The 72,089-nt window shown below is 40.4% G+C and overlaps 3 protein-coding genes across 3 annotated transcripts; all 3 read left to right on the top strand.

Moving 5' to 3' along the window:
• Positions 1-17,004: 17,004 nt before the first annotated feature.
• LOC307124156 (serine/threonine-protein kinase pim-3-like) lies at positions 17,005-19,482 on the top strand (the record flags this gene model as incomplete). Its single annotated transcript, XM_079813204.1, has 8 exons — positions 17,005-17,020; positions 17,393-17,593; positions 17,691-17,972; positions 18,147-18,229; positions 18,350-18,400; positions 18,561-18,933; positions 19,102-19,281; positions 19,391-19,482. 8 exons carry the CDS (start codon positions 17,005-17,007, stop codon positions 19,480-19,482), a joined length of 1,278 nt encoding a protein of 425 aa, XP_079669330.1.
• Positions 19,483-33,530: 14,048 nt separating this feature from the next.
• On the top strand, positions 33,531-35,977 carry LOC307124155 (serine/threonine-protein kinase pim-3-like; the record flags this gene model as incomplete). The annotated part of the gene is made up of 8 exons (XM_079813203.1): positions 33,531-33,546; positions 33,918-34,118; positions 34,216-34,497; positions 34,672-34,754; positions 34,875-34,925; positions 35,082-35,454; positions 35,597-35,776; positions 35,886-35,977. The coding sequence occupies 8 exons, from the start codon at positions 33,531-33,533 to the stop codon at positions 35,975-35,977; spliced, it is 1,278 nt and encodes a 425-aa protein (XP_079669329.1).
• A 14,098-nt stretch (positions 35,978-50,075) lies between these two features.
• Positions 50,076-52,500, top strand: LOC307124153 (serine/threonine-protein kinase pim-3-like; the record flags this gene model as incomplete). Its single annotated transcript, XM_079813200.1, has 8 exons — positions 50,076-50,091; positions 50,463-50,663; positions 50,761-51,042; positions 51,217-51,299; positions 51,420-51,470; positions 51,579-51,951; positions 52,120-52,299; positions 52,409-52,500. The coding sequence occupies 8 exons, from the start codon at positions 50,076-50,078 to the stop codon at positions 52,498-52,500; spliced, it is 1,278 nt and encodes a 425-aa protein (XP_079669326.1).
• Positions 52,501-72,089: the final 19,589 nt, after the last annotated feature.

The raw sequence follows: 72,089 nt of genomic DNA, 5'->3' as shown, positions 1-72,089 counted from the left end.
GATGGGAGGCATGCTGATATTGGTGAGGAAGCTGGAGATAGGGAGGTGAGAGAGAAGAGGGTGAGAAAGAAAAGGAGGTTTTGGAGGAGGCTGGCCTGTTCCAATTTTCTTGCCTATAAGAGCTGGTGAGGGTGGCTAAGCTCAGAGTGAAAAAGTGGAGGATAGCCAAAAGGTGGAGCGGGACCTTCTAGGAGCTCCTTTGATGTATCACCTCTTGAAATTCTGTACATAAACATAATATAATCAATAGGATTTCTGTACATAAAAGTAAATTCATTACTACGGTCACAGTTTTGCAACAGATGCCCGAAGGCCGTTGCAAAGCCAGGGTGATGACTGACCAAGGTGGTGCCGGAGGGACAAGGGAACTCGATGGAGCCAGAGGGATCAAAGAGTAGCTGAGGGAACGACAAACCCAGGTGGAGCCAAAGAGTTGGAGAGTCGAGGTGGAGTCCTGGTCTTGGAGGGCTGAGGTAGAGTCAGGGGTTCAGGGTCCTTCATGGAGATATGAAACTATTTTAAGAGTGTTACGAAAATTAATGTTGACAAATACAAACATCACATGTCTATGAAAACATGAACATATGACTAGAAAAAACAACTGCTAGATTATGATGCATAAATGGTTATTTTGTTTTTAGATGTTTTTTAAAAAACGTATCAAATAACCCAATCAATCATATCATTGTAATTGAACTGAAACTGTAAATAAACAGCACCCTACGTAGCTTTGCTAGCAGGTTAATAAACTCAACCAAACGCACCCTATATTAGATTAATCAGTGCAAGTTACCAACTTGCATCAGCACAAAAGGATGCGAATGCGCACGTGAACTTGGCCGTGCTAGTTTTTACACATTTTGAATGCGCTCTTCCCTTAACAACAACGCCCATACACAGGCAAATAAAGCATAAGATAATTTACAAAACTATTACAATTGTGTTCTCATTATAATGTTATGTACATGACAGATTGGCTCTGCACATCTTGCACTTAATTTTACTTTTCCTGATCAAAGTGACTGCGCGTTTTCGAAGGCATAATGAGAAACAACTTTAAATAAAACATAGGTCTACTGTTAAAAAACATGAGAACGAAATAACGTTGCTGCATTAATATCATCAATGCTTTTGAAAGAGAAATAGCCTATCTAAAAAGAATATAACCGTCTCAAATAAAAGGCATTTTTCTATCCTGATATTAGTCCTCTGGCTTGAATGCTCTGTTTCAAGGGGCGTGTCTGATGTGAGACTTCAGTGAAAACGGCCACTGTTGTGATTGGCTGACATCTGTGCATTTGAAATGAGTATTAGATTATGTGGCGGAGGGGGCGTGGTTTAGCGAGGTTTGCAAGCGCTGCTAGAGAGAGAGACGGACTGCATGTGGACCAGAGAGACCTTAGAACTGGAGAAAGATAGCTGAGAAAGTTTTATTGTACTGAGTTGTTGAGAGCGCAAGTTTATTTTCTTTGTATCTGAGAGTTCTGCATAAACACGAGTCCCAGTCACGCTGACCCTGTCGTCTTCCTCCTTATTCTACGAACTTTGTAACATGTGGAACCCCTCTCGAATACTTTTACTACGTTTTTTTTACCATTACAGCTGTCGAGAGGAACGGTTCATGAAAGTGTTGATTATAGCATTATATTTAGATCTTTTCCTATCACATGAAAAGCTGCAGTGATGAGGATTGAGTACATAGACAGTCTGTTGATCGCGTGAATGCAGTGATCTCGTCATTGCAACGCGTTTTCTCTCACGAAATGCTTTCACCACAACTAACAGCAAACACAACATCGATATGAATACAGTAAGAGCCACGTTGTTCAGCATAACAGCGTCATTCGTTATAACAGCCGTTTGGGCAAGTGTGCAGATACACTCGCGACGTGTGATTCACAGCTCCGAACATTATAAAGAGAGTGTTCTTTGATTGCTAATCTACAGTGATGGGAATAACGGCGTTATAGATAAACGCCGTTACTAACGGAATAATTTTTTTCAGTAACGAGTAATCAAACAAATGACTGTTTCTCCTGTTACAACGCCGTTAGCGTTACTGAGAATAAAATGCGGCGTTACTATAATTGAGCTCACTGAAGCGGTTTTCTTTCGAACAGGCTCTCTGTCAGTAGGACTTGCAAAGTTTTTTCTTTCTCTGGTTGGTGTGTGTGTGTGTGTGTGTGTGTGTGTGTGTGTGTGTGTGTGTGTGTGTGTGTGTGTGTGTGTGTGTGTGTGTGTGTGTGTGTGTGTGTGTGTGTGTGTGTGTGTGTGTGTGTGAGCATGCTATGCGTGTTTGGTACCGTCTATGGGTGGTACACTGATGATGATTGGTGGGTGGGAGACAAGGTTGAGGTTGATAGGTTGAGTTCTCACACACACACACACACACACACACACACACACACACACACACACACACACACACACACACACACACACACACACACACACACACACACACACACACACACACACACACACACACGTAGTGTTTTCATCTTTTATGGGGACTTTCCATAGGCGTAATGGTTTTTTATACCGTACATACCGTATATTCTATCCCCCTACACTGCCCCTGCCCCTAAACCTAACCCTCACAGGAGACATTCTGCAATTTTACATTTTCAAAAAACATCACTTAGTCTGATTTATAAGATGTTTTCCTCATGGGGACCTAAAAATGTCCCCACAAGGATGAGGATTTCGGATATTGCTATCTTTGTGGGGACATTTTGTCCCCATAACGTGATGATTACCAGTCCACACACACACACACACACACACACACACACACCTATGACGCGCATATACACAGTCACACACACCAAGTCCGACGACTTCAAATGTAGCTTTAGCGCATAGGATTGTGGGTGATTTGAGAACGCTAAGTGCGCGAAGTCTACTCGTATGCATCCTTTCCTGTATATGGCATATTTTTCGAACGAAGGACTCAGACCTTGGTTGAAATTCCGAGGATCCTCGACATTGGAACAGTCCTTCGACGGACGTCGATGACGTAGCATCCTCGGAATTCTGGCTTCCGAGGATCCTTCCTTGACATTGAGAAACGCCTACAGTCACACACACCAAGTCCGACGACTTCAAATGTAGCTTTCGCAAACTGGAAGTATAAGCGCTAATTTTCCCTCGTTGAGGTGAAAGGTGTTTATGTTAAATGCGACTTATGCACATGAATAAAGAGTCTCTCTACGTCGGTGGCAAGTAATTCTAATCTAATGAAGCCTCACATCATCACATGCCGCCACAAAATTAGTGGCTAAAAACTCAGGAGATAACGTGAGCTCCACTACCAAAAGGAGTAGTACTGATAATATTTACACAATATTTACACTATAGTAGGTCTACTGATAATATTTACACAATATTTACACTATAGTAGGTCTACTGATAATATTTACAATAATGTATTGAATTTGATAGGTGTCTCTCACATTGTCCCACAGCAACATTACAATAGTGTACATTAATATACAATGTTTTATAATAATAATTTATTCTATTTAGTGTCCAATTCATTCATTTAACATATTTAATTTTGAAAAAAAAAAAAGTAACTCAGTAGTTACTTTCCCTGGTAATTAGTTACTTTTATAATGATGCAACTCAGTTACTAACTCAGTTACTATTTGTAAGAAGTAACTAGTAACTATAACTAATTACTTTTTTAAAGTAACGTGCCCAACACTGCTAATCTAGCATCTAATCACAATTTAAATCACAGATTTGTTTCATGCTACTAAGAGAAACGATGTGAAGTTGATCGTTTAGTCACTGGCTTGATTCACGGATGCATAAACGATTTAGAAAGAAAGTCTGTGTGAACTTGAATGATTAGCTACACACCAGAAATCACTGATCACAGATCAGGTATTAATGAACACTGTTACTCACTGTTTGTGGCGGTGCTGTCGAATCCATATCGTTAAAGCCTGTGCTGACATCGCGAGTAAAATAAACAAAATCCATTTTCTCCAAATTCTCTGGCAAAAGCAGAGGAAGGGTAGGTAACCTTTCCCCATATGACGGCATATAGGGAAGATTCCAGATCGGCTCGTCTGAGCTCTCATTTTCTCTAAGGCAGAGCAGGACAGCCAGAACTCGGTTTACACCTATCACAATTTCTAGCCACTTGGGGACCATATACAGGCTAGGGGAACTCATATTAATGTTAAAAAAAAAATCATTTTATGAGTTTTCATGCCATGGGACCTTTAAGGCGGGCGTACACTGTGTGAGTTCGGACACTCGGGAGGCAGTGAGATATTGCACATGTTACGAGTCAGTTGACCAGATAATCGCGTCAAAGCAGCTGGTACACGGAACGAATGTACTGCACCGTGAGCCGGCAGCAGTCGCACAAGCTTTCGCACTAAACACGGAGACTGGAGGTTTCAATGTTTCTGCTATAGGTTCAGAAAAAGAAAAAGAAAGAAAATCTTTCTTCGTAAGTTGAATATGGAAGGCGGTCTGCCGGAAGCTAGATATTTTACTTTATAAGGTTTTAAATATTAATATTTTTCTTACACAAACCCATCAATTCGCTTCAGAAGGCCTTTATTAACCCCCCGGAGCCGTGTGGATTACTTTTATAATGTATGGATACACTTTTTTGGGCTTCAAATTTTGGGCTCCCATTCACTGCCATTTTAATGCTTGAAAGAGCCAGGACATTTTGTAATATAACTCAGATTGTATCCGACTGAAAGAAGGATGTCATATACACCTAGGATGGCTTGAGGGGGAGTAAATCATGGGATCATTTTCATTTTTGGGTGAACTATCCCTTTAATACCGATATTGATACTATTATATATTTTGTTCATATTTTTAATTAATTTTATTTTCATATTTTCTGCTTTGATCTGTAGTCTTATTAGTTTTAGTTTTGTTGTGTTGATGTTTATACAGTTTTTATTTTTTTATGGTTTTAGTTTATTTCGATTTTAGATTTCGATTTTCAATTTAATATAAAAGAAAATGAGAAATGTTGCCTTGTCAACTAGCAGAAATAAAAAAAAAGTTTTTTTAAAGGGTCATGAAACCAATACTCGGTTACTTAACGTAACCTCGGTTCTCTCTAGAAGAGGGAACGAGTATTGCGTAAGTTCCTTACGCATCGGGAAAGTATTCTTTCTTCGAGATTTCTGAAAAACCCAAAATTATCCTTAATTTTGTAACATTGTCAACGCAGTGCGGCAGCCTGGCAGACCATAGCAGGCTATTCCAGCGTGCTATTGGCTGCTCTGCTGGCAACTGCAGCAGCCTATCGGTGAGCCCGCGTGACGTGGCGACCAATGAGGGCGCTTTGCGCCCACCTGGCTTAATTTGCCTACAGGTGGGGCGTGGCCACGTGTATATAAGCAGGGCTCACGGGCTGCATATTCGGTTTTCGTAATTCTGAAGCGTAAAAGCCCGCGGGGCGCACGGCAAGGAACGCAATACTCGTTCCCTCTTCTAGAGAGAACCGAGGTTACGTTAAGTAACCGAGTATCGTTCTCTTACGAGAGGTTCTATCGTATTGCGTAAGTTCCTTACGCATCGGGAACACATTGTCAACGCCGTGCGCGCCTCGCGTACAGCATATGTATCCCAGGGAACCGGGGACCATAACACTGCTCGGGCAGGGTGGCCGGTAAGGAAAACGGGCCACCACACATACAGACACTTCGTTCGAACTGACGGGTGGTTACAACGGGTGGTTACAACACCCTGTCTTATGAATGAGGGAACGGCACCTGCCGGTCGCCTTCAAATTTACCACACCTTGTCTCATGAATGAGGGAACGGCAACGCCGGTCGCCTTCAAATTCACAATATCTTGTCATATGAGTGAGGTAATGGCACCGCCGGTCACCTTCAAACTCACAACAGCTCTTTTTGTAAATGAGGGAACGGCACCTCCGGGCTCCTTCAAATTTACATAAGCCTCGTACCGAACTTACTACCAGTATGTGAGCTATGTCTGCGCAGAATCACTGGGCAGAACCAACAGCCTTATTGAACTGATAACACTTTCGCCTGTAAGGCAGGAACTTCCAGATTGTAAAATCTCACGAACGTAGACGGGGAGGCCCAGCCTGCCGCCATACAGATATCGTGGATGGAAATCCCTCTGGCCCAAGCCCACGAAGAGGCCATGCCTCTAGTGGAGTGTGCTCTGACACCTAGCGGGCACTGCAGGTTTTTGGAAGCGTAAGCTACTGCAATCGCGTCCACTCTCCACCTGGACAGGGTCTGTTTCGAGGAGGCGAGACCTTTAGTGTGCCCTCCAAACGAAACAAATAGCTGCTCAGAACGCCTGAAGGCGGCGGAGCGTGTGACGTAAACCCTCAATGCCCTGACAGGGCAGAGGACATTGCCACCGTCCCCCTCGTCGGGTGCTGGCAGAGCCGAGAGGGAGACAATATGCGCCCTGAAGGGAGTGCCTATCGCTTTGGGGACATAACCATGCCTCGGCCTAAGAATGACCTTGGAGTCATTTGGGCCGAACTCCATACACGTCGGGCTCACTGAGAGCGCGTGTAGATCCCCTACGCGTTTTACTGAAGCCAGAGCTATCAGGAACGCGGTTTTTAGCGAAAGGAACCCTGGTTCCACAGTCTCGAGCGGTTCGAAAGGATGAGCCTCAGGGATGAGCTTCATGGCCTCTAGGACCAAGGCCAGATCCCAAATAGGAACCGATGGGGGCCGCGGGGGATTCATCCATCTGGCTCCTCTGAGGAAACGGATGATGAGCTCGTTCCTTCCTAGCGTGCTGCCTAGCGTCGTCTGAGCGAACGCTGCTATAGCCGCTACATACACTTTGAGCGTGGAAGGGGACCTGCCCAGTTCCAACAGCTCCTGGAGGAAGGAGAGCACCCGCTGGACCCCACATTGCTGTGGATCCAATCCCTTGGAAGCACACCACTCAGTGAACACCGACCACTTAGAACTATATAACCGCCTCGTCGAGGGGGCTCTAGAGTGTGAAATCGTGTTCATAACCCCTTCGGGCAGGTCAACGGGTATCCGTTGGTCACCCATACATGCAGAGACCATCGCTCTGGATGGGGATGCCAAACTGACCCTCCTGCTTGAGAGAGGAGGTCTGCTCTCAGCGGAACTGGCCAGGGGGGTGAGTGCGACAGCTTCACCAGCTCTGGGTACCAAATCTGGTTCTCCCAGCGCGACGCTATAAGGAGCACCGGGCGGCGCGTCTCCCTGATTTTCGCTATGACCTGGGTCAATAGGGAAATCGGCGGGAAAGCATACAGCGGGAGGCTGGGCCAAGGTTGGGACAGCGCATCCTCGCTTTTGGACAGAAACGTCGGGCAGCGGGCGTTCTCTTTTGTTGCAAAGAGGTCGAGCTCCGCTCTGCCGAATAGGCGCCATACCAGCTGGACTGTCTGGGGGTGCAGGGACCATTCTCCTGGGAGAATGAGGCCCCTGGACAGCTTGTCCGGGCCCACATTGAGGTGGCCCGGTACGTGCGCAGCCCACGTGTGTGCCCACACGAGCAGGTGTTCCGTCAGATTGCCCAGACACCTGGACCTGACACCGCCCTGCCGGTTCACGTAGGACACCACCGTGGTATTGTTCGACCGGACCAACACGTGGTGTCCTCGTTTAAACGGGAGAAACTGCTTGAGCGCGTTCTCTACTGCTATCATCTCCAAAAAGTTTATGTGTAGGAGTTTTTCTCCGCTCGACCAGAGGCCCGAGGCCGGTCTGCCCTCGAAAACGGCGCCCCAACCCGAGGTGGAGGCGTCCGTCGAGATGACTTTGCGGTGTGAGATGGCTCCCATTGTCACTCCCCGCTGGTACCAGTCGGCTACTAACCAGCTGGAGCACAGCTGCAGCTGAGGCCATACGTCCCAGCATCCTCTGAAAAAGCTTGAGAGATGCGATTTTGCCCGGCCGGAAGTACGCAGCCATGCGCCGAACTTGGCGCGCGCGTTGGGGTGACAGGCGGGCTGACATTGCCACAGTGTCCAGATTCAAACCCAGAAATGAGGTTGATTGCGTGGGCACTAATGAGCTCTTGGTCCAATTGACCGTGAGCCCCAGGCTGTCCAGATGGCTGAGCAGCATTGCCCTGTGGGCGAGGAGCTCGGCCTCTGATTGCGCCAGGATGAGCCAATCGTCCAGGTAGTTCAATATTCGCATCCCTCGATTTCTCAGGGGAGCGAGGGCCGCGTCCATGCACTTCGTAAATGTACGGGGTGCTAGTGACAGGCCGAACGGAAGGACGGTGTATTGATAAGCCTGGCCGTCGAAGGCGAATCGTAAGAATGGCCTGTGACGCGGCGTTATCTTGATTTGAAAATATGCATCTTTCAAATCTAGGGAAATTAGCCAGTCTCTCGGGCGAATGTGCGCGAGGATCTGCTTGGTCGTGAGCATCTTGAACGATCTCCTCATAAGAGCTTTGTTCAGACGCCTCAGATCCAGAATCGGTCTGAGCGACCCATCCCTTTTTGGCACGAGAAAATACCAGCTGTAAAAACCTGACTCGCTCATAGAATGGGGAACCGGTTCTATAGCCCCTTTGCACAGCAGCGTGGCTATCTCCGCTCGAAGTAGATGTGCTACTTCCTCGCTCACTCTCGTCTCTGTACGCGCACAGAAGCGCGGAGGGCGGCGAGCGAACTGCAGAGTGTAGCCGTGCTTCACTGTTCTCAGCACCCATTCTGATACACCTGGAATGGCTTCCCACGCTTTCGCGTGTGCCACACGGGACAGAACGGCCTCCGGGCTCGAAACGCCGCGGGTTTGACGGCCTGTATAGGAGGGGCGGGCGCGGTGCGCGCGCTCTCTGTGCTGTGGGCCAGCCGATCGCTCTCAATGGCTGGCCGCCTTACACACTGTATCTCTGTGTGGAATGGCTTGTGTGTGGCCCTACACTCATCGCTCCGGCCACCCTGGGCGGAGAACAAATGGTGTGTGGCGCGGCGCGTAGCGCCCGAGGCATAATGTTCGCGAAAATGTGTGAGCGCGTTTGAGCGGGCACAACTCTTACGCGTGGAACATGACCGGTTAAGAGTGGCTGTGTGACAGCGCGTGTGGTGGCTAGGCGTGGACGCAAACAAGCGGACACGTGACCTAACTCTAGCACTCGAGCGGCCGGTGGCCGCTTTATGTGAGTGGGGGACACAGGGTTTATAGTGCTTGTGTGCAGGGGTGAACACAGAAAAGTGGGCACATTTACTGCATTTGAAACACATACGGCGTGAGCCGTGCAACCAGAAATAATGCAACTTTTGTGATTTCTCTGGTTCGCCGTAAAAACGGCGGTTATTGACAGGCGAGAGGGCATTTTTGCCGGCTCGTTGGCTGCGTGAAATCCATCTGCAGCAGCCACAGTGGTGGGGGCTGACAGGAAAGAGAGTTTTGACGGTGGTCCGGCCGCGGCGGGACTTAACCATCGTTTCTTACCTCTGGCTAGGAGGACTTTGGAGGCTCGGACTTCAGCGCGATCCTTGGCCGGGGGCCCCGAGGGGGAGGCGGCTTACCACGGCTGGAAGAGCGCGATCTGGGGCGGCCGCTCGGTCTTCGCTGAGACGAAGGGGGCCGCGCTGGGCGCTGCGTGGAGCTCAGTGCTGGCTGGTCGCGAGGACGGCGAGCAACGGAGCTATTGCTGGCGCCGGGGCGTCGAGGCAGGAAGAGGTTCATGGCCTGCGTCGTTTTCTGTACTTCAGAGAAACGATCGACGATCCCCTTGACCGCTGGTCCGAAGAGCCCAGACGGGGAGAGCGGGGCGTTTAGGAAGGCCGCGCGCTCTGTTTCTCGCATGTCCGCGAGCGTGAGCCAGAGGTGGCGCTCAGCTACCGTGAGGGAGGCCATGGAGCGTCCGAGGGCCTGTGCTGCGGTCTTGGTAGCGTCTTGGAGGGAGAGATCCGTCGTGCTTCGCAAATCTGTGATCAACTCAGCGTCACAGCTTTTCTCGTCCAGGTCGCGGAGGAGATTGGCTTGGAGGATTTGCAGCACGGCCATAGAGTGCAGAGCAGATGCAGCTTGACCGGAGGCAGCGAAAGCGCGGCCGATCAGCGATGACGTCACTCTGCAGGCCTTAGACGGGAGGGCAGCCTTTGAGCGCCAACCAGAAGGCGGGCAAAGGTGCGCTGCGACCGCCTCTTCCACCGGAGGGATAGCATTGTAGCCTTTCTCAGCCGCGCCGTCAACTTGTGAGAGCGTCGAAGAAGCCTGAGACGAGACCCTCGCGGAGAATGGCGCGTTCCAGGACTTCGCGAGCTCCTCATGAAGCTCTGGCAGAAAAGGTGCAGTCCTGGAGGTGGGCGCAAGGCGGCGACTGTTTAGGAAGCATCCGTCAAGTCGATTCGGCGCTACCACCTTGGGCGGGGCCCATTCGAGGCCTAGCTGCTCGACAGCCCGGGTGAGAAGGCGCAACAGTTCGGCGTCCTCACCCGCTCAAGAGCGTCCGGAGGCTCGGACTGAAGAGGTCGCGGAAGACCATTCCTCGCTGTCGGAAGCCATGATGGAGCAGCTGTCGGCGCGTTCCGCGGCCGCATCCGCCTCATCCCCGGAGGCGGCAACAGAAATGGCGGCCTGGGGTGGGGGCGGGGAAGGCGAGAGTGAAGCGGGCGGGAAGGGTTCCGGCGAGCTTCTCTCAGCGAACTCCGGAGTCCGCTGCGAGCAGCGCTTCTTTCTGCACGGCTTAGCAGAGACTGGAGGGATGTCGTCCTCGAACTGATCGAGTCGAGCCCGCAGGCGAGAAGTGCGGCGGCTGCGTGATCACGGCCCAGGTAGAGAGCGCAGATCACATAGCGGTCCCCGGAACTGAGCTGCGCGTGACACGAGCCGCAGGTGGAACGAGACATTTTGGAACAAACGCTCGGCTCTTTTTGAGAGAGTGTGACGCAGCGGCGACAACACTGAGCGAGAAAAAGGATATGGGCTGCCAGATAGCAGAGCAGGCACGGATGGCTGAAGGTGGCGCGATGTTGCCGGCTTCTTCAGGCGCTGTCCTCTGCTTGCTCGTCTGCACGATCACGGCAGCGGGTTCCAGATCCAGCGATGCGAAGGGCTTCGCTGAAGAAAAGAAAATCGAATATGCAGCCCGTGAGCCCTGCTTATATACACGTGGCCACGCCCCACCTGTAGGCAAATGAAGCCATGTGGGCGCAAAGCGCCCTCATTGGTCGCCACGTCACGCGGGCTCACCGATAGGCTGCTGCAGTTGCCAGCAGAGCAGCCAATAGCACGCTGGAATAGCCTGCTATGGTCTGCCAGGCTGCCGCACTGCATTGACAATGTTACAAAATTAAGGATAATTTGGGGTTTTTCAGAAATCTCGAAGAAAGAACACTTTCCCGATGCGTAAGGAACTTACGCAATACGAGAGAACCTCTCGTAAGAGAACCCCCGTTTCAGCAGCAGTCAGTTCTCATCACAGTTTTGAAAAATGCTATAAAAGTGTGGGCGTGGTTTAGCGGGGGAGTGGAGGGGGACGAGGGGAGATTGCACATCAACGGCTTCTGATTCAGACAATTTTATTTCGCTCTCATTAAAGGCATCGAAGCTTCCCACAAATGCATGCTGCAAGTTATCATTAAGTTACATGCAACACAACATACAAATGGTTTTGTAAGCTCACCATTACACAAATACATATATATCTTGTGACACCTATAATTCAATGGACAATTAAATGCGCAGCCATTCGCAATTTGTTCTCTGCATCGAAAATATATATGAACACGCTGTTGCATACCTTTGATAACTTTTGAGGCTTATTTTGTGGAGTTTGGTCGGTTAAATGGCCGTTTACACTCACAGTGTGGATGAATCGCGTTTGTGTGGATCTATTGAAGAGAACGTAGGCAACGCAGAAACTCATACAAAGCGGAAAAAACACTTGTTTTTGATCCATTAATGCATCTCTCACTTATTGTGTGCGATCTCACTGTTTGAAGCGCCAGTCAGAGGAAAATGCATATCAACGTGTGCTGTCATAATTCTCATTGGACAAAGACTGGCAATCATGACCTTATTTACCACTTTAATTCATATTTTATTCCGTTATTTGTGTTTGTATAGAACGCGCGTCCTAAGCGTTGCGGCAGCCACAATTTAGCGTCGCGCCTGCCTCAAGATCTCTCGCGTTCTATTATAAACACAAATAACGGAATAAAATATGAATTAAAGTGGTAAATAAGGTCATGACTGCACTGTCTGTTGATCTCCTGTATCAATCTGGGTCTAAGCAGCTGTAAAACACCGAGAGATCTTGAGGCAGGTAAGACGCTACGTTGTGGCAGGCGCGACGCTTAGGACGCGCGTTCTATACAAACACAAATAACGGAATAAAATAAGAATAAAAGTGGTAAATAAGGTCATGATTGCACTGCATGTTGATCTCCTGTATCAATCTGGGTCTAAGCAGCTGTAAAACACCGAGAGATCTTGAGGCAGGTGAGACGCTAAGTTGTGGCTGCCGCGACGCTTAGGACGCGCGTTCCATACAAACACAAATAACGGAATAAAATATGAATTAAAGTGGTAAATAAGGTCATGACTGCACTGTCTGTTGATCTCGAGGCAGGCGTGACGTTAAACTGGTGACGCTTAGGTGACGGGACGCGCGCTCCATTACAGACAAATGAGTGGATTAAAATACATGGTAAGGTCGCAAATAAGTAAAATAAGAACATGATAGCACTGTCTGTTGCTTTCGTGCTTCAGTCTGTGTGTCTGGCAGCTTTAAAACAGTGAGAGATCTTGAGGCAGGCGAAAAGCGTTTGGTAAGTGGTGAATATTGACCCATTGTGCGTACCGTAGTGTCTCTCGCGTACTGTAGTTTGTGTAAAAACGGCGGAATTACATATTGTGAAAAAAAGAACAGCGTTGTCCTCGTTCACACGCATCTACCGGATTGGCAGCTGCCTCCAGCACTGGCAGGTTTTAGAGGAGCTGCCTTGAACAGTGACGGGTTTTGTGACGGCTGCCTTCAGCACTGGCAGGTTTTTGTGGCAGCTCCCCCTGCCACGCAAAGATTTTACCCCCTCTCTTAAAACGCCAGTGTCTGTCAACATTCATGGGCGGGGCCTGTGGCTGATGAGACGTCACACCAGCCCCATGGCTGAAAACAGGTAGTTGGGAGACACTGCTTATGATTTACGGGGATTAAAAAAAAGGAGTTGGTGGATTTTTACCACTTTAAGATTTTTTTTAATGCTCAGAACAATAAGAAAATCAGGTGGCGATACACGCATAGAATGCAAATCATCACTGCCACGCAAAGATTTTAGTCCCACTGCGTTTTAACATAGATTAATTATTATTATTACGTCCAGGGCTGAATGCGGATGTGTGTGTGTGTGTGTGTGTGTGTGTGTGTGTGTGTGTGTGCAAACCAAGCCTGTAGCACTCCTCTCAGAAACTGAAGCCTCCACGCCATGATCGCCCCCCCCGGTGGTTGGTCTCAGTATAGCTCCTAAACCCCACCTCTCCATGTATTAGAATGGACGCGAGACACACTAAACAATTAAATTACACTTGAAATAATTGTTTCCTAAAGATGGTTTCTGTCATATCAGGCAGTTTTTATCACGACGATTTCATTTCAAGTGTTCGTTTTTTAAATAAGTTTAGTTTTAGTTCGTTATTTGATGTTATAAAAACGGGGGATGTGACGTCATGATTGACAGCTGAGACTGACGGCTTCTCTGAGTGAAGTAGTCACTAAGGCACTAACAGACTTTTTTGGGGATTTTTGGGAGGAGATTGGAGCTTTAGCTTTCATTTCTACACTTCCATAACTGTTTATTTAACACCAACATAATGAATTGTTCTGCATATGTGAGAATGTGGGCGGGCTTTTGATAATCGCGCCTCTACTTCCTGATCTCTACTGTGCAGACTCGGTCCCAAGATGTCAGCGCCGTGTGCAGCCTCCGAAAGCTTCAACTCTGGTCAGCGGAAGTCAATGAAGTCGCGTCGTCCATATTTTTTTACGGTCTATGGTGCAAACCAATAGGATGTGAAACAACAACAGATTCACGGTGGTAGCTACTTACAACTTTCAGCCTCTTGTGTGTCCTGCCTTTAGAGACTAACTTGATAGCAACCTGTAGACGCAAACCACAGTAAATCACACCTGCCTCACTGTGACATATGTCATTTACTAATATCAATTCTGAGAACATTTCTAAAGGTTGTTTGAATGAAGAGGGAAGAAAATGTCTTATTGGAAATCCATCAGACCTGGCGGTCCCAGCATACACAGAGCCAAATCCGCCACGCCCCAGCAATGGGCCCTTCGCATATGCTTCTGCAACATATAAGATCACAAGAAATGTCTTGAGAAAGACTTATTGCAGTATCTCAATCTATAAAAGAATGCTACTTTAATACAGATTTTACATCAAAGATCTTGAGAATATTTTACAATGGCAAATCAATTAATAATTGAAAAATAACTTCTTTAATATGAGTCTATTCTGACCTGTGCGGGACCGTTTGGCAGGTCTCTTATATGCGGTGGATGGGCTCCCATCATCTGGGGCTTGCTGGCTGTCGCTCTGCCTCTTCCTCTTCCTGTTAGCCTGATCTTTTGACACAGACGAGGCCAACTTGGAAGGCAGCGGTGCTAAATAGCCAGGTAGCTCTTGTGTCAGTGGCTGGGTTGGGTTTAGCAGAGGTTCCAGATCATGGTCACCACAGCCCTGTGTCCCAACCTCCTGACTAGCCGTCTGGATAAAAGCAGCACTCTTGGATCTGGAGCGACCTGAGGATGAAATATTTCATACATCAAATATACTTAAAGGTTCTATTAGTAATTATACATTTATAATCAATAATCAACGTCAAATTATGTTAAATTCTTTTTAACATAATCTTAACATAAACAAGGTCTTTAATTGCAGTTGAGCAACTTATAATTGTATAATTGCATTATAATAGTGGCAAGAACATTTTGAATTTTGATTTAAGAAAAAAGGCTTGCAGTTTGTTTAATTTACAAGGAATATAATACATGTGATCATTTAGCTGTGAAAAAAAATGGGTTTAAATGGCTTAAGTTGCACACATTTCTTTACATCAATTAAGTTAAATCAAACAATGCACAAAATCAATCCATAATATACCAATAATAAACAAATAAAACAATTAAAACACTCACCTTTCGTCCTCGTCTTTCTCCCATGCGAGCCATTGAAAATCCAAACTTCAACAAGAAAATACACAAATGAAAAAAATAATTAAAAAATAAAACTCTCCTCAGAAATGCCAAGAATATATCAAATAAAACTCTTTCTAAAATAAGAAAAGAACAATAAAATGTGTCTCTTTCAAAGAAAAGAACTCCAAACAAAAACTCTAAAACAAGAAAATATCCTCCGAACTCCTTCAAAAATCACAATCTCTGCAAGGAAAATACTCTCCAAAAGTCTCTAAAGTCGCCTCGTCTCTCAACCAACAGATATCGATGGGTTTGAGTGTATTTATATCCAGTCCAAATTCATTTCACGCGTCGCCATAGTATGGCAACTAAAAGTCGCATTATGCGCATATGCACACCTGACGATCATGCGCTCGAGTACAGCAGCGCGAGCACAATCTTGACTTTTTCCTTTTTCATTCGATGAACAGTTGCGACGTTAACTTATGTTTTTTGATATCAAATTAAAGTTGCCGATATGAGCTTTTAATGAGCAGGTAGTAGCTAATTTGTCCCCTAACTAACGTAAATTAATACGTGATGTCGTTTGTATTCAGATCACATGACTTTGCGTAATGCCCCTACCAAACGGCACATGAAATCACAATTGAATTAAGCTGCTATATATTTACATAAATAGCAATAACTAAATGTGTTCATAACTTTATTTATTAATCTATTTATAACATTTATTAAGAAACTAATCCTGTCCGAATAGTGCTTGTTATGATCCCATCTGATCTAACGTTACTCACCTATAATTGCTGCGGGGGAACGTCATCCTTCACTCATTTATTAAACTAAATTCATATATGGACTTTTTTTCTTTTCGAGATGCTTTATTAATTTGGATTTCATCGATATTTTGGATAAACGTGAAAGTTTCACCTCACCACCCTCAACTGCTAACAGGTTTGATGACGCATGAAGATACTGAAAGCTGATTGGCCTCTTGCCAATGATGGTTATGCGATAAAAGCTAATTAATTATTAGAAATAATAATATAGCTTATAATAAGAGAATCTCTGATATCCTCCCTTAATGCCTTTTGAGAACAATTTGAAAGTGTCCTGCGAAGTGGTAAGGTCAACTGCAATAAACACACGAGTATTCTCCATTAGCCTGGGCTATGAATAATATTTTGGAAATTAAATGCAATTCCACGAATTATAATAATTATTCATTTATATAATAAAACATCTAGGAAATAGGTTCTGTATAAACAAATAATCAATGTCTGTCGATGTCCATAAGCAGACATAAAAACTTTCAGTAGGTTATCCAACATAAAAATCACAAGATCACATTCCTAAAAATCACATTATATATATATTTTATATATATATATTTAAAAAAATAAATAAACACAAAACAATTTAACGTCAAAATTGTTTAACATCTCACGAATGTTAAAGGAAAAAGTCAAGATTATGCTCGTGCTGAAGCTAAGTTACTCACGATTTGATTCGATATTTAGTTACCATAGCGACGCGTCTAATGAAATTTGAATGATAAACACTCGAACCCATCGATATCTGTTGGTTTGGATGCGAGGCGACTTCAGAGACTCGAGAGTATTTTCTGTGGTGAAATTGTGAATTTTGAAGGAGTTTGGAGGATTTCCGAGAGGAAACTTGTATTTTTTGAAGGCTATTTTATTTAAATGTTATATTCTTTGAGTTTTATATGAACGAGTTATTTTGGAAATAGTTTCGATTGTTTGTTTTTGTTTAAAACTCTCTGGGGAGAGTTTCATTTTTTATTTATTTTTTTATTTATTTATTCTTGTTGGAGTTTGGAGGAGATTTCAATGGCTCGCATGGGTGAAGGACTAGGTGAGTGTTTTAATTATTCAGTTGTTTATTGGTACGTTATGTTGTTACGGTTTGATGTTGTGCATAGTTTGACTTAATTCATGTGTAGAAATGTGTGCAAGTTAAGCCATTTAAACCCAAATATTGCATAGCTAAATGATCACATATATTCATTGTAAATGAAACATTTTTTTTGTCTTTAAAAAAAAATCTAAACAAAATTTGTGAATTATTATTTTTTCCTTGTCACAATTAGGAAACTGCTAATTAAATGCAAGACGCAATAGAAAGTTGAAAAATAAAGGCTAATTTTACAATTATTTGTTGTGACCACTGACAATTGATTATTAATTATAAATATAATGTGACTAATATATAAAAAAAATATTTCAGCCTCAGGCCGCTCCAGATCCAAGAGTGCAGCTTTCACCCAGACGGCTAGTCAGGAGGAGCTACCTGGCTATTTAGCGCCTCTGCCCTCCGAGTTGGCCTTGTCTGTGTCAAAAGATCAGGCTAACAGGAAGAGGCAGAGCGACAGCCAGCAAGCCCCAAATGATGGGAGCCCATCCACCTCTGCCAAACGGCCCCGCACAGGTCAGAATAAGCTTACATTAAAGAAGTAAGCCTAGCCTATTCTTACATAACTAGATTCTTTTAAGTATATTTGATGTATGAAATATTTCATCCTCAGGTCGCTCCAGATCCAAGAGTGCTGCTTTTATCCAGACGGCTAGTCAGGAGGTTGGGACACAGGGCTGTGGTGACCATGATCTGGAACCTCTGCTAAACCCAACCCAGCCACTGACACAAGAGCTACCTGGCTATTTAGCACCGCTGCCTTCCAAGTTGGCCTCGTCTGTGTCAAAAGATCAGGCTAACAGGAAGAGGAAGAGGCAGAGCGACAGCCAGCAAGCCCCAGATGATGGGAGCCCATCCACCGCATATAAGAGACCTGCCAAACGGTCCCGCACAGGTCAGAATAGACTCATATTAAAGAAGTTATTTTTCAATTATTAATTGATTTGCCATTGTAAAATATTCTCAAGATCTTTGATGTAAAATCTGCATTAAAGTAGCATTCTTTTATAGATTGAGATACTGCAATAAGTCTTTCTCAAGACATTTCTTGTGATCTTATATGTTGCAGAAGCATATGCGAAGGGCCCATTGCTGGGGCGTGGCGGATTTGGCTCTGTGTATGCTGGGACCGCCAGGTCTGATGGATTTCCAGTAAGACATTTTCTTCCCTCTTCATTCAAACAACCTTTAGAAATGTTCTCAGAATTGATATTAGTAAATGACATATGTCACAGTGAGGCAGGTGTGATTTACTGTGGTTTGCGTCTACAGGTTGCTATCAAGTATGTCTCTAAAGGCAGGACACACAAGAGGCTGAAAGTTGTAAGTACCACCTTGAATCCTTTGTTGTTTCACATCCTATTGGTTTACACACACACACACACACACACACACACACACACACACACACACACACACACACACACACACACACTCACATCCGCATTAAGCCCTGGATTTAATGCAGCATTTGTCACTACAGGAAGGCCAGGGTCTGCTGCCACTGGAGGTCGCATTGATGACCCAGGTCAATTCAGCCCCTGCCAGCCCCAATGTCCTGCAGCTTGTGGAGTGGTTTGACTATCCCACGCACTACACCATGATCCTGGAGCGGCCTGTTCCTTGTCAAGATCTCCAGAGTTTCAGTGAGGAGAACAGCCCTCTTGATGAGAGCCTGGCCAAGAAAGTGCTGGTGCAGCTCATCACTGCGCTGAAACACTGTGAGAGCCGCGGGGTCCTGCACCGGGACGTCAAGCCACAGAACATCCTGATTTCCACAGCTTCACATGACATCAAGCTGCTGGACTTTGGGTGTGGAGACCTCCTAAAGGACTCAGCCTACAAATCGTTTGCAGGTTGGTTTGCATTACAGAAGGAAAGATCTCACTACATCACTCTGTGTGATGTTCTTATACATGGATATTTTGTGAACCAAAAGGAAACTTAAAGATAATTTGAGGCCTACAATTAGTTTGGACGGGAACCTTTTCAATGAGTGTTTTTTGGTCTTCTTGGGTTTTCAGGCACTCTTCAGTACGCCCCTCCGGAGTGGTTTCGTCAACACCTCTATCATGCTGGACCGGCTACTGTTTGGTCAGTGGGGGTGACTCTCTACAAAATCCTGTGCGGTTTTTTACCCTTCAGAGCTGCGTGGAGGGTCACCTCCAAAAGCAGACTGCACTTCCCTAGAGAGCTGTCTACAGGTAAGCGATAGCAAACATTCAGATAGAAAAACCATACAAAAACCATGGCCAGACAGAGAAGTTTGTTCTGTTGTGTTGCTGAAGGCAAGTACTGTGTTGTGTGTAACAGAGTGCCGTCAGTTGGTTAGCTGGTGTCTTAGTGCAGCGGAGGCAGACCGTCCCAGCTTAGACGACATTGAGCATCATCCCTGGTTACACTGAACAGGTGGCATTACACTTATCTGAAGCACAGCAGTCATGAGTTGGATTGAATTATTAGGGTCAGTCTAGATAACGGTTTTAATTATTTGTATAGGGTGACCAGGAGGACGGCAGAGATGGCTTCCTGACTGTGCACCTACAGAAAAGAGGAGGTAGGGTCTTTCTATGTGGATGCTGGAGGCAGCACCAGGTGAAACCAGAGCCCCGATGGGTTAGAGATCCGCCAGCTGGACAGAGTACAAGTAGCAAAATCTGTATTTCCCCCCCCCAGTTAGAGTGGAAAAAGGGAGAAAACGTTTTCAGTACTACTTGGGACTACATTGGCCCACTTTATAGTGTATAAAAGTATATTTTTAAGTATACTTTAAGTGAAACAGCAGAAAACTAAGTACACAGCTAGTTTGCTCTTCATGGGTTCAATATTTCACTGAGTAACGTTAGGCAGTTTTGATTTATATGCTGTTTAATGGTTGATGATTGCCTTATTTCACATTGCCGTAAGTTGGTGTGACAAACACTCTTTAATATTGCTTTGCACTGACTTTAACTGTTTTTACTGATTCTCGGTTGTCTTCTTAACATACGACACAGGTGGCTGTGCTGCTGGTAGCATGCGCTAAAGTATCCTTGATCACTTGGAGTCTGCTATGTTGAATTACAAAAAATGACACATCTCTTTAGCCAAACATTCACATAATGAATCTTATAACCTTCCTATTATATCAGATCAAATGTGCATCTATTACTTGAAATGTTATGAACAGCAGCTACGCTAATTATTTTCTGTTTGCTTTTCTGTTTCTACAGTGGGATTGAGCCAGCTCCCGCCTCTTACGAAGATTTCAGATGACCCAACACCTGCGGAGATGACGCCAACTCTGAATCAACATACACAAATGCCAAATATTCGCTATATTGTAATCAATCCAATATGCTTTCCCAGATATATGTTTTGGCCATATACTATGTAACCTAATGGCATTTACAACAGAAAGCGCAAACATAGACACACACACACACACACACACACACACACATTACTAGGGTTGGCCGTCATTACAAAAATCTTATTTCACATATTATTTAATAATTGTATATGATTATGAAGATAGTATATTTCTCAATATAGCTATTTTGGTATCTTTGTTGTTAAAATAAGAATTAAGATGCTAATAACAAATACTAGGACAAATACAATAAGAAAGATTCAAAAGAAAACAATAGGGAATAATGAAATATTAAATAATTGAATAATAAATATAAATAATAAAACATGTCATAGTATGAAGGTAATATATACTTATTCTTATTAAATCTACTTAAGTTATTGAGTCAAGAGCAGTGAGTGATTTTCTCTTTCTATTGTTGTTTGATGAACATTAACAGCGTAAGCCAGCAGCAGCCATATAGAAGGCTGCTGTCACTTTAAGACCTGACGCACGATATTGACACACATCCCATTTCTCTTGGAGGTCGGAACTGTTTACGTTCACTAAAGACATATCCGTGTTCGCCGCGTCAATATACTCACCAAGACAGGCGAGGCAGTTCTTTTTCAAGGATTTTTCACTCAAAACTATTTTGCACTTATTTTCTAATTTATGAATGATTTGTTAATCACTTGAACTCATATCAAATATTATTAGATATGAATTCTTTCAAAGACACAAGGCGATCCATTCTCTTTTTTTCGACCTCATTATCGTCGGCACCAAGAAAAATTAAATCACATTATGACGTCACAAATCTCTATAATGTATTTAAAGGATTTTAATATTAGACTGCAAAAAATAAAAACATTTGAGTTATTATTAGAGTTACTGTTTATTCTTACCTGTTTGGTACCATTGACTTTTTTTAAGTAATTGAAATTGTATGTTTTTTGTTAGAAATAAATGATTACTCTGTCTCCTACTTTGTCTTTTCCTTATTGCATGGTCAGATTTGTCTGTGCATATTTTGGCATCTTTTCAGCAGTGAGTTCATACATAAAGTGGCTATTGATATTTCATGTTATTGTTACTTTTGATACCAACATAATGTCACCAGATGTCACCAAAGTATGTCAAATGTTGAGGTTTTGCCTGTTTCAACTTACTGGAACAAATATTTTTACTTAAGTAAAACATATATATTAAATATTACATAAAATAAGCACAGTTTACATGAAAAATATGTTACTTTTAGAGGTAAATAAATTCACTAAATCACCAAATAAATGCATACATTGATAGATTTTACTTTATAGAAGATGGTGATGACATTTATAAAAAAAAAATATAATAATTGGGATTACACCTGAGATATTCATGCCCAAATTTGTCCATGAAAGACCAAATAAGGGCTGCTGGCGTTTGAGGGTTAAATACCACCAACACGACGGATAACCATCCTCATACTTATTGGCCTGATGAGACGCCTGTTGCTGGTGCTGCTGAGATTGAGGAGAAAAAGAGCAAGAGGAACTTCTGGAAGTGGCTCCACTTGCCTTGTCGCAGAGCTGCCAAATATGACCTAGTTCAAGTTGAGAAGGAGTACCAGTGTGAGGCTGGATTATATCGAAAACTCACCAATTGTGGTAAAATCACATGAGCCTGTCCTGATGATACAAGTTTTGATTAATGGCAAAGTCATGGGAACTTCTGTTCTTTTTCCTTTTTAACAAAGAATCACTGTCCCTAATGCTGTCATCACACCAAACACTTTAGAGTGACATTTGTAAGATAACAAAATAAATTAAAGACTTTTGATCACATTATGATCAGAAGAGTGTCATTATCAAACATTGTGTGAGACTTTAAATTCAGAATAAAATCGATTTGCAAGTCCCCTTTATTTATATAGTGTGTTATACAATACATATTGTTTCAAACAGCTTCACAGCAAATCAACAGGAAAAATACAGAATCAATGCAAACTTCAAATATGAGACAATTAAATTCTGCTGTAAAACAGCTCTAAAAATACAACAGTGTCATTATTCAGCTCAAGTCAGTTCAATAACTGTAAAGTTCATCAATTATGAAATGAGTTCAATTCAGCTCTAAGCTGCACTAGAGAAGACAATAGTGTCGTTATTCAGCTCAAGTCAGTTCAATGTAGATTTAGTTTTCTTAAATAACTGCCAATGGTGCAAAATTCATCAATTATCAAACAAAGTAGATTCAGCTATAAATGAGCTCTGCAGAAGACAATACTTTCACCATCCAGCTCAATTTAGTTCAATAATATGAGCCGTTTCATTTTTTTTAAAAGATTTTATATTAAGATATAAGTCAAAAATGCTGTTAAATAAAAAAACACTCTAATCTGAGGATACAATACATATTCATTGTATTCATTTGATTCATATTGTAGCTCCAACTTCTGAAGTTCTTCCAGCTGCTGAGGAACAGCTGGAGCAGGACGTCCTCCAACCCACGTCGACGCTCCAGTTAGTTTGGCTGTAGATGAAAACTGGAAAAGCTGGACAAGAATGATAAATATATGAGATTTAGAAAACATTTTTTATAATTATGATATATACAGTATATATAAAATTTGTATTTCATACTAACTAGAATTCTTTTAAAAGAACACATTTCAGGCGTTTAATAAATTTAGCCACGAGCTGGCCGAAGGAGGATTTGGCATTGTGTACACAGGGACTTGAGGTTTACATTTCTTCCACTCACAAAACATTGCAGATCTGTTTAGGATTCCTGATATGACTGACAGCTGTGAACATGCTAAATGTTAATTCTTTGTTTTGTTGATCAGGTGACTGTAAAATATTCAGTGAAGATGCCAAACATCTAAGTGGTGAGAAGGCTGCCCTCTCTGTCACTGTTTTCAATTCATGGGAAACCTCTTCTATCTAACCATCATATGTTATGCATTTTAGCCTGGTCAATCCAAACGCCTCTCCTTGGAGATTGGCCTGACATTAATGGCCAGCGTTCCTCACATAATTAAACTGCTAGACTGACAGGACGACACAGACCACTGCATCATGATCATGGAGTGGCTTTCGCCTTGCATGGACCTGTTGAGTTTCATGGACTTCCCTCAGAAGAAGCCTTGAGGAGGAGACAGCACGACGGTTATGTGGCAGGTCATTCATGCCGCTAATTTTTTTTATTGCTGAGAGAATGGTGTCTTCCACCAAGCCATTAAACCAGATAACCTGCTTGGGAACCAGGCCACCATGGAGTTGGTCAAATTGACTGATTCTGCCTTCAAATTCTTCAGTAGTATGTGTTATGAACCGCTTTATTTAGATTACAGAAACACATATAAAGTCAACATGCTGTGGAAATATATTGATCATCAGACAACATCTCCTTCCTCAAGGCACAAAAGCGTTCAGTCCTCCAGAGGCCAAATTCAATGGCAGGTATACCACGCAAAGCTGACGACAGTGGTCTGTCACACCCACAAGGTGAGACCTTCATCAAAGAACAAAGATGGACAATTTAAAAAAATTCATAGAAAAAAGATCAATCACTTCAAAGAGAGCAGGTTTAAAGTATAAGTTAATAATCAGACATCTCTCTCGTCTTTAAGCACAGAATGCTGCGACATGATTTGTGCTTGTCTGCAGTTTAAGCCTATTGTAGGCTATGCAAAGGCTAAACAAGCCAACTATAAGTGGTCACTGCTGTGATGGTTCATATTACACAATGATTATATGACTCCTGTCTCAACCTCAATGTACAGAAAATTGTTTTTACAAAGAGACAAAATTATCATAAATGTCTGTTTCTCACTGTTTCGTCTGTTTTCTTCTTGAGCACTCTCAAGTTCCCCTGACAGACCCATCTGCGAGTCCCATGATTGATCAACCGTGCTGTCTTTTTTTTTTTTCTTCGACAGACACGGGACCAGCCACGGAGTTCGCGAGCCCTGAGAAATGCTTGTGAACAACGTTGGTAGACAAACAACACCAAATAAGACTGACAAAACACAGAGCGCTCCGCTGAAGAGCAAAAAACTGGTGTGTGTATGCATCAGCGTCCCTTATGTATCTTCCGGGTATGCCGTCATCTACTACGTCATGACGCACCACCAATCAGATTGGCTTGATTTCATTCATACTTCAGATGCTTAACGCTGTGGGCGTTCCCAGAGTGTGTTGTCACTCGACGACGCAGTGTCTCGTTCCCTTCTCGGGGAACAAGGGTTATAGTCATAACCCGAGACGGTTTCAATAAGCCAAAAAGACAGAGCGAGGATGAGGAAAATAGATATTCAAAATTGTAACATTATCATGTACTTTTGAGGACTGTTAGAAACATAAAATGCATTAAAAAAATGAAAGAAACCCAGTATAGTAAAAGACAAATGCTATTAGAGAGTGGGATACTACAATTACGGTAGATCGTCATGAACTCAAACGGACTACATCTCATTAATTCAATCATTTAAAGATAAGAATTATTTTATGTTTGTTTAACATAAAATAATGTTTAACATAAAAGCAGTGTTTTATATGTTAGTTTAAAACACCAAAGTTGTTGCAACTATTTAACATTAATTTCAGGAATTTAGAGAAATATCATGAGCTTCATTATCTAAAAGCATTTATTTTTGATTAAAGCAAATGTAGTTTTCTCTTTTTAAATAATTTGTATAGCGTATAAAAACAATTATAAGTTGTGAGGTATATGAAATGAATATTGTTTAGCCTATAACAGAGAGCTAATACTGAAGGTCAGTTCAACCACGGAGTTACTAACCATATTTTTTGGAGAAGTACCTTATCTTTAGAATAACCATTTATGTCATTAATATTGCAATGACATTTAGTGTGGCTTAACTATCCACTAAGATTGTTGGTGTTTTATCCTACTGACTGGGTTTCCTACCCCCCCTCCTTATTAACCATCAAAACAAATACATTCATAATATTATTTATTTATTTAACCATAATTAGTTATGTAGTAAAACAAATTCAGCAAGTCCTTTTTTATGTTATTTTATTTACTTGCATCATTGGCTGGATGGGAGGCATGCTGATATTGGTGAGGAAGCTGGAGATAGGGAGGTGAGAGAGAAGAGGGTGAGAAAGAAAAGGAGGTTTTGGAGGAGGCTGGCCTGTTCCAATTTTCTTGCCTATAAGAGCTGGTGAGGGTGGCTAAGCTCAGAGTGAAAAAGTGGAGGATAGCCAAAAGGTGGAGCGGGACCTTCTAGGAGCTCCTTTGATGTATCACCTCTTGAAATTCTGTACATAAACATAATATAATCAATAGGATTTCTGTACATAAAAGTAAATTCATTACTACGGTCACAGTTTTGCAACAGATGCCCGAAGGCCGTTGCAAAGCCAGGGTGATGACTGACCAAGGTGGTGCCGGAGGGACAAGGGAACTCGATGGAGCCAGAGGGATCAAAGAGTAGCTGAGGGAACGACAAACCCAGGTGGAGCCAAAGAGTTGGAGAGTCGAGGTGGAGTCCTGGTCTTGGAGGGCTGAGGTAGAGTCAGGGGTTCAGGGTCCTTCATGGAGATATGAAACTATTTTAAGAGTGTTACGAAAATTAATGTTGACAAATACAAACATCACATGTCTATGAAAACATGAACATATGACTAGAAAAAACAACTGCTAGATTATGATGCATAAATGGTTATTTTGTTTTTAGATGTTTTTTAAAAAATGTATCAACTTTGCTAGCAGGTTAATAAACTCAACCAAACGCACCCTATATTAGATTAATCAGTGCAAGTTACCAACTTGCATCAGCACAAAAGGATGCGAATGCGCACGTGAACTTGGCCGTGCTAGTTTTTACACATTTTGAATGCGCTCTTCCCTTAACAACAACGCCCATACACAGGCAAATAAAGCATAAGATAATTTACAAAACTATTACAATTGTGTTCTCATTATAATGTTATGTACATGACAGATTGGCTCTGCACATCTTGCACTTAATTTTACTTTTCCTGATCAAAGTGACTGCGCGTTTTCGAAGGCATAATGAGAAACAACTTTAAATAAAACATAGGTCTACTGTTAAAAAACATGAGAACGAAATAACGTTGCTGCATTAATATCATCAATGCTTTTGAAAGAGAAATAGCCTATCTAAAAAGAATATAACCGTCTCAAATAAAAGGCATTTTTCTATCCTGATATTAGTCCTCTGGCTTGAATGCTCTGTTTCAAGGGGCGTGTCTGATGTGAGACTTCAGTGAAAACGGCCACTGTTGTGATTGGCTGACATCTGTGCATTTGAAATGAGTATTAGATTATGTGGCGGAGGGGGCGTGGTTTAGCGAGGTTTGCAAGCGCTGCTAGAGAGAGAGACGGACTGCATGTGGACCAGAGAGACCTTAGAACTGGAGATAGATAGCTGAGAAAGTTTTATTGTACTGAGTTGTTGAGAGCGCAAGTTTATTTTCTTTGTATCTGAGAGTTCTGCATAAACACGAGTCCCAGTCACGCTGACCCTGTCGTCTTCCTCCTTATTCTACGAACTTTGTAACATGTGGAACCCCTCTCGAATACTTTTACTACGTTTTTTTTACCATTACAGCTGTCGAGAGGAACGGTTCATGAAAATGTTGATTATAGCATTATATTTAGATCTTTTCCTATCACATGAAAAGCTGCAGTGATGAGGATTGAGTACATAGACAGTCTGTTGATCGCGTGAATGCAGTGATCTCGTCATTGCAACGCGTTTTCTCTCACGAAATGCTTTCACCACAACTAACAGCAAACACAACATCGATATGAATACAGTAAGAGCCACGTTGTTCAGCATAACAGCGCCATTCGTTATAACAGCCGTTTGGGCAAGTGTGCAGATACACTCGCGACGTGTGATTCACAGCTCCGAACATTATAAAGAGAGTGTTCTTTGATTGCTAATCTACAGTGATGGCAATAACGGCGTTATAGATAAACGGCGTTACTAACGGAATTATTTTTTTCAGTAACGAGTAATCAAACAAATGACTGTTTCTCCTGTTACAACGCCGTTAGCGTTACTGAGAATAAAATGCGGCGTTACTATAATTGAGCTCACTGAAGCGGTTTTCTTTCGAACAGGCTCTCTGTCAGTAGGACTTGCAAAGTTTTTTCTTTCTCTGGTTGGTGTGTGTGTGTGTGTGTGTGTGTGTGTGTGTGTGTGTGTGTGTGTGTGTGTGTGTGTGTGTGTGTGTGTGTGTGTGTGTGTGTGTGTGTGTGTGTGCGTGCATGCTATGCGTGTTTGGTACCGTCTATGGGTGGTACACTGATGATGATTGGTGGGTGGGAGACAAGGTTGAGGTTGATAGGTTGAGTTCACACACACACACACACACACACACACACACACACACACACACACACACACACACACACACACACACACACACACACCTATGACACACACGCACACGCATATACACAGTCACACACACCAAGTCCGACGACTTCAAATGTAGCTTTCGCAAACTGGAAGTATAAGCGCTAATTTTCCCTCGTTGAGGTGAAAGGTGTTTATGTTAAATGCGACTTATGCACATGAATAAAGAGTCTCTCTACGTCGGTGGCAAGTAATTCTAATCTAATGAAGCCTCACATCATCACATGCCGCCACAAAATTAGTGGCTAAAAACTCAGGAGATAACGTGAGCTCCACTACCAAAAGGAGTAGTACTGATAATATTTACACAATATTTACACTATAGTAGGTCTACTGATAATATTTACACAATATTTACACTATAGTAGGTCTACTGATAATATTTACAATAATGTATTGAATTTGATAGGTGTCTCTCACATTGTCCCAGAGCAAATCCATATCGTTAAAGCCTGTGCTGACATCGCGAGTAAAATAAACAAAATCCATTTTCTCCAAATTCTCTGGCAAAAGCAGAGGAAGGGCAGGTAACCTTTCCCCATATGACGGCATATAGGGAAGATTCCAGATCGGCTCGTCTGAGCTCTCATTTTCTCTAAGGCAGAGCAGGACAGCCAGAACTCGGTTTACACCAATCACAATTTCTAGCCACTTGGGGACCATATACAGGCTAGGGGAACTCATATTAATGTTAAAAAAAAATCATTTTATGAGTTTTCATGCCATGGGACCTTTAAGGCGGGCGTACACTGTGTGAGTTCGGACACTCGGGAGGCAGTGAGATATTGCACATGTTACGAGTCAGTTGACCAGATAATCGCGTCAAAGCAGCTGGTACACGGAACGAATGTACTGCACCGTGAGCCGGCAGCAGTCGCACAAGCTTTCGCACTAAACACGGAGACTGGAGGTTTCAATGTTTCTGCTATAGGTTCAGAAAAAGAAAAAGAAAGAAAATCTTTCTTCGTAAGTTGAATATGGAAGGCGGTCTGCCGGAAGCTAGATATTTTACTTTATACGGTTTTAAATATTAATATTTTTCTTACACAAACCCATCGATTCGCTTCAGAAGGCCTTTATTAACCCCCCGGAGCCGTGTGGATTACTTTTATAATGTATGGATACACTTTTTTGGGCTTCAAATTTTGGGCTCCCATTCACTGCCATTTTAATGCTTGAAAGAGCCAGGACATTTTGTAATATAACTCAGATTGTATCCGACTGAAAGAAGGATGTCATATACACCTAGGATGGCTTGAGGGGGAGTAAATCATGGGATCATTTTCATTTTTGGGTGAACTATCCCTTTAATACCGATATTGATACTATTATATATTTTGTTCATATTTTTAATTAATTTTATTTTCATTTTTTCTGCTTTGATCTGTAGTCTTATTAGTTTTAGTTTTGTTGTGTTGATGTTTATACAGTTTTTATTTTTTTATGGTTTTATGGAATAATTATGAGTCATCGATGAGTCATCGCCGTACTATAGTATGAGAAAACGTCACAGCCTATGACGTTGACATGAAGATGAATTTAAACCAGGTTGAAAATAGAGCAAAAAGGTTTAAAATTAACTCGTTTTCTCCCACATTCAAAACTTTTTGACTATTTGCATTCTATGCGTGTATCGCCACCTGATTTTCTTATTGTTCTGAGCATTAAAATCTTAAAGGGGACCTATTATGCAAAATTTGGACATAAATGTGTGTTGGCAGTGTGTGTACACAACCACCCTATAGTGGTAAAAATCCACCAACTCCTTTTTTTTAATCCCCATAAATCATAAGCAGTGTCTCCCAACTACCTGTTTTCAGCCATGGGGCTGGTGTGACGTCTCATCAGCCACAGGCCCCGCCCATGAATGTTGACAGACACTGCCGTTTTAACATAGATTAATTATTATTATTACGTCCAGGGCTGAATGCGGATGTCAGCTTTTACAGCTGCTTAGACCCAGATTGATACAGGAGATCAACAGACAGTGTATGTGTGTGTGTGTGCAAACCAAGCCTGTAGCACTCCTCTCAGAAACTGAAGCCTCCACGCCATGATTGCCCCCCCGGTGGTTGGTCCCAGTATAGCTCCTAAACCCCACCTCTCCATGTATTAGAATGGACGCGAGACACACTAAACAATTAAATTACACTTGAAATAATTGTTTCCTAAAGATGGTTTCTGTCATATCAGGCAGTTTTTATCACGATGATTTCATTTCAAGTGTTCGTTTTTTAAATAAGTTTAGTTTTAGTTCGTTATTTGATGTTATAAAAACGGGGGATGTGACGTCATGATTGACAGCTGAGACTGACGGCTTCTCTGAGTGAAGTAGTCACTAAGGCACTAACAGACTTTTTTCGGGATTTTTGGGAGGAGATTGGAGCTTTAGCTTTCATTTCTACATTTCCATAACTGTTTATTTCACACCAACATAATGAATTGTTCTGCATATGTGAGAATGTGGGCGGGCTTTTGATAATCGCGCCTCTACTTCCTGATCTCTACTGTGCAGACTCGGTCCCAAGATGTCAGCGCCGTGTGCAGCCTCCGAAAGCTTCAACTCTGGTCAGCGGAAGTCAATGAAGTCGCGTCGTCCATATTTTTTTACGGTCTATGGTGCAAACCAATAGGATGTGAAACAACAACAGATTCACGGTGGTAGCTACTTACAACTTTCAGCCTCTTGTGTGTCCTGCCTTTAGAGACAAACTTGATAGCAACCTGTAGACGCAAACCACAGTAAATCACACCTGCCTCACTGTGACATATGTCATTTACTAATATCAATTCTGAGAACATTTCTAAAGGTTGTTTGAATGAAGAGGGAAGAAAATGTCTTAATCCTGTCTTAATGTCTGGAAATCCATCAGACCTGGCGGTCCCAGCATACACAGAGCCAAATCCGCCACGCCCCAGCAATGGGCCCTTCGCATATGCTTCTGCAACATATAAGATCACAAGAAATGTCTTGAGAAAGACTTATTGCAGTATCTCAATCTATAAAAGAATGCTACTTTAATGCAGATTTTACATCAAAGATCTTGAGAATATTTTACAATGGCAAATCAATTAATAATTGAAAAATAACTTCTTTAATATGAGTCTATTCTGACCTGTGCGGGACCGTTTGGCAGGTCTCTTATATGCGGTGGATGGGCTCCCATCATCTGGGGCTTGCTGGCTGTCGCTCTGCCTCTTCCTCTTCCTGTTAGCCTGATCTTTTGACACAGACGAGGCCAACTTGGAAGGCAGCGGTGCTAAATAGCCAGGTAGCTCTTGTGTCAGTGGCTGGGTTGGGTTTAGCAGAGGTTCCAGATCATGGTCACCACAGCCCTGTGTCCCAACCTCCTGACTAGCCGTCTGGATAAAAGCAGCACTCTTGGATCTGGAGCGACCTGAGGATGAAATATTTCATACATCAAATATACTTAAAGGTTCTATTAGTAATTATACATTTATAATCAATAATCAACGTCAAATTATGTTAAATTCTTTTTAACATAATCTTAACATAAACAAGGTCTTTAATTGCAGTTGAGCAACTTATAATTGTATAATTGCATTATAATAGTGGCAAGAACATTTTGAATTTTGATTTAAGAAAAAAGGCTTGCAGTTTGTTTAATTTACAAGGAATATAATACATGTGATCATTTAGCTGTGAAAAAAATGGGTTTAAATGGCTTAAGTTGCACACATTTCTTTACATCAATTATGTTAAATCAAACAATGCACAAAATCAATCCATAATATACCAATAATAAACAAATAAAACAATTAAAACACTCACCTTTCGTCCTCGTCTTTCTCCCATGCGAGCCATTGAAAATCCAAACTTCAACAAGAAAATACAAAAATAAAAAAAAGAATTAAAAAATAAAACTCTCCTCAGAAATGCCAAGAATATATCAAATAAAACTCTTTCTAAAATAAGAAAAGAACAATAAAATGTGTCTCTTTCAAAGAAAAGAACTCCAAACAAAAACTCTAAAACAAGAAAATATCCTCAGAACTCCTTCAAAAATTACAATCTCTGCAAGGAAAATACTCTCCAAAAGTCTCTAAAGTCGCCTCGTCTCTCAACCAACAGATATCGATGGGTTTGAGTGTATTTATATCCAGTCCAAATTCATTTCACGCGTCGCCATAGTATGGCAACTAAAAGTCGCATTATGCGCATATGCACACCTGACGATCATGCGCTCGAGTACAGCAGCGCGAGCACAATCTTGACTTTTTCCTTTTTCATTCGATGAACAGTTGCGACGTTAAATTATGTTTTTTGATATCAAATTAAAGTTGCCGATATGAGCTTTTAATGAGCAGGTAGTAGCTAATTTGTCCCCTAACTAACGTAAATTAATACGTGATGTCGTTTGTATTCAGATCACATGACTTTGCGTAATGCCCCTACCAAACGGCACATGAAATCACAATTGAATTAAGCTGCTATATATTTACATAAATAGCAATAACTAAATGTGTTCATAACTTTATTTATTAATCTATTTATAACATTTATTAAGAAACTAATCCTGTCCGAATAGTGCTTGTTATGATCCCATCTGATCTAACGTTACTCACCTATAATTGCTGCGGGGGAACGTCATCCTTCACTCATTTATTAAACTAAATTCATATATGGACTTTTTTTCTTTTCGAGATGCTTTATTAATTTGGATTTCATCGATATTTTGGATAAATGTGAAAGTTTCACCTCACCACCCTCAACTGCTAACAGGTTTGATGACGCATGAAGATACTGAAAGCTGATTGGCCTCTTGCCAATGATGGTTATGCGATAAAAGCTAATTAATTATTAGAAATAATAATATAGCTTATAATAAGAGAATCTCTGATATCCTCCCTTAATGCCTTTTGAGAGCAATTTGAAAGTGTCCTGCGAAGTGGTAAGGTCAACTGCAATAAACACACGAGTATTCTCCATTAGCCTGGGCTATGAATAATATTTTGGAAATTAAATGCAATTCCACGAATTATAATAATTATTCATTTATATAATAAAACATCTAGGAAATAGGTTCTGTATAAACAAATAATCGATGTGTGTCGATGTCCATAAGCAGACATAAAAACTTTCAGTAGGTTATCCAACATAAAAATCACAAGATCACATTCCTAAAAATCACATTATATATATATATATATATATATATATATATATATATATATATATATATATATATATATATATATATATATATATATATATATATATTTAAAAAAAATAAATAAACACAAAACAATTTAACGTCAAAATTGTTTAACATCTCACGAATGTTAAAGGAAAAAGTCAAGATTGTGCTCGTGCTGAAGCTAAGTTACTCACGATTTGATTCGATATTTAGTTACCATAGCGACGCGTCTAATGAAATTTGAATGATAAACACTCGAACCCATCGATATCTGTTGGTTTGGATGCGAGGCGACTTCAGATACTCGAGAGTATTTTCTGTGGTGAAATTGTGAATTTTGAAGGAGTTTGGAGGATTTCCGAGAGGAAACTTGTATTTTTTGAAGGCTATTTTATTTAAATGTTATATTCTTTGAGTTTTATATGAACGAGTTATTTTGGAAATAGTTTCGATTGTTTGTTTTTGTTTAAAACTCTCTGGGGAGAGTTTCATTTTTTATTTATTTTTTTATTTATTTATTCTTGTTGGAGTTTGGAGGAGATTTCAATGGCTCGCATGGGTGAAGGACTAGGTGAGTGTTTTAATTATTCAGTTGTTTATTGGTACGTTATGTTGTTACGGTTTGATGTTGTGCATAGTTTGACTTAATTCATGTGTAGAAATGTGTGCAAGTTAAGCCATTTAAACCCAAATATTGCATAGCTAAATGATCACATATATTCATTGTAAATGAAACATTTTTTTTGTCTTTAAAAAAAAATCTAAACAAAATTTGTTAATTATTATTTTTTCCTTGTCACAATTAGAAAACTGCTAATTAAATGCAAGACGCAATAGAAAGTTGAAAAATAAAGGCTAATTTTACAATTATTTGTTGTGACCAATGACAATTGATTATTAATTATAAATATAATGTGACTAATATATAAAAAAATATTTCAGCCTCAAGCCGCTCCAGATCCAAGAGTGCAGCTTTCACCCAGACGGCTAGTCAGGAGGAGCTACCTGGCTATTTAGCGCCTCTGCCCTCCGAGTTGGCCTTGTCTGTGTCAAAAGATCAGGCTAACAGGAAGAGGCAGAGCGACAGCCAGCAAGCCCCAAATGATGGGAGCCCATCCACCTCTGCCAAACGGTCCCGCACAGGTCAGAATAAGCTTACATTAAAGAAGTAAGCCTAGCCTATTCTTACATAACTAGATTCTTTTAAGTATATTTGATGTATGAAATATTTCATCCTCAGGTCGCTCCAGATCCAAGAGTGCTGCTTTTATCCAGACGGCTAGTCAGGAGGTTGGGACACAGGGCTGTGGTGACCATGATCTGGAACCTCTGCTAAACCCAACCCAGCCACTGACACAAGAGCTACCTGGCTATTTAGCACCGCTGCCTTCCAAGTTGGCCTCGTCTGTGTCAAAAGATCAGGCTAACAGGAAGAGGAAGAGGCAGAGCGACAGCCAGCAAGCCCCAGATGATGGGAGCCCATCCACCGCATATAAGAGACCTGCCAAACGGTCCCGCACAGGTCAGAATAGACTCATATTAAAGAAGTTATTTTTCAATTATTAATTGATTTGCCATTGTAAAATATTCTCAAGATCTTTGATGTAAAATCTGCATTAAAGTAGCATTCTTTTATAGATTGAGATACTGCAATAAGTCTTTCTCAAGACATTTCTTGTGATCTTATATGTTGCAGAAGCATATGCGAAGGGCCCATTGCTGGGGCGTGGCGGATTTGGCTCTGTGTATGCTGGGACCGCCAGGTCTGATGGATTTCCAGTAAGACATTTTCTTCCCTCTTCATTCAAACAACCTTTAGAAATGTTCTCAGAATTGATATTAGTAAATGTCATATGTCACAGTGAGGCAGGTGTGATTTACTGTGGTTTGCGTCTACAGGTTGCTATCAAGTATGTCTCTAAAGGCAGGACACACAAGAGGCTGAAAGTTGTAAGTACCACCTTGAATCTGTTGTTGTTTCACATCCTATTGGTTTACACACACACACACACACACACACACACACACACACACACACACACACACACACACACACACACACATCCGCATTAAGCCCTGGATTTAATGCAGCATTTGTCACTACAGGAAGGCCAGGGTCTGCTGCCACTGGAGGTCGCATTGATGACCCAGGTCAATTCAGCCCCTGCCAGCCCCAATGTCCTGCAGCTTGTGGAGTGGTTTGACTATCCCACGCACTACACCATGATCCTGGAGCGGCCTGTTCCTTGTCAAGATCTCCAGAGTTTCAGTGAGGAGAACAGCCCTCTTGATGAGAGCCTGGCCAAGAAAGTGCTGGTGCAGCTCATCACTGCGCTGAAACACTGTGAGAGCCGCGGGGTCCTGCACCGGGACGTCAAGCCACAGAACATCCTGATTTCCACAGCTTCACATGACATCAAGCTGCTGGACTTTGGGTGTGGAGACCTCCTAAAGGACTCAGCCTACAAATCGTTTGCAGGTTGGTTTGCATTACAGAAGGAAAGATCTCACTACATCACTCTGTGTGATGTTCTTATACATGGATATTTTGTGAACCAAAAGGAAAACGTTTGGACGGGAACCTTTTCAATGAGTGTTTTTTGGTCTTCTTGGGTTTTCAGGCACTCTTCAGTACGCCCCTCCGGAGTGGTTTCGTCAACACCTCTATCATGCCGGACCGGCTACTGTTTGGTCAGTGGGGGTGACTCTCTACAAAATCCTGTGCGGTTTTTTACCCTTCAGAGCTGCGTGGAGGGTCACCTCCAAAAGCAGACTGCACTTCCCTAGAGAGCTGTCTACAGGTAAGCGATAGCAAACATTCAGATAGAAAAACCATACAAAAACCATGGCCAGACAGAGAAGTTTGTTCTGTTGTGTTGCTGAAGGCAAGTACTGTGTTGTGTGTAACAGAGTGCCGTCAGTTGGTTAGCTGGTGTCTTAGTGCAGCGGAGGCAGACCGTCCCAGCTTAGACGACATTGAGCATCATCCCTGGTTACACTGAACAGGTGGCATTACACTTATCTGAAGCACAGCAGTCATGAGTTGGATTGAATTATTAGGGTCAGTCTAGATAACGGTTTTAATTATTTGTATAGGGTGACCAGGAGGACGGCAGAGATGGCTTCCTGACTGTGCACCTACAGAAAAGAGGAGGTAGGGTCTTTCTATGTGGATGCTGGAGGCAGCACCAGGTGAAACCAGAGCCCCGATGGGTTAGAGATCCGCCAGCTGGACAGAGTACAAGTAGCAAAATCTGTATTTCCCCCCCCCAGTTAGAGTGGAAAAAGGGAGAAAACGTTTTCAGTACTACTTGGGACTACATTGGCCCACTTTATAAAAGTATATTTTTAAGTATACTTTAAGTGAAACAGCAGAAAACTAAGTACACAGCTAGTTTGCTCTTCATGGGTTCAATATTTCACTGAGTAACGTTAGGCAGTTTTGATTTATATGCTGTTTAATGGTTGATGATTGCCTTATTTCACATTGCCGTAAGTTGGTGTGACAAACACTCTTTAATATTGCTTTGCACTGACTTTAACTGTTTTTACTGATTCTCGGTTGTCTTCTTAACATACGACACAGGTGGCTGTGCTGCTGGTAGCATGCGCTAAAGTATCCTTGATCACTTGGAGTCTGCTATGTTGAATTACAAAAAATGACACATCTCTTTAGCCAAACATTCACATAATGAATCTTATAACCTTCCTATTATATCAGATCAAATGTGCATCTATTACTTGAAATGTTATGAACAGCAGCTACGCTAATTATTTTCTGTTTGCTTTTCTGTTTCTACAGTGGGATTGAGCCAGCTCCCGCCTCTTACGAAGATTTCAGATGACCCAACACCTGCGGAGATGACGCCAACTCTGAATCAACATACACAAATGCCAAATATTCGCTATATTGTAATCAATCCAATATGCTTTCCCAGATATATGTTTTGGCCATATACTATGTAACCTAATGGCATTTACAACAGAAAGCGCAAACATACACACACACACACACACACACACACACACACACACACACACACACACACACACACACACACACGCACACACACACACACACACACACACACACACACACACATTACTAGGGTTGGCCGTCATTACAAAAATCTTATTTCACATATTATTTAATAATTGTATACGATTATGAAGATAGTATATTTCTCAATATAGCTATTTTGGTATCTTTGTTATTAAAATAAGAATTAAGATGCTAATAACAAATACTAGGACAAATACAATAAGAAAGATTCAAAAGAAAACAATAGGGAATAATGAAATATTAAATAATTGAATAATAAATATAAATAATAAAAAATGTCATAGTATGAAGGTAATATATACTTATTCTTATTAAATCTACTTAAGTTATTGAGTCAAGAGCAGTGAGTGATTTTCTCTTTCTATTGTTGTTTGATGAACATTAACAGCGTAAGCCAGCAGCAGCCATATAGAAGGCTGCTGTCACTTTAAGACCTGACGCACGATATTGACACACATCCCATTTCTCTTGGAGGTCGGAACTGTTTACGTTCACTAAAGACATATCCGTGTTCGCCGCGTCAATATACTCACCAAGACAGGCGAGGCAGTTCTTTTTCAAGGATTTTTCACTCAAAACTATTTTGCACTTATTTTCTAATTTATGAATGATTTGTTAATCACTTGAACTCATATCAAATATTATTAGATATGAATTCTTTCATTCAAAGACACCAGGCGATCCATTCTCTTTTTTTCGACCTCATTATCGTCGGCACCAAGAAAAATTAAATCACATTATGACGTCACAAATCTCTATAATGTATTTAAAGAATTTTAATATTAGACTGCAAAAAATAAAAACATTTGAGTTATTATTAGAGTTACTGTTTATTCTTACCTGTTTGGTACCATTGACTTTTTTTAAGTAATTGAAATTTTATGTTTTTTGTTAGAAATAAATGATTACTCTGTCTCCTACTTTGTCTTTTCCTTATTGCATGGTCAGATTTGTCTGTGCATATTTTGGCATCTTTTCAGCAGTGAGTTCATACATAAAGTGGCTATTGATATTTCATGTTATTGTTACTTTTGATACCAGCAAAAAAATCTTTGGCTCGGTTTCGGAGGCTGAGGTTTTTGTGAACACCGTTATTGAACAAGACCCTTCTTGATCTGCTGCTTAGGACTTTTTTTTTCTCAATGTTGTTACCATGGCTGTAGGACTTGAATCATCGTTCCTTTTGTTTACTGGCGGCCTTTTATAGGAGGTAGTGAGTATATTTTCAGAAAAAAAAAAAAAAAAAAAAGACATTCACAGACTTTTGCATTTGCTACTTGTTCATATTATTATATATGTTAGGCTGTATTTGCATGTACATTTTTAAGACTACGCTGTTTAATTCACTTTTAATAACGTCAAAAGTTACAGTGGGTGTGTACTTTATGCACTATAGGCCAGGTGTATTGAGCAATTCTTTTGTTAATGACGTAGTTGTATGGAGGCTGTTGGGGAGCCCCTGATCTCTCTGTTAGAGGTTACTTTCATAGGTAGGTTTTCTTCTCCTTTTGCTGCCCAGCAGCTCCACTGTTCCTATGAGGGGGTTTTTCCCGGCTTCGTTTGGGGAAGCTGATGGAAGGGGAAGGGTGGGTGGTTTTGTTTGTTTTTTCGTCTCGTGTTTAGCGTTTTGTGTCTGTATAACTCCTTCATTGGTTAATATACATTCAAATTACCTTTGCAGCTGGCATTCCTTTAGATATTGTACTTCATGACTAGTAGTACGGGGCTGCCACTTATAGGTGGCAATGTCACTCTCGTCAGCTGGAATGTCCGGGTATTAAATAACCAAATTAAGAGAGCTAAAGTTTTTTCTTATTTGAAGTCCATCCCTGCTGACATATTATTTTTACAAGAGACACATATTAGGCACTCTGAACAAAGGCGACTGAGATGTAATTGGATCTCTCAGGTATTCCAATCTACTTTCTCATCCAGGGCCAGAGGAGTAGCTATTTTGTTTCGTAAATCAGCCCCCTTTAAGCACATATCTACTATCAGCGACCCTAATGGCCGCTATTTAATTGTTTCCGGCCTACTTTCCTCGATTCATGTCACACTGCTTAATGTGTACGGACCTAATTTTGATGACCCTGCTTTTTTCCGCAAAGTCTTTAATCTTTTACCAAATACTCTAAACACGCACCTGATAATAGGCGGCGATTTTAACTTGGTGTTGGACCCTACTCTAGATAGATTCCCCTCTCGCTCTGGCATACCCTCGGCCAATTCTACCACTGTTCTTAATGATTTGATTACTTCTTTCGATCTAGTCGATATCTGGAGACTAAATATCCAACAGATATGCAATATACCTTTTTTTCACAAGTTCACAAATCATACTCCAGGATAGATTTCTTTTTAGTTGACTCTAAAATTATTCCCTGTGTAAAATCATTGAAGCATCACAATAGAATCATCTCTGATCATTCACCAGTGACAGTATCTCTAGATCTCTTAGAAATTAAGCCCAGCTATAATTGGCGTTTTAATCCTACTTTGCTCTTAGATGTCAAATTTTGCGAACAATTAACAGAGTTACTTGCTGAGTTTCTTAAATTTAACGATACGGGCGAGGTTTCTGATTCTACATTATGGGAAAGCCTAAAGGCTGTCTTGAGAGGGCACATTATTTCATACGAGTCCAGGCTTAAAAAGCAAAGGGTAAAACGCCTTATGGAAATTGATAATTGTCTCACTCGGTTGGAGGATGCTTATAGAGCTTCTGCTGAATCGGATACGCTCAATGAAATTACAGCACTTAAATTAGAATATAACTTGATTCTCTCGAACCAAGTTAGTAATATGTTGTTAAAAGTTAAGCAAAAGCAGTTTGAACTTGGGGATAAACCAGATAAATTGCTTTCTCGCCCGCTGAGGGGGCTACAAGCCTCAAGAGCAATTTACAAAATCAAGAACAAGAATGGTCTTGTTTTAACAAATCCCAGTGAAATCAATAATACATTTAAAGAATTTTATGAAAATCTATACAAATCAAAGGGTTGTTCGGACCTCAGCATTAGCTAATTTCCTCCATTCATTACATCTTCCAAAGTTGGGGTGCATAGAGCAGACAGCTCTGAATGCAGACATAACGGTAGAGGAAATTCTAGATGCTATTAAATCTTTCCCCAGCGGCAAGGCTCCTGGCCCAGATGGGTTTGGGGTCGAATTCTATAAAAAATTTGCGCATGTGCTCTCTCCTTTGTTATTGAGGATGTTTAATCATTCATTTGGCGAACACAAACTCCCTCAGTCCCTGTATGATGCAAATATCTCCCTAATTCTTAAAAAAGGTAAAGAAGAAACCGACCCTTCATCATATCGACCCATAGCTCTTTTGAACTCTGACCTTAAAATTTTTACTAAAATTTTGGCTAATAGATTAAATAACTGCATTGGGAAAATCATTCACCCTGATCAATCTGGTTTTATTCCTGGCCGCTTTTCTTTTTCAAATGTCAGGCGTTTAATGAATATTTTATATACTAGATTTGATTCCAAAGCTAGCGTTGCAATTCTTGCCCTAGACGCAGAAAAGGCGTTTGACCAAATTGAATGGGATTATATTTTAACTGTGATTAGAGAATTTGATATGGGTGATACCTTTGCCTCTTGGGTGAAGATGTTATACGCCTCTCCCACATCCTCAGTTCTTACTAATTTTAACAAGTCACCTCAATTCCAATTACACAGAGGCACCCGTCAGGGCTGTCCTCTCTCGCCCTTGCTTTTTGCTATCGCAATTGAACCTCTCGCCCTTGCAATTAAAAAGTGCCCTCTAATTTTGCCTCTGAATTTAGGTGGAATTAATCACCAAATTTCCCTCTATGCAGATGATATTATCATTTATCTCAGTAACCCAGAACAGTCTATTCCACCCTTACTAAATCTATTGGAAACTTTCGGTAAATTCTCCGGTTACTCAGTAAATTGGCAAAAAAGTGAATTTTTGGCTGTGACAAATAATATTGATCCTAACTTTTTGCGTACTCTACCTTTTAAAATCGCTAAAAATAGTTTGAAATATCTTGGAGTTAATATACCTAAAAACCCTAAGGATATATTTAAGCTTAATTACTTAACAATGCTCGAAAACCTAAAGAACAATATAAAATGCTGGAGGACTTTACCTCTGTCAATGATGGGGCGTGTGAATGCTATTAAGATGGTGACGTTACCTAGATTTTTGTATCTTTTCCAGAATCTACCAATCTATTTGCCCAAAAAGTTTTTTAAAACTTTAGATTCTATTGTGCTGCCATTTGTCTGGGGCTTCAAAGCACATAGAATATCTAAAATACACGTGTGCAAGCCTAGGTCGTTGGGGGGTTTGGGTTTGCCAAATTTTCAACATTACTACTGGGCTGCCAATTGTAGAGCCTTAACTTACTGGCAGGACACACGCCCGGACAGCCCTTCAGCTGATATCCCTTCAATGATTGAGCGGGCCGTTTCAAATTGGTCTCTCTCCTCATTGCTTTTTGCTGCCCCAGAGACATTCAAAGCCTCAGCAGGATCCCACTTTATGACTAACAACTCTCTTAGGATATGGCTTCAGATTGTTAAGACATTTAATTTGCCAAATACCTCTTTTCTTGCTCCTGTTTGTCGTAACCATGCCTTTAAACCTTCACTATTAGATCCAGTTTTCACAGGTTGGGCTAGAAAAGGAATCATTACCTTGAGAGATTTATATATTGACAATACTTTTGCCACATTTACTCAACTAACAGAGAAATTTGACCTTCCTGCATCACACTTCTTCAGATACTTACAAATGAGAAATTATGTTCGTTCCACTGTGCCAAATTTCGAAATATTGTCACCTGATAATGAATTATATAAATTGCTTACTTGCACTCCCAACACCCCAAAGTTAATTACAAAATTTGTTAGCTTTTTCACGAGTCGGCTAGATATTTCCACTACCCATCTTAAAAACAATTGGGAAGAGGAACTTAATATTCAAATCTCTGAGGAGGACTGGGGAAAATGTCTTAAAAATATATACACCTGTTCCATTAATACTAGGCACCAGCTTATTCAGTATAAGGTGTTGCACAGATTGCACTACTCTAGGGTTAAACTCAACGCTTTCTATCCTACTATCTCTCCTCTTTGCAATAAATGTGAATCTGCAGAGGGCTCTCTTGGTCATCTTTTCTGGGCATGCCCAAAACTTGCTGAATTCTGGTCAGAAGTTTTTCAATTTCTTTCTGATGCTTATACTTGTGAGCTCTAGACCCTGCGACTGCCATTCTTGGCTGGTCAACGGTCCTGCAGAGCCTTAATTATGCTATCCGTTTGCCTATACAGTATGGCATGACGATCGCCAAAAAAACTATACTCTGTGTGTGGAAGAAAAACTCGAAGCCACTATTCAAGATCTGGTTATCAGAACTTTCCTCCACTATGCATGTGGAAAGACTCAGATATTGTATCTCTGGTAATATGGATATATTTGAAACTTCTTGGAGACCCCTTTTTAATCACCTGTTAAAAACCAATGATGAAACTACTTAATATTTCATTTTTTTTATTGTCATTTTATTGTAATTTTTGTTAACCTCTGTCTTTAACTTGACCTCTATCCATTCCATGCTGGGCAAAAATCTGTTTTGATTTCCCGTGCCTGTTTGGTGTTGTCGTCAACTGCAAACATGATTCTAACTGAAGGAGTAGTTGTGTTTGTTTCTGTCATGTGATCGTACTGTCCATTTGTCTGTAAATCTGAAAATACTACAATAAATATAATATAATATAAAAAAAAAAAAAAATTTACAATAATGTATTGAATTTGATAGGTGTCTCTCACATTGTCCCACAGCAACATTACAATAGTGTATATTAATATACAATGTTTTATAATAACAATTTATTCTATTTAGTGTCCAATTCATTCATTTAACATATTTAATATTGGGGGCATCCAAGTTTTGAAAACAAAAAAAAAGTAACTCAGTAGTTACTTTCCCAGGTAATTAGTTACTTTTATAATGATGCAACTCAGTTACTAACTCAGTTACTATTTGTAAGAAGTAACTAGTAACTATAACTAATTACTTTTTTAAAGTAACGTGCCCAACACTGCTAATCTAGCATCTAATCACAATTTAAATCACAGATTTGTTTCATGCTACTAAGAGAAACGATGTGAAGTTGATCGTTTAGTCACTGGCTTGATTCACGGATGCATAAACGATTTAGAAAGAAAGTCTGTGTGAACTTGAATGATTAGCTACACATCAGAAATCACTGATCACAGATCAGGTATTAATGAACACTGTTACTCACTGTTTGTGGCGGTGCTGTCGAATCCATATCGTTAAAGCCTGTGCTGACATCGCGAGTAAAATAAACAAAATCCATTTTCTCCAAATTCTCTGGCAAAAGCAGAGGAAGGGCAGGTAACCTTTCCCCATATGACGGCATATAGGGAAGATTCCAGATCGGCTCGTCTGAGCTCTCATTTTCTCTAAGGCAGAGCAGGACAGCCAGAACTCGGTTTACACCTATCACAATTTCTAGCCACTTGGGGACCATATACAGGCTAGGGGAACTCATATTAATGTTAAAAAAATAATAATTTTATGAGTTTTCATGCCATGGGACCTTTAAGGCGGGCGTACACTGTGTGAGTTCGGACACTCGGGAGGCAGTGAGATATTGCACATGTTACGAGTCAGTTGACCAGATAATCGCGTCAAAGCCGCTGGTACACGGAACGAATGTACTGCACCGTGAGCCGGCAGCAGTCGCACAAGCTTTCGCACTAAACACGGAGACTGGAGGTTTCAATGTTTCTGCTATAGGTTCAGAAAAAGAAAAAGAAAGAAAATCTTTCTTCGTAAGTTGAATATGGAAGGCGGTCTGCCGGAAGCTAGATATTTTACTTTATAAGGTTTTAAATATTAATATTTTTCTTACACAAACCCATCGATTCGCTTCAGAAGGCCTTTATTAACCCCCCGGAGCCGTGTGGATTACTTTTATAATGTATGGATACACTTTTTTGGGCTTCAAATTTTGGGCTCCCATTCACTGCCATTTTAATGCTTGAAAGAGCCAGGACATTTTGTAATATAACTCAGATTGTATCCGACTGAAAGAAGGATGTCATATACACCTAGGATGGCTTGAGGGGGAGTAAATCATGGGATCATTTTCATTTTTGGGTGAACTATCCCTTTAATACCGATATTGATACTATTATATTTTTTGTTCATATTTTTAATTAATTTTATTTTCATTTTTTCTGCTTTGATCTGTAGTCTTATTAGTTTTAGTTTTGTTGTGTTGATGTTTATACAGTTTTTATTTTTTTATGGTTTTAGTTTATTTCGATTTTAGATTTCGATTTTCAATTTAATATAAAAGAAAATGAGAAATGTTGCCTTGTCAACTAGCAGAAATAAAAAAAAGTTTTTTTAAAGGGTCATGAAACCCCCCGTTTCAGCAGCAGTCAGTTCTCATCACAGTTTTGAAAAATGCTATAAAAGTGTGGGCGTGGTTTAGCGGGGGAGTGGAGGGGGACGAGGGGAGATTGCACATCAACGGCTTCTGATTCAGACAATTTTATTTCGCTCTCATTAAAAGCATCCAAGCTTCCCACAAATGCATGCTGCAAGTTATCATTAAGTTACATGCAACACAATATACAAATAGTTTTGTAAGCTCACCATTACACAAATACATATATATCCTGTGACACCTATAATTCAATGGACAATTAAATGCGCAGCCATTCGCAATTTGTTCTCTGCATCGAAAATATATATGAACACGCTGTTGCATACCTTTGATAACTTTTGAGGCTTATTTTGTGGAGTTTTTATAAGCCGTTTGGTCGGTTAAATGGCCGTTTACACTCACAGTGTGGATGAATCGCGTTTGTGTGGATCTATTGAAGAGAACGTAGGCAACGCAGAAACTCATACAAAGCGGAAAAAACACTTGTTTTTGATCCATTAATGCATCTCTCACTTATTGTGTGCGATCTCACTGTTTGAAGCACCAGTCAGAGGAAAATGCATATCAACGTGTGCTGTCATAATTCTCATTGGACAAAGACACGCAGTCTCATGAATAATTATGAGTCATCGATGAGTCATCGCCGTACTATAGTATGAGAAAACGTCACAGCCTATGACGTTGACATGAAGATGAATTTAAACCAGGTTGAAAATAGAGCAAAAAGGTTTAAAATTAACTCGTTTTCTCCCACATTCAAAACTAACAGATGGTAACATTGCCTTCCATGATGTACAACACACATACTTCTGTTAAAATCTCAGAAAATTTGGTTTAGGGTTTCATGACCCTTTAACAGTGGTTTTAGTTTTAGTTAACGATAATAAGGTGGTCAGTTCCCCAGTTCCATGTGGAAAACTACCTTTTCATACAAGATGTTGATTATTGTGATTATAATTTTTTGGTGATGATTTGCATTCTATGCGTGTATCGCCACCTGATTTTCTTATTGTTCTGAGCATTAAAAAAAATCTTAAAGGGGACCTATTATGCAAAATTTGGACATAAATGTGTGTTGGCAGTGTGTGTACACAACCACCCTATAGTGGTAAAAATCCACCAACTCCTTTTTTTTAATCCCCGTAAATCATAAGCAGTGTCTCCCAACTACCTGTTTTCAGCCATGGGGCTGGTGTGACGTCTCATCAGCCACAGGCCCCGCCCATGAATGTTGACAGACACTGGCGTTTTAAGAGAGGGGGTAAAATCTTTGCGTGGCAGGGGGAGCTGCCACAAAAACCTGCCAGTGCTGAAGGCAGCCGTCACAAAACCCGTCACTGTTCAAGGCAGCTCCTCTAAAACCTGCCAGTGCTGGAGGCAGCTGCCAATCCGGTAGATGCGTGTGAACGAGGACAACGCTGTTCTTTTTTTCACAATATGTAATTCCGCCGTTTTTACACAAACTACAGTACGCGAGAGACACTACGGTACGCACAATGGGTCAATATTCACCACTTACCAAACGCTTTTCGCCTGCCTCAAGATCTCTCACTGTTTTAAAGCTGCCAGACACACAGACTGAAGCACGAAAGCAACAGACAGTGCTATCATGTTCTTATTTTACTTATTTGCGACCTTACCATGTATTTTAATCCACTCATTTGTCTGTAATGGAGCGCGCGTCCCGTCACCTAAGCGTCACCAGTTTAACGTCACGCCTGCCTCGAGATCAACAGACAGTGCAGTCATGACCTTATTTACCACTTTAATTCATATTTTATTCCTTTATTTGTGTTTGTGTGGAACGCGCGTCCTAAGCGTCGCGGCAGCCACAACGTAGCGTCTCACCTGCCTCAAGATCTCTCGGTGTTTTACAGCTGCTTAGACCCAGATTGATACAGGAGATCAACAGACAGTGTGTGTGTGTGTGTGTGCAAACCAAGCCTGTAGCACTCCTCTCAGAAACTGAAGCCTCCACGCCATGATTGCCCCCCCGGTGGTTGGTCCCAGTATAGCTCCTAAACCCCACCTCTCCATGTATTAGAATGGACGCGAGACACACTAAACAATTAAATTACACTTGAAATAATTGTTTCCTAAAGATGGTTTCTGTCATATCAGGCAGTTTTTATCACGATGATTTCATTTCAAGTGTTCGTTTTTTAAATAAGTTTAGTTTTAGTTCGTTATTTGATGTTATAAAAACGGGGGATGTGACGTCATGATTGACAGCTGAGACTGACGGCTTCTCTGAGTGAAGTAGTCACTAAGGCACTCACAGACTTTTTTGGGGATTTTTGGGAGGAGATTGGAGCTTTAGCTTTCATTTCTACATTTCCATAACTGTTTATTTCACACCAATATAATGAATTGTTCTGCATATGTGAGAATGTGGGCGGGCTTTTGATAATCGCGCCTCTACTTCCTGATCTCTACTGCGCAGACTCGGTCCCAAGATGTCAGCGCCGTGTGCAGCCTCCGAAAGCTTCAACTCTGGTCAGCGGAAGTCAATGAAGTCACGTCGTCCATATTTTTTTACGGTCTATGGTGCAAACCAATAGGATGTGAAACAACAACAGATTCACGGTGGTAGCTACTTACAACTTTCAGCCTCTTGTGTGTCCTGCCTTTAGAGACAAACTTGATAGCAACCTGTAGACGCAAACCACAGTAAATCACACCTGCCTCACTGTGACATATGTCATTTACTAATATCAATTCTGAGAACATTTCTAAAGGTTGTTTGAATGAAGAGGGAAGAAAATGTCTTATTGGAAATCCATCAGACCTGGCGGTCCCAGCATACACAGAGCCAAATCCGCCACGCCCCAGCAATGGGCCCTTCGCATATGCTTCTGCAACATATAAGATCACAAGAAATGTCTTGAGAAAGACTTATTGCAGTATCTCAATCTATAAAAGAATGCTACTTTAATACAGATTTTACATCAAAGATCTTGAGAATATTTTACAATGGCAAATCAATTAATAATTGAAAAATAACTTCTTTAATATGAGTCTATTCTGACCTGTGCGGGACCGTTTGGCAGGTCTCTTATATGCGGTGGATGGGCTCCCATCATCTGGGGCTTGCTGGCTGTCGCTCTGCCTCTTCCTCTTCCTGTTAGCCTGATCTTTTGACACAGACGAGGCCAACTTGGAAGGCAGCAGTGCTAAATAGCCAGGTAGCTCTTGTGTCAGTGGCTGGGTTGGGTTTAGCAGAGGTTCCAGATCATGGTCACCACAGCCCTGTGTCCCAACCTCCTGACTAGCCGTCTGGATAAAAGCAGCACTCTTGGATCTGGAGCGACCTGAGGATGAAATATTTCATACATCAAATATACTTAAAGGTTCTATTAGTAATTATACATTTATAATCAATAATCAACGTCAAATTATGTTAAATTCTTTTTAACATAATCTTAACATAAACAAGGTCTTTAATTGCAGTTGAGCAACTTATAATTGTATAATTGCATTATAATAGTGGCAAGAACATTTTGAATTTTGATTTAAGAAAAAAGGCTTGCAGTTTGTTTAATTTACAAGGAATATAATACATGTGATCATTTAGCTGTGAAAAAAATGGGTTTAAATGGCTTAAGTTGCACACATTTCTTTACATCAATTAAGTTAAATCAAACAATGCACAAAATCAATCCATAATATACCAATAATAAACAAATAAAACAATTAAAACACTCACCTTTCGTCCTCGTCTTTCTCCCATGCGAGCCATTGAAAATCCAAACTTCAACAAGAAAATACAAAAATAAAAAAAAGAATTAAAAAATAAAACTCTCCTCAGAAATGCCAAGAATATATCAAATAAAACTCTTTCTAAAATAAGAAAAGAATAATAAAATGTGTCTCTTTCAAAGAAAAGAACTCCAAACAAAAACTCTAAAACAAGAAAATATCCTCCAAACTCCTTCAAAAATCACAATCTCTGCAAGGAAAATACTCTCCAAAAGTCTCTAAAGTCGCCTCGTCTCTCAACCAACAGATATCGATGGGTTTGAGTGTATTTATATCCAGTCCAAATTCATTTCACGCGTCGCCATAGTATGGCAACTAAAAGTCGCATTATGCGCATATGCACACCTGACGATCATGCGCTCGAGTACAGCAGCGCGAGCACAATCTTGACTTTTTCCTTTTTCATTCGATGAACAGTTGCGACGTTAACTTATGTTTTTTGATATCAAATTAAAGTTGCCGATATGAGCTTTTAATGAGCAGGTAGTAGCTAATTTGTCCCCTAACTAACGTAAATTAATACGTGATGTCGTTTGTATTCAGATCACATGACTTTGCGTAATGCCCCTACCAAACGGCACATGAAATCACAATTGAATTAAGCTGCTATATATTTACATAAATAGCAATAACTAAATGTGTTCATAACTTTATTTATTAATCTATTTATAACATTTATTAAGAAACTAATCCTGTCCGAATAGTGCTTGTTATGATCCCATCTGATCTAACGTTACTCACCTATAATTGCTGCGGGGGAACGTCATCCTTCACTCATTTATTAAACTAAATTCATATATGGACTTTTTTTCTTTTCGAGATGCTTTATTAATTTGGATTTCATCGATATTTTGGATAAATGTGAAAGTTTCACCTCACCACCCTCAACTGCTAACAGGTTTGATGACGCATGAAGATACTGAAAGCTGATTGGCCTCTTGCCAATGATGGTTATGCGATAAAAGCTAATTAATTATTAGAAATAATAATATAGCTTATAATAAGAGAATCTCTGATATCCTCCCTTAATGCCTTTTGAGAGCAATTTGAAAGTGTCCTGCGAAGTGGTAAGGTCAACTGCAATAAACACACGAGTATTCTCCATTAGCCTGGGCTATGAATAATATTTTGGAAATTAAATGCAATTCCACAAATTATAATAATTATTCATTTATATAATAAAACATCTAGGAAATAGGTTCTGTATAAACAAATAATCAATGTCTGTCGATGTCCATAAGCAGACATAAAAACTTTCAGTAGGTTATCCAACATAAAAATCACAAGATCACATTCCTAAAAATCACATTATATATATATTTTATATATATATATATTTAAAAAAATAAATAAACACAAAACAATTTAACGTCAAAATTGTTTAACATCTCACGAATGTTAAAGGAAAAAGTCAAGATTGTGCTCGTGCTGAAGCTAAGTTACTCACGATTTGATTCGATATTTAGTTACCATAGCGACGCGTCTAATGAAATTTGAATGATAAACACTCGAACCCATCGATATCTGTTGGTTTGGATGCGAGGCGACTTCAGATACTCGAGAGTATTTTCTGTGGTGAAATTGTGAATTTTGAAGGAGTTTGGAGGATTTCCGAGAGGAAACTTGTATTTTTTGAAGGCTATTTTATTTAAATGTTATATTCTTTGAGTTTTATATGAACGAGTTATTTTGGAAATAGTTTCGATTGTTTGTTTTTGTTTAAAACTCTCTGGGGAGAGTTTCATTTTTTATTTATTTTTTTATTTATTTATTCTTGTTGGAGTTTGGAGGAGATTTCAATGGCTCGCATGGGTGAAGGACTAGGTGAGTGTTTTAATTATTCAGTTGTTTATTGGTACGTTATGTTGTTACGGTTTGATGTTGTGCATAGTTTGACTTAATTCATGTGTAGAAATGTGTGCAAGTTAAGCCATTTAAACCCAAATATTGCATAGCTAAATGATCACATATATTCATTGTAAATGAAAAAAAAAATTTGTCTTTAAAAAAAAATCTAAACAAAATTTGTGAATTATTATTTTTTCCTTGTCACAATTAGGAAACTGCTAATTAAATGCAAGACGCAATAGAAAGTTGAAAAATAAAGGCTAATTTTACAATTATTTGTTGTGACCACTGACACTTGATTATTAATTATAAATATAATGTGACTAATATATAAAAAAATATTTCAGCCTCAAGCCGCTCCAGATCCAAGAGTGCAGCTTTCACCCAGACGGCTAGTCAGGAGGAGCTACCTGGCTATTTAGCGCCTCTGCCCTCCGAGTTGGCCTTGTCTGTGTCAAAAGATCAGGCTAACAGGAAGAGGCAGAGCGACAGCCAGCAAGCCCCAAATGATGGGAGCCCATCCACCTCTGCCAAACGGCCCCGCACAGGTCAGAATAAGCTTACATTAAAGAAGTAAGCCTAGCCTATTCTTACATAACTAGATTCTTTTAAGTATATTTGATGTATGAAATATTTCATCCTCAGGTCGCTCCAGATCCAAGAGTGCTGCTTTTATCCAGACGGCTAGTCAGGAGGTTGGGACACAGGGCTGTGGTGACCATGATCTGGAACCTCTGCTAAACCCAACCCAGCCACTGACACAAGAGCTACCTGGCTATTTAGCACCGCTGCCTTCCAAGTTGGCCTCGTCTGTGTCAAAAGATCAGGCTAACAGGAAGAGGAAGAGGCAGAGCGACAGCCAGCAAGCCCCAGATGATGGGAGCCCATCCACCGCATATAAGAGACCTGCCAAACGGTCCCGCACAGGTCAGAATAGACTCATATTAAAGAAGTTATTTTTCAATTATTAATTGATTTGCCATTGTAAAATATTCTCAAGATCTTTGATGTAAAATCTGCATTAAAGTAGCATTCTTTTATAGATTGAGATACTGCAATAAGTCTTTCTCAAGACATTTCTTGTGATCTTATATGTTGCAGAAGCATATGCGAAGGGCCCATTGCTGGGGCGTGGCGGATTTGGCTCTGTGTATGCTGGGACCGCCAGGTCTGATGGATTTCCAGTAAGACATTTTCTTCCCTCTTCATTCAAACAACCTTTAGAAATGTTCTCAGAATTGATATTAGTAAATGACATATGTCACAGTGAGGCAGGTGTGATTTACTGTGGTTTGCGTCTACAGGTTGCTATCAAGTATGTCTCTAAAGGCAGGACACACAAGAGGCTGAAAGTTGTAAGTACCACCTTGAATCCTTTGTTGTTTCACATCCTATTGGTTTACACACACACACACACACATCCGCATTAAGCCCTGGATTTAATGCAGCATTTGTCACTACAGGAAGGCCAGGGTCTGCTGCCACTGGAGGTCGCATTGATGACCCAGGTCAATTCAGCCCCTGCCAGCCCCAATGTCCTGCAGCTTGTGGAGTGGTTTGACTATCCCACGCACTACACCATGATCCTGGAGCGGCCTGTTCCTTGTCAAGATCTCCAGAGTTTCAGTGAGGAGAACAGCCCTCTTGATGAGAGCCTGGCCAAGAAAGTGCTGGTGCAGCTCATCACTGCGCTGAAACACTGTGAGAGCCGCGGGGTCCTGCACCGGGACGTCAAGCCACAGAACATCCTGATTTCCACAGCTTCACATGACATCAAGCTGCTGGACTTTGGGTGTGGAGACCTCCTAAAGGACTCAGCCTACAAATCGTTTGCAGGTTGGTTTGCATTACAGAAGGAAAGATCTCACTACATCACTCTGTGTGATGTTCTTATACATGGATATTTTGTGAACCAAAAGGAAACTTAAAGATAATTTGAGGCCTACAATTAGTTTGGACGGGAACCTTTTCAATGAGTGTTTTTTGGTCTTCTTGGGTTTTCAGGCACTCTTCAGTACGCCCCTCCGGAGTGGTTTCGTCAACACCTCTATCATGCCGGACCGGCTACTGTTTGGTCAGTGGGGGTGACTCTCTACAAAATCCTGTGCGGTTTTTTACCCTTCAGAGCTGCGTGGAGGGTCACCTCCAAAAGCAGACTGCACTTCCCTAGAGAGCTGTCTACAGGTAAGCGATAGCAAACATTCAGATAGAAAAACCATACAAAAACCATGGCCAGACAGAGAAGTTTGTTCTGTTGTGTTGCTGAAGGCAAGTACTGTGTTGTGTGTAACAGAGTGCCGTCAGTTGGTTAGCTGGTGTCTTAGTGCAGCGGAGGCAGACCGTCCCAGCTTAGACGACATTGAGCATCATCCCTGGTTACACTGAACAGGTGGCATTACACTTATCTGAAGCACAGCAGTCATGAGTTGGATTGAATTATTAGGGTCAGTCTAGATAACGGTTTTAATTATTTGTATAGGGTGACCAGGAGGACGGCAGAGATGGCTTCCTGACTGTGCACCTACAGAAAAGAGGAGGTAGGGTCTTTCTATGTGGATGCTGGAGGCAGCACCAGGTGAAACCAGAGCCCCGATGGGTTAGAGATCCGCCAGCTGGACAGAGTACAAGTAGCAAAATCTGTATCCCCCCCCCCCCCCCCCCCCCCCCCCCCCCCCCCAGTTAGAGTGGAAAAAGGGAGAAAACGTTTTCAGGACTACTTGGGACTACATTGGCCCACTTTATAGTGTATAAAAGTATATTTTTAAGTATACTTTAAGTGAAACAGCAGAAAACTAAGTACACAGCTAGTTTGCTCTTCATGGGTTCAATATTTCACTGAGTAACGTTAGGCAGTTTTGATTTATATGCTGTTTAATGGTTGATGATTGCCTTATTTCACATTGCCGTAAGTTGGTGTGACAAACACTCTTTAATATTGCTTTGCACTGACTTTAACTGTTTTTACTGATTCTCGGTTGTCTTCTTAACATACGACACAGGTGGCTGTGCTGCTGGTAGCATGCGCTAAAGTATCCTTGATCACTTGGAGTCTGCTATGTTGAATTACAAAAAATGACACATCTCTTTAGCCAAACATTCACATAATGAATCTTATAACCTTCCTATTATATCAGATCAAATGTGCATCTATTACTTGAAATGTTATGAACAGCAGCTACGCTAATTATTTTCTGTTTGCTTTTCTGTTTCTACAGTGGGATTGAGCCAGCTCCCGCCTCTTACGAAGATTTCAGATGACCCAACACCTGCGGAGATGACGCCAACTCTGAATCAACATACACAAATGCCAAATATTCGCTATATTGTAATCAATCCAATATGCTTTCCCAGATATATGTTTTGGCCATATACTATGTAACCTAATGGCATTTACAACAGAAAGCGCAAACATAGACACACACACACACACATTACTAGGGTTGGCCGTCATTACAAAAATCTTATTTCACATATTATTTAATAATTGTATACGATTATGAAGATAGTATATTTCTCAATATAGCTATTTTGGTATCTTTGTTGTTAAAATAAGAATTAAGATGCTAATAACAAATACTAGGACAAATACAATAAGAAAGATTCAAAAGAAAACAATAGGGAATAATGAAATATTAAATAATTGAATAATAAATATAAATAATAAAAAATATCATAGTATGAAGGTAATATATACTTATTCTTATTAAATCTACTTAAGTTATTGAGTCAAGAGCAGTGAGTGATTTTCTCTTTCTATTGTTGTTTGATGAACATTAACAGCGTAAGCCAGCAGCAGCCATATAGAAGGCTGCTGTCACTTTAAGACCTGACGCACGATATTGACACACATCCCATTTCTCTTGGAGGTCGGAACTGTTTACGTTCACTAAAGACATATCCGTGTTCGCCGCGTCAATATACTCACCAAGACAGGCGAGGCAGTTCTTTTTCAAGGATTTTTCACTCAAAACTATTTTGCACTTATTTTCTAATTTATGAATGATTTGTTAATCACTTGAACTCATATCAAATATTATTAGATATGAATTCTTTCATTCAAAGACACCAGGCGATCCATTCTCTTTTTTTCGACCTCATTATCGTCGGCACCAAGAAAAATTAAATCACATTATGACGTCACAAATCTCTATAATGTATTTAAAGGATTTTAATATTAGACTGCAAAAAATAAAAACATTTGAGTTATTATTAGAGTTACTGTTTATTCTTACCTGTTTGGTACCATTGACTTTTTTTAAGTAATTGAAATTTTATGTTTTTTGTTAGAAATAAATGATTACTCTGTCTCCTACTTTGTCTTTTCCTTATATATATGGTCAGATTTGTCTGTTCATATTTTGGCATCTTTGTATAGTCTCACCCAACACAAATGTTTTTTTTTTTCTTTTTATTTATTATTCTACAATTTTAACTTGTGATAAAATGTAAAACTTATAACATTGGTTTATAGATTTCAGCCTATGCAGCAGTGAGGTTATTGATATTTCATGTTATTGCTATTTTTATACCAGCATATGTCACCAAAGTATGTCAAATGTTGAGGTTTTGCCTGTTTCAACTTACTGGAACAAATATTTTTACTTAAGTAAAACATATATATTAAGTATTACATAAAATAAGCACAGTTTACATGAAAAATATGGTACTTTTAGAGGTAAATAAATTCACTAAATCACCAAATAAATGCATACATTGATAGATTTTACTTTATAGAAGATGGTGATGACATTTATAAAAAAAATTATAATAATTGGGATTACACCTGAGATATTCATGCCCAAATTTGTCCATGAAGGACCAAATAAGGGCTGCTGGCGTTTGAGGGTTAAATACCACCAACACGACGGATAACCATCCTCATACTTATTGGCCTGATGAGACGCCTGTTGCTGGTGCTGCTGAGATTGAGGAGAAAAAGAGCAAGAGGAACTTCTGGAAGTGGCTCCACTTGCCTTGTCGCAGAGCTGCCAAATATGACTGTTATGTTGAAGGAGGAATGAATAAAAAGCAGACAGAACACGAGCAGTAACTTAGCATTTTCTTTACTCAACTTCTTCTAGTTTTTCTTCTATACAGTTCTTACATCAGATGAACACGTAAACACCACATTGCCACCTAGTGGACATGAATGGTATTGCAATGCAATGCAATGGAAAGAACACAACATCTTCCCCTTTTCAGAAAGAATACAGCTGTTTGTATATCACAACAGAAATAAACAAATCAAGAATAAACAAGCATTATGAAATAAAAGATATGTAAACTTTTTGTGTCGTATTCCTTCAAATATTAACACAGCTCTCTCAAGTTTTACATATTCCTTACATATCTAAAACATAGTCCTTGGTCCAGGCAGGTTTTTGTCTAACTCTAACAGACCTATTCAACGGACTTGGTATTGCTCCATGTTGTACCTCCATAGGAGTAACACTTCCACTTGATTTCGGCATTTCAGCAAGACGTGAGGCATTCCACACCCTACCATCGTCAAGCAGGTAAGAGTCTTCACCTTTTTTCTGTACAACAGCTTTTGGCTGTGTGAACTTCTGATCACCCTTCTTTACCATCCAAGGTTTCTTAACTCGAACTAGATCACCAGGTTGGAATCTTGAAGGCTTTGCATTTCTTCTGGCATCCATGAACTGTTTAACTTTGTCTTGTTTCCTTTTCACACGTTCTCGTATCACGTTTCTGTCAATTTATTTTACAGGAAAGTCCATGACTTGTAACTTGGTTCTCATACGTCGACCATGGAGTAACTCAGATGGTGTAACACCTGTGGTAGCATGAGGAGTACTTCGATAGTTCATCAAGAATGTTTGAGTGAACGTCTCCCAAGGTTCTCCTTGAATCGAAGCAGTTTGTAGACAGTCTTTCAGCACTCTGTTGAACCTTTCGACTTCTCCATTCGCACGTGGATAATAAACAGAAGATCTGAAATGACGTATGTCTCTCTCTCTCTCAGAAACTCAGAAAACTCAGCAGAGATAAACTGAGGACCATTGTCTGAAACCAACTTCTTTGGGTTTCCTTCTCGAGTAAAAACAGTAGTCAAGAACTGTTTAACAGTAGATGTGTCAACCCTGGACGTGAAAGCGACTTCTGGCCATTTGCTGAAGTAATCCACAAGTGTTATTGCGTATCTGCAGTCAGTTGGTGCAGTTTCAAATGGTCCTACAATGTCAATGGAGACCTTTTCCCATGCGGCAGAAGGTAATTCAACAGGGTTGAGGGGAGCATCATGTGTCACGGCAGACTTGTCATTTTGTTTGCAAGTATGACAGTTGCGTATCAGGGCTTCAGTCTGGTTGTCCATCTTAGGCCACCAGTACAATTGCCTAAGTCTTTGCTTCGTGCGGACTATACCTTGATGCGATTCATGTGCCAGTTCTATGAGTTTTTTCTGTAATGACTCGGGTACCAAGAGACGGTATGTTCCCCTGACAATACATCCATCCACGACAGCAAGCTCATGTCGGACAGGAAAGTATCCCTGTAAGTCCGGATCAACATTTTTCTTGTCTTTTGGCCAACGTGTCTGTTGATATGTACGCAGTTTAGAGAATACTGGGCAGTTGTTGCATGCAGACTGGAAATCTTCTTTGGAGATTGCACTGGAAGCAAATGAAATCATAGCAACAGACTCAATGGTTTCCGCAAAGTCATGTCCAGTGTTAGCAAGAGGCAATCTTGATAAGCAATCAGCAACACTGTTCAATGAACCAGGTCTGTATTGGACATCGTAGTCAAACTCCATTAAGCGTGCAGACCATCTGGCGACACGTAACCCAGCTCGACTATTTCCTTTACTCGTGAGAAGAGTAGTAAGAGCTTGATGGTCAGTGCGTAGTAGGAATTTTCTTCCCCACAGCCATGTACGCCATTTCTCTGCAGCCCAGACACATGACAGTGCTTCCTTCTCGACAATGGAGTATTTTCGTTCAGCGTCAGACAAGGAGCGTGAAGCAAAGGCGATGGTTCTTTCTGTTCCTGTGTCATCCAGCTGAGTCAAGACAGCACCAACACCATAGTCTGAGGCGTCACAGGAAAGTATTGTGCTGTGATTGGGGTTGAATAAGGAAAGAGCAGGACTATCCACTATTGCCCGTTTGACTCGATCAAAACTTTCTTGTGCTGCAGTAGTCCAGTGGAAATCACAGTCTTTACGAAGTAAGGCTCTCATTGGCTCAACAAGAGTAGCGTAAGCAGGCACAAACTTACTGTACCAGGCACTAAGACCCAGAAATGACCGTAGAGTAGCTGCATCAGTAGGAGGGGGTGCATTTGTAATTGCAGTAGTATGAGCATCATCCGGCCTTCAGCTGAGAGTCTGTATCCAAGAAAGCTAAGTGTTGTCAAGTTGAATTTGCACTTGTCAGTATTCAGTTTCAGACCAGCTTCATTAATCCTGTGCAGAACAGCTTTGAGGTTTGCATTGTGAATGGCTTTGGACGCACCATGGACAATCACATCGTCCAAGTAACACTGTACACCATCAAGGCCTTTTAAGATCATGGTCATCATTCGTTGAAAAGCAGATGGTGCTGAACACAGTCCATATGGTACTCTACAGAACTGATATAGACCTTCATGGGTAATGAAAGCAGTAAGTCCTCTGCTCTCCTCATGTAATTGTACTTGGTAGTATGCATTTTTGAGGTCAAGAGAAGAGAACATCACTGATCCATGCAACTCAGACAGTATGTCTTCAATCAGTGGTAAAGGATGACTATCTTGTACCACGGCCTTGTTAAGTTCCCGTAAGTCAACGCACATGCGAATTGTGTTGTTCTTTCGTTTTGTGACCACGATAGGAGAAACCCACTCAGATGAATCAATTTTCTCAATTATGCCATTCTCCTCTAGCATCTTGAGTTCATCTGACACTGCCTCTCGTACTGATAGAGGTAAGTGACGGAGTTTTTGTTGTACAGGCTTAATTCCAGGCCGGATCTTCACTTTGTGTGTGAAATTTTTAGCGCATCCAAATCCAGCAACAGTTGGCACGGAAACAGGACTGTTAGCAGAAACAAGTGAGATGCTGGATGGTTGAACCATTGCACAGTGAGTAGCAGGTTCAATCAAGCGACCACCCTTAATCTCAATGTCCAGCGTTTTACATAAGTCACGTCCAATGAGAGGAGTTCCTGATTTGACTATGTTAAACTCACAGGCAACAGTCTTTCCGTAGTATGTCACATTCAGTCTCAGGGAACCACAAATAGGAATGTTTTCCTTTGAATAAGTCAGAAGCTGCACTTTCGGTGGTGACAGGACGCATGAACTGAAGTACTCTTTGAATATGCGTTGTGGTAGGATCGATGCACCAGACCCTGTATCCACCATCATCCTAATTGTACAGATCTGTGTAGGAGATGTAGCAGGGCAGGACTTATCATTTGCAAGGTGGTTAGCAGAACCACAACGGTAACACTGCTGCTGTCCCTTCACACGCTTATCCTCCCTCGACTTAAGTTTTATTTTTGTGCATTCGCGTCTTGTCTTGCTTCTGAATCGCTGCTACTTGTTTTGATTCCCCTTCAGCTATGACTTTGGCATCTGCTACTGCCGCTTCAATTTGTCTTGCAATAGCTATCGTCTTTTCAAGGGTTAAATCTGGCTCCAGTAACAGTCTTTCACGAATTCGGGGCATGCACGTTTTTTCCACAATCTGATCACGGATCATTTCATGCTCAATATTGCCAAGAGCGCATGTTTTCACTAGTTCACGAAGCGCTGCAACGAAATGATCAGTGGACTCACCCACGGCTTGAGCGCATTGTCTGAAGCGATATCTCTCTGAAACCACGTTCAGCTTAGGAGAAAAGAACTGTTTCAGTGCTTGTAAAGATCCGTCGTAAGTATCACCGGTAAGAGGTAATGTATTGTAGATTCGTTGCCCTTCTGATCCTAAACAGTGTTATCAGCAGCGCTCTCTTTCTCTCTGCAGAAAACTCTTCTCCACCGATAGCAAGCAAGTAGTTCTGAAATAACTTTTCCCATGCATCAAAGGACAGTTTCGGTTCACCTGGGCATTCCAGGAATGCCACTGGGGGTTGTAAAGAGAGTAGGGCCATCTTAACATCCTCGTCGCCACATTGTCTTAACATCCTCGTCGCCATGTTGAAGGAGGAATGAATAAAAAGCAGACAGAACACGAGCAGTAACTTAGCATTTTCTTTACTCAACTTCTTCTAGTTTTTCTTCTATACAGTTCTTACATCAGATGAACACGTAAACACCACATTGCCACCTAGTGGACATGAATGGTATTGCAATGCAATGCAATGGAAAGAACACAACAATGACCTAGTTCAAGTTGAGAAGGAGTACCAGTGTGAGGCTGGATTATATCGAAAACTCACCAATTGTGGTAAAATCACATGAGCCTGTCCTGATGATACAAGTTTTGATTAATGGCAAAGTCATGGGAACTTCTGTTCTTTTTCCTTTTTAACAAAGAATCACTGTCCCTAATGCTGTCATCACACCAAACACTTTAGAGTGACATTTGTAAGATAACAAAATAAATTAAAGACTTTTGATCACATTATGATCAGAAGAGTGTCATTATCAAACATTGTGTGAGACTTTAAATTCAGAATAAAATCGATTTGCAAGTCCCCTTTATTTATATAGTGTGTTATACAATACATATTGTTTCAAACAGCTTCACAGCAAATCAACAGGAAAAATACAGAATCAATGCAAACTTCAAATATGAGACAATTAAATTCTGCTGTAAAACAGCTCTAAAAATACAACAGTGTCATTATTCAGCTCAAGTCAGTTCAATAACTGTAAAGTTCATCAATTATGAAATGAGTTCAATTCAGCTATAAGCTGCACTAGAGAAGACAATAGTGTCGTTATTCAGCTCAAGTCAGTTCAATGTAGATTTAGTTTTCTTAAATAACTGCCAATGGTGCAAAATTCATCAATTATCAAACAAAGTAGATTCAGCTATAAATGAGCTCTGCAGAAGACAATACTTTCACCATCCAGCTCAATTTAGTTCAATAATATGAGCCGTTTCATTTTTTTAAAAAGATTTTATATTAAGATATAAGTCAAAAATGCTGTTAAATAAAAAAACACTCTAATCTGAGGATACAATACATATTCATTGTATTCATTTGATTCATATTGTAGCTCCAACTTCTGAAGTTCTTCCAGCTGCTGAGGAACAGCTGGAGCAGGACGTCCTCCAACCCACGTCGACGCTCCAGTTAGTTTGGCTGTAGATGAAAACATGGAAAAGCTGGACAAGAATGATAAATATATGAGATTTAGAAAACATTTTTTATAATTATGATATATACAGTATATATAAAATTTGTATTTCATACTAACTGGAATTCTTTTAAAAGAACACATTTCAGGCGTTTAATAAATTTAGCCACGAGCTGGCCGAAGGAGGATTTGGCATTGTGTACACAGGGACTTGAGGTTTACATTTCTTCCACTCACAAAACATTGCAGATCTGTTTAGGATTCCTGATATGACTGACAGCTGTGAACATGCTAAATGTTAATTCTTTGTTTTGTTGATCAGGTGACTGTAAAATATTCAGTGAAGATGCCAAACATCTAAGTGGTGAGAAGGCTGCCCTCTCTGTCACTGTTTTCAATTCATGGGAAACCTCTTCTATCTAACCATCATATGTTATGCATTTTAGCCTGGTCAATCCAAACGCCTCTCCTTGGAGATTGGCCTGACATTAATGGCCAGCGTTCCTCACATAATTAAACTGCTAGACTGACAGGACGACACAGACCACTGCATCATGATCATGGAGTGGCTTTCGCCTTGCATGGACCTGTTGAGTTTCATGGACTTCCCTCAGAAGAAGCCTTGAGGAGGAGACAGCACGACGGTTATGTGGCAGGTCATTCATGCCGCTAATTTTTTTTATTGCTGAGAGAATGGTGTCTTCCACCAAGCCATTAAACCAGATAACCTGCTTGGGAACCAGGCCACCATGGAGTTGGTCAAATTGACTGATTCTGCCTTCAAATTCTTCAGTAGTATGTGTTATGAACCGCTTTATTTAGATTACAGAAACACATATAAAGTCAACATGCTGTGGAAATATATTGATCATCAGACAACATCTCCTTCCTCAAGGCACAAAAGCGTACAGTCCTCCAGAGATCAAATTCAACGGCAGGTATACCACGCAAAGCTGACGACAGTGGTCTGTCACACCCACAAGGTGAGACCTTCATCAAAGAACAAAGATGGACAATTTAAAAAAATTCATAGAAAAAAGATCAATCACTTCAAAGAGAGCAGGTTTAAAGTATAAGTTAATAATCAGACATCTCTCTCGTCTTTAAGCACAGAATGCTGCGACATGATTTGTGCTTGTCTGCAGTTTAAGCCTATTGTAGGCTATGCAAAGGCTAAACAAGCCAACTATAAGTGGTCACTGCTGTGATGGTTCATATTACACAATGATTATATGACTCCTGTCTCAACCTCAATGTACAGAAAATTGTTTTTACAAAGAGACAAAATTATCATAAATGTCTGTTTCTCACTGTTTCGTCTGTTTTCTTCTTGAGCACTCTCAAGTTCCCCTGACAGACCCATCTGCGAGTCCCATGATTGATCAACCGTGCTGTCTTTTTTTTTTTTCTTCGACAGACACGGGACCAGCCACGGAGTTCGCGAGCCCTGAGAAATGCTTGTGAACAACGTTGGTAGACAAACAACACCAAATAAGACTGACAAAACACAGAGCGCTCCGCTGAAGAGCAAAAAACTGGTGTGTGTATGCATCAGCGTCCCTTATGTATCTTCCGGGTATGCCGTCATCTACTACGTCATGACGCACCACCAATCAGATTGGCTTGATTTCATTCATACTTCAGATGCGTAACGCTGTGGGCGTTCCCAGAGTGTGTTGTCACTCGACGACGCAGTGTCTCGTTCCCTTCTCGGGGAACAAGGGTTATAGTCATAACCCGAGACGGTTTCAATAAGCCAAAAAGACAGAGCGAGGATGAGGAAAATAGATATTCAAAATTGTAACATTATCATGTACTTTTGAGGACTGTTAGAAACATAAAATGCATTAAAAAAATGAAAGAAACCCAGTATAGTAAAAGACAAATGCTATTAGAGAGTGGGATTACGGTAGATCGTCATGAACTCAAACCGACTACATCTCATTAATTCAATCATTTAAAGATAAGAATTATTTATGTTTGTTTAACATAAAATAATGTTTAACATAAAAGCAGTGTTTTATATGTTAGTTTAAAACACCAAAGTTGTTGCAACTATTTAACATTAATTTCAGGAATTTAGAGAAATATCATGAGCTTCATTATCTAAAAGCATTTATTTTTGATTAAAGCAAATGTAGGTTTCTCTTTTTAAATAATTTGTATAGCGTATAAAAACAATTATAAGTTGTGAGGTATATGAAATGAATATTGTTTAGCCTATAACAGAGAGCTAATACTGAAGGTCAGTTCAACCACGGAGTTACTAACCATATTTTTTGGAGAAGTACCTTATCTTTATAATAACCATTTATGTCATTAATATTGCAATGACATTTAGTGTTGCTTAACTATCCACTAAGATTGTTGGTGTTTTATCCTACTGACTGGGTTTCCTACCCCCCCTCCTTATTAACCATCAAAACAAATACATTCATAACATTATTTATTTATTTAACCATAATTAGTAATGTAGTAAAACAAATTCAGCAAGTCCTTTTTTATGTTATTTTATTTACTTGCATCATTGGCTGGATGGGAGGCATGCTGATATTGGTGAGGAAGCTGGAGATAGGGAGGTGAGAGAGAAGAGGGTGAGAAAGAAAAGGAGGTTTTGGAGGAGGCTGGCCTGTTCCAATTTTCTTGCCTATAAGAGCTGGTGAGGGTGGCTAAGCTCAGAGTGAAAAAGTGGAGGATAGCCAAAAGGTGGAGCGGGACCTTCTAGGAGCTCCTTTGATGTATCACCTCTTGAAATTCTGTACATAAACATAATATAATCAATAGGATTTCTGTACATAAAAGTAAATTCATTACTACGGTCACAGTTTTGCAACAGATGCCCGAAGGCCGTTGCAAAGCCAGGGTGATGACTGACCAAGGTGGTGCCGGAGGGACAAGGGAACTCGATGGAGCCAGAGGGATCAAAGAGTAGCTGAGGGAACGACAAACCCAGGTGGAGCCAAAGAGTTGGAGAGTCGAGGTGGAGTCCTGGTCTTGGAGGGCTGAGGTAGAGTCAGGGGTTCAGGGTCCTTCATGGAGATATGAAACAAACATCACATGTCTATGAAAACATGAACATATGACTAGAAAAAACAACTGCTAGATTATGATGCATAAATGGTTATTTTGTTTTTAGATGTTTTTTAAAAAACGTATCAAATAACCCAATCAATCATATCATTGTAATTGAACTGAAACTGTAAATAAACAGCACCCTACGTAGCTTTGCTAGCAGGTTAATAAACTCAACCAAACGCACCCTATATTAGATTAATCAGTGCAAGTTACCAACTCGCATCAGCACAAAAGGATGCGAATGCGCACGTGAACTTGGCCGTGCTAGTTTTTACACATTTTGAATGCGCTCTTCCCTTAACAACAACGCCCATACACAGGCAAATAAAGCATAAGATAATTTACAAAACTATTACAATTGTGTTCTCATTATAATGTTATGTACATGACAGATTGGCTCTGCACATCTTGCACTTAATTTTACTTTTCCTGATCAAAGTGACTGCGCGTTTTCGAAGGCATAATGAGAAACAACTTTAAATAAAACATAGGTCTACTGTTAAAAAACATGAGAACGAAATAACGTTGCTGCATTAATATCATCAATGCTTTTGAAAGAGAAATAGCCTATCTAAAAAGAATATAACCGTCTCAAATAAAAGGCATTTTTCTATCCTGATATTAGTCCTCTGGCTTGAATGCTCTGTTTCAAGGGGCGTGTCTGATGTGAGACTTCAGTGAAAACGGCCACTGTTGTGATTGGCTGACATCTGTGCATTTGAAATGAGTATTAGATTATGTGGCGGAGGGGGCGTGGTTTAGCGAGGTTTGCAAGGGCTGCTAGAGAGAGAGACGGACTGCATGTGGACCAGAGAGACCTTAGAACAGGAGAAAGATAGCTGAGAAAGTTTTATTGTACTGAGTTGTTGAGAGCGTAAGTTTATTTTCTTTGTATCTGAGAGTTCTGCATAAACACGAGTCCCAGTCACGCTGACCCTGTCGTCTTCCTCCTTATTCTACGAACTTTGTAACATGTGGAACCCCTCTCGAATACTTTTACTACGTTTTTTTTACCATTACAGCTGTCGAGAGGAACGGTTCATGAAAATGTTGATTATAGCATTATATTTAGATCTTTTCCTATCACATGAAAAGCTGCAGTGATGAGGATTGAGTACATAGACAGTCTGTTGATCGCGTGAATGCAGTGATCTCGTCATTGCAACGCGTTTTCTCTCACGAAATGCTTTCACCACAACTAACAGCAAACACAACATCGATATGAATACAGTAAGAGCCACGTTGTTCAGCATAACAGCGCCATTCGTTATAACAGCCGTTTGGGCAAGTGTGCAGATAAACTCGCGACGTGTGATTCACAGCTCCGAACATTATAAAGAGAGTGTTCTTTGATTGCTAATCTACAGTGATGGGAATAACGGCGTTATAGATAAACGGCGTTACTAACGGAATTATTTTTTTCAGTAACGAGTAATCAAACAAATGACTGTTTCTCCTGTTACAACGCCGTTAGCGTTACTGAGAATAAAATGCGGCGTTACTATAATTGAGCTCACTGAAGCGGTTTTCTTTCGAACAGGCTCTCTGTCAGTAGGACTTGCAAAGTTTTTTCTTTCTCTGGTTGGTGTGTGTGTGTGTGTGTGTATGTGTGTGTGTGCATGCTATGCGTGTTTGGTACCGTCTATGGGTGGTACACTGATGATGATTGGTGGGTGGGAGACAAGGTTGAGGTTGATAGGTTGAGTTCACACACACACACACACACACACACACACACACACACACACACACACACACACACACACACACACACACACACACACACCTATGACACACACACCAAGTCCGACGACTTCAAATGTAGCTTTCGCAAACTGGAAGTATAAGCGCTAATTTTCCCTCGTTGAGGTGAAAGGTGTTTATGTTAAATGCGACTTTTATGCACATGAATAAAGAGTCTCTCTACGTCGGTGGCAAGTAATTCTAATCTAATGAAGCCTCACATCATCACATGCCGCCACAAAATTAGTGGCTAAAAACTCAGGAGATAACGTGAGCTCCACTACCAAAAGGAGTAGTACTGATAATATTTACACAATATTTACACTATAGTAGGTCTACTGATAATATTTACACAATATTTACACTATAGTAGGTCTACTGATAATATTTACACAATATTTACACTATAGTAGGTCTACTGATAATATTTACACAATATTTACACTATAGTAGGTCTACTGATAATATTTACAATAATGTATTGAATTTGATAGGTGTCTCTCACATTGTCCCACAGCAACATTACAATAGTGTACATTAATATACAATGTTTTATAATAATAATTTATTCTATTTAGTGTCCAATTCATTCATTTAACATATTTAATTTTGAAAAAAAAAAAAAAAGTAACTCAGTAGTTACTTTCCCTGGTAATTAGTTACTTTTATAATAATGCAACTCAGTTACTAACTCAGTTACTATTTGTAAGAAGTAACTAGTAACTATAACTAATTACTTTTTTAAAGTAACGTGCCCAACACTGCTAATCTAGCATCTAATCACAATTTAAATCACAGATTTGTTTCATGCTACTAAGAGAAACGATGTGAAGTTGATCGTTTAGTCACTGGCTTGATTCACGGATGCATAAACGATTTAGAAAGAAAGTCTGTGTGAACTTGAATGATTAGCTACACATCAGAAATCACTGATCACAGATCAGGTATTAATGAACACTGTTACTCACTGTTTGTGGCGGTGCTGTCGAATCCATATCGTTAAAGCCTGTGCTGACATCGCGAGTAAAATAAACAAAATCCATTTTCTCCAAATTCTCTGGCAAAAGCAGAGGAAGGGCAGGTAACCTTTCCCCATATGACGGCATATAGGGAAGATTCCAGATCGGCTCGTCTGAGCTCTCATTTTCTCTAAGGCAGAGCAGGACAGCCAGAACTCGGTTTACACCTATCACAATTTCTAGCCACTTGGGGACCATATACAGGCTAGGGGAACTCATATTAATGTTAAAAAAAAAATCATTTTATGAGTTTTCATGCCATGGGACCTTTAAGGCGGGCGTACACTGTGTGAGTTCGGACACTCGGGAGGCAGTGAGATATTGCACATGTTACGAGTCAGTTGACCAGATAATCGCGTCAAAGCCGCTGGTACACGGAACGAATGTACTGCACCGTGAGCCGGCAGCAGTCGCACAAGCTTTCGCACTAAACACGGAGACTGGAGGTTTCAATGTTTCTGCTATAGGTTCAGAAAAAGAAAAAGAAAGAAAATCTTTCTTCGTAAGTTGAATATGGAAGGCGGTCTGCCGGAAGCTAGATATTTTACTTTATAAGGTTTTAAATATTAATATTTTTCTTACACAAACCCATCGATTCGCTTCAGAAGGCCTTTATTAACCCCCCGGAGCCGTGTGGATTACTTTTATAATGTATGGATACACTTTTTTGGGCTTCAAATTTTGGGCTCCCATTCACTGCCATTTTAATGCTTGAAAGAGCCAGGACATTTTGTAATATAACTCAGATTGTATCCGACTGAAAGAAGGATGTCATATACACCTAGGATGGCTTGAGGGGGAGTAAATCATGGGATCATTTTCATTTTTGGGTGAACTATCCCTTTAATACCGATATTGATACTATTATATTTTTTGTTCATATTTTTAATTAATTTTATTTTCATTTTTTCTGCTTTGATCTGTAGTCTTATTAGTTTTAGTTTTGTTGTGTTGATGTTTATACAGTTTTTATTTTTTTATGGTTTTAGTTTATTTCGATTTTAGATTTCGATTTTCAATTTAATATAAAAGAAAATGAGAAATGTTGCCTTGTCAACTAGCAGAAATAAAAAAAAGTTTTTTTAAAGGGTCATGAAACCCCCCGTTTCAGCAGCAGTCAGTTCTCATCACAGTTTTGAAAAATGCTATAAAAGTGTGGGCGTGGTTTAGCGGGGGAGTGGAGGGGGACGAGGGGAGATTGCACATCAACGGCTTCTGATTCAGACAATTTTATTTCGCTCTCATTAAAAGCATCCAAGCTTCCCACAAATGCATGCTGCAAGTTATCATTAAGTTACATGCAACACAATATACAAATGGTTTTGTAAGCTCACCATTACACAAATACATATATATCCTGTGACACCTATAATTCAATGGACAATTAAATGCGCAGCCATTCGCAATTTGTTCCCTGCATCGAAAATATATATGAACACGCTGTTGCATACCTTTGATAACTTTTGAGGCTTATTTTGTGGAGTTTTTATAAGCCGTTTGGTCGGTTAAATGGCCGTTTACACTCACAGTGTGGATGAATCGCGTTTGTGTGGATCTATTGAAGAGAACGTAGGCAACGCAGAAACTCATACAAAGCGGAAAAAACACTTGTTTTTGATCCATTAATGCATCTCTCACTTATTGTGTGCGATCTCACTGTTTGAAGCGCCAGTCAGAGGAAAATGCATATCAACGTGTGCTGTCATAATTCTCATTGGACAAAGACACGCAGTCTCATGAATAATTATGAGTCATCGATGAGTCATCGCCGTACTATAGTATGAGAAAACGTCACAGCCTATGACGTTGACATGAAGATGAATTTAAACCAGGTTGAAAATAGAGCAAAAAGGTTTAAAATTAACTCGTTTTCTCCCACATTCAAAACTAACAGATGGTAACATTGCCTTCCATGATGTACAACACACATACTTCTGTTAAAATCTCAGAAAATTTGGTTTAGGGTTTCATGACCCTTTAACAGTGGTTTTAGTTTTAGTTAACGATAATAAGGTGGTCAGTTCCCCAGTTCCATGTGGAAAACTACCTTTTCATACAAGATGTTGATTATTGTGATTATAATTTTTTGGTGATGATTTGCATTCTATGCGTGTATCGCCACCTGATTTTCTTATTGTTCTGAGCATTAAAAAAAATCTTAAAGGGGACCTATTATGCAAAATTTGGACATAAATGTGTGTTGGCAGTGTGTGTACACAACCACCCTATAGTGGTAAAAATCCACAAACTCCTTTTTTTTAATCCCCATAAATCATAAGCAGTGTCTCCCAACTACCTGTTTTCAGCCATGGGGCTGGTGTGACGTCTCATCAGCCACAGGCCCCGCCCATGAATGTTGACAGACACTGCCGTTTTAACATAGATTAATTATTATTATTACGTCCAGGGCTGAATGCGGATGTGTGTGTGTGTGTGTGTGTGTGTGTGTGTGTGTGTGTGTGTGTGTGTGTGCAAACCAAGCCTGTAGCACTCCTCTCAGAAACTGAAGCCTCCACGCCATGATCGCCCCCTGGTGGTTGGTCCCAGTATAGCTCCTAAACCCCACCTCTCCATGTATTAGAATGGACGCGAGACACACTAAACAATTAAATTACACTTGAAATAATTGTTTCCTAAAGATGGTTTCTGTCATATCAGGCAGTTTTTATCACGATGATTTCATTTCAAGTGTTCGTTTTTTAAATAAGTTTAGTTTTAGTTCGTTATTTGATGTTATAAAAACGGGGGATGTGACGTCATGATTGACAGCTGAGACTGACGGCTTCTCTGAGTGAAGTAGTCACTAAGGCACTAACAGACTTTTTTGGGGATTTTTGGGAGGAGATTGGAGCTTTAGCTTTCATTTCTACATTTCCATAACTGTTTATTTCACACCAACATAATGAATTGTTCTGCATATGTGAGAATGTGGGCGGGCTTTTGATAATCGCGCCTCTACTTCCTGATCTCTACTGTGCAGACTCGGTCCCAAGATGTCAGCGCCGTGTGCAGCCTCCGAAAGCTTCAACTCTGGTCAGCGGAAGTCAATGAAGTCGCGTCGTCCATATTTTTTTACGGTCTATGGTGCAAACCAATAGGATGTGAAACAACAACAGATTCACGGTGGTAGCTACTTACAACTTTCAGCCTCTTGTGTGTCCTGCCTTTAGAGACTAACTTGATAGCAACCTGTAGACGCAAACCACAGTAAATCACACCTGCCTCACTGTGACATATGTCATTTACTAATATCAATTCTGAGAACATTTCTAAAGGTTGTTTGAATGAAGAGGGAAGAAAATGTCTTATTGGAAATCCATCAGACCTGGCGGTCCCAGCATACACAGAGCCAAATCCGCCACGCCCCAGCAATGGGCCCTTCGCATATGCTTCTGCAACATATAAGATCACAAGAAATGTCTTGAGAAAGACTTATTGCAGTATCTCAATCTATAAAAGAATGCTACTTTAATACAGATTTTACATCAAAGATCTTGAGAATATTTTACAATGGCAAATCAATTAATAATTGAAAAATAACTTCTTTAATATGAGTCTATTCTGACCTGTGCGGGACCGTTTGGCAGGTCTCTTATATGCGGTGGATGGGCTCCCATCATCTGGGGCTTGCTGGCTGTCGCTCTGCCTCTTCCTCTTCCTGTTAGCCTGATCTTTTGACACAGACGAGGCCAACTTGGAAGGCAGCGGTGCTAAATAGCCAGGTAGCTCTTGTGTCAGTGGCTGGGTTGGGTTTAGCAGAGGTTCCAGATCATGGTCACCACAGCCCTGTGTCCCAACCTCCTGACTAGCCGTCTGGATAAAAGCAGCACTCTTGGATCTGGAGCGACCTGAGGATGAAATATTTCATACATCAAATATACTTAAAGGTTCTATTAGTAATTATACATTTATAATCAATAATCAACGTCAAATTATGTTAAATTCTTTTTAACATAATCTTAACATAAACAAGGTCTTTAATTGCAGTTGAGCAACTTATAATTGTATAATTGCATTATAATAGTGGCAAGAACATTTTGAATTTTGATTTAAGAAAAAAGGCTTGCAGTTTGTTTAATTTACAAGGAATATAATACATGTGATCATTTAGCTGTGAAAAAAATGGGTTTAAATGGCTTAAGTTGCACACATTTCTTTACATCAATTAAGTTAAATCAAACAATGCACAAAATCAATCCATAATATACCAATAATAAACAAATAAAACAATTAAAACACTCACCTTTCGTCCTCGTCTTTCTCCCATGCGAGCCATTGAAAATCCAAACTTCAACAAGAAAATACAAAAATAAAAAAAAGAATTAAAAAATAAAACTCTCCTCAGAAATGCCAAGAATATATCAAATAAAACTCTTTCTAAAATAAGAAAAGAATAATAAAATGTGTCTCTTTCAAAGAAAAGAACTCCAAACAAAAACTCTAAAACAGGAAAATATCCTCCGAACTCACAAAAATCACAATCTCTGCAAGGAAAATACTCTCCAAAAGTCTCTAAAGTCGCCTCGTCTCTCAACCAACAGATATCGATGGGTTTGAGTGTATTTATATCCAGTCCAAATTCATTTCACGCGTCGCCATAGTATGGCAACTAAAAGTCGCATTATGCGCATATGCACACCTGACGATCATGCGCTCGAGTACAGCAGCGCGAGCACAATCTTGACTTTTTCCTTTTTCATTCGATGAACAGTTGCGACGTTAAATTATGTTTTTTGATATCAAATTAAAGTTGCCGATATGAGCTTTTAATGAGCAGGTAGTAGCTAATTTGTCCCCTAACTAACGTAAATTAATACGTGATGTCGTTTGTATTCAGATCACATGACTTTGCGTAATGCCCCTACCAAACGGCACATGAAATCACAATTGAATTAAGCTGCTATATATTTACATAAATAGCAATAACTAAATGTGTTCATAACTTTATTTATTAATCTATTTATAACATTTATTAAGAAACTAATCCTGTCCGAATAGTGCTTGTTATGATCCCATCTGATCTAACGTTACTCACCTATAATTGCTGCGGGGGAACGTCATCCTTCACTCATTTATTAAACTAAATTCATATATGGACTTTTTTAATTTTCGAGATGCTTTATTAATTTGGATTTCATCGATATTTTGGATAAATGTGAAAGTTTCACCTCACCACCCTCAACTGCTAACAGGTTTGATGACGCATGAAGATACTGAAAGCTGATTGGCCTCTTGCCAATGATGGTTATGCGATAAAAGCTAATTAATTATTAGAAATAATAATATAGCTTATAATAAGAGAATCTCTGATATCCTCCCTTAATGCCTTTTGAGAGCAATTTGAAAGTGTCCTGCGAAGTGGTAAGGTCAACTGCAATAAACACATGAGTATTCTCCATTAGCCTGGGCTATGAATAATATTTTGGAAATTAAATGCAATTCCACGAATTATAATAATTATTCATTTATATAATAAAACATCTAGGAAATAGGTTCTGTATAAACAAATAATCGATGTGTGTCGATGTCCATAAGCAGACATAAAAACTTTCAGTAGGTTATCCAACATAAAAATCACAAGATCACATTCCTAAAAATCACATTATATATATATATATATTTAAAAAAAAATTAACGTCAAAATTGTTTAACATCTCACGAATGTTAAAGGAAAAAGTCAAGATTATGCTCGTGCTGAAGCTAAGTTACTCACGATTTGATTCGATATTTAGTTACCATAGCGACGCGTCTAATGAAATTTGAATGATAAACACTCGAACCCATCGATATCTGTTGGTTTGGATGCGAGGCGACTTCAGATACTCGAGAGTATTTTCTGTGGTGAAATTGTGAATTTTGAAGGAGTTTGGAGGATTTCCGAGA

Source organism: Gobio gobio, assembly GCF_949357685.1.
Source record: "Gobio gobio genome assembly, chromosome: 3".
Lineage (NCBI taxonomy): Eukaryota > Metazoa > Chordata > Actinopteri > Cypriniformes > Gobionidae > Gobio > Gobio gobio.
Note: the sequence above shows the minus strand (reverse complement) of the source record. Positions and strands in the feature narration are given on the sequence as shown.